This window comes from Vicugna pacos, chromosome 3 (assembly GCF_048564905.1).
Source record: "Vicugna pacos chromosome 3, VicPac4, whole genome shotgun sequence".
NCBI classification, from domain to species: Eukaryota; Metazoa; Chordata; class Mammalia; order Artiodactyla; family Camelidae; genus Vicugna; species Vicugna pacos.
In genome coordinates, this window is record NC_132989.1 from 53,211,078 (window position 1) to 53,283,166 (window position 72,089).

At 36.1% G+C, this 72,089-nt stretch overlaps 1 pseudogene; it reads right to left on the bottom strand.

Annotated features, from left to right (window-relative positions):
* Window positions 1–35,930: 35,930 nt before the first annotated feature.
* Window positions 35,931–36,509, bottom strand: LOC116278195 (large ribosomal subunit protein eL19-like; annotated as a pseudogene).
* Between the last annotated feature and the right edge of the window lie 35,580 nt (window positions 36,510–72,089).

Genomic DNA, 72,089 nt, shown 5'->3' on the forward strand with positions numbered 1-72,089 from the left:
ACAGAATGCAATGAAGGCAGTCATTAATATATGATGTTTAAGATTTTTAATAATATGACAAAAGTTTCTGTAAAGCCAAGAAAGACACTAAATTTAACATAGAAAGACAGAGTCAGTTGTAAAATTACATATAAAAAGGAGACATACATAGTTGAAGTATTAATAGTTATTGCTGTGGGTATTGATTTTTAAGCTTTTTCTTCCCCTTGTTTATATTTCCCCTCATTAAAAAAACTTTCTTCTACAGTGATATATCTTACTTTTATAGTTAGTGATAAATGTGTAGTAATTGTTTCAATGCCTCCAAATTATATTCACTGGGACCAGTTTTAACTGATGCAATGCTACTTCTCAAAAACTTAAATTTATTATAGCTCACTACCTATTTTATCCCAAATCGAGTCAGTTTCTCCCTTCTCTAAGCTTTTGGGCTAAAAATTATAGAAATTACTTCCCAAATCTATTTTGTCCCTTTATTTCCCCAAAGAATCTCTTATTCTCTTCTGGAAATTTCCTCTTCTCCAATTCAACATTTCTAAAACTTAAATCAACATTTTCTAAATCCAATGTCATCATGTGTCTTGATTTCCCTATTAATGTTCATTTTCTTAACATTTTGGGCAAAACCCTTGGGACGACTTTAAAGGAACAACTTTGTTCCTTACATTCTGTCAGTCTCTAATTCTTCTGGAGGCTTTCTTTGATATATTTGTCATACTTATCCTTGCCTTTTCATTCTAAATGGCACCCTCTGTGTCATGTGCCTGCCAAGTTGGCCTGAGGTACACACCAGACACTTTCCAAACACCATTCTCAAAATTATGTGAAAGCACCATCTTCACCATGTCATTCCTGTGTTCTCATGTGGTCAAAGATTCACCAGTGTCTATCAACTGTTTATCCAAGTATTTAAGCCTCACCTCCTGCCCTAGCCTATTCCAAACAACGTTTTGTTTCAAATGCTACTACCTGGTTCCTTCATTCCAGTTTAAATTTGGTTTTCCATTCTCCACATATTTTATATCTCTGTGGTCAGTTAAATTGCATCTGTTCCTTATAGCCTACTTCAGACTTCAGCTTCTTGAAGGCCTCACTAGCATGAAGCCTCCTTAGACACTATAGATAATAATGTTTCTTCCAAAGAAGTCTAAATAACTGAAGAGGGTACTGTTCACAGTATCAAGACTCAGGAAGAGGATTTTGTTATTCCCTTTTAACAGACAGAGAGGCTGAAAACACACTAAATGATTTCAGCAAGCTACATAAAAAGTCAGAGCCTACATCATAATTAAGAAACATATTGCTGGGGGGAAGATACAGCTCAAGCAGCAGAGTGTATGCTTAGCATGCACAAGGTCCTGGGTTCAATCCCCAGTGCTTCTTCTAAAACATAAATAAATAAACAAACAAACAAACCCTAATTACCTCCCCTTATGTAAATAAATAAAAATAAAGAAACATATTGCCAAGTACTAAATTGGTATGAGTGGACTTTTTATAATTGAGAAGTCTAACCCACCCTATGAAATGTTTCATCAAGACATCTATTGCAAATAAATATTTTCTTCTCAGCAAGGAAAGTACTGAAATCCAAATGTTTCATCAAGGATCAATGAAAACAACAGGTATTGTTTCAAGTTCCTTACTCCACCTGTTCAGCTTAAAGAGACCACAAAAGATGACAGATACTCTATTTCAGAAAAACGTTTATCTCTAACAGTTGCTCATTTCAGTCACTGCTTTGATATACACCTCAGCACAAACAATACAACAGAGGTGTAATATCCTGGGGACAAAGAATCCATACGGTGGCTTTATGGAAAAACAGCCAGCTTGTATCAGAGGTAAGGACAGAAAACTAAACACACGAGTCTCTCGCCTCTGCTTTTCTCTGTTGTCATGATCCTAAGAAAGTCAGAGAAGATGAATTTTTATCTTCACTCTTATTAATAAAATAACAAAGCTCCACCTTTATTTTATCTTTCATCATCCATGGGAAAATGCCAAACTCTTCTGTTTGTAGGCAAGTTGTTATTCTTTGCCTCACTGAGTCCAGCAATTAATTTGAATTTAAATAGTTGGTGGGGGTTGGTTAGGGCTCTAGGAAACCTTAATTCGCCAGATACATTTTAGAAAGTAATGAATACTGAATTACTTTGTAACTTGCATTTTTAAAATTTAACACAGTACCTTATTTTCCTGCTCTTTCCCTAATAACTTTCTGTGTTTTGTGGTTCTGTTTTTTATTAGAAAAATGAATGCAGAGAGAGTTAACATGAGTCAAGAATATGAAGCTCATTAAAGAATTATGAAATCTTACTATTAAAATTATATCCTTATTATCTTAGCAAGGTTCCACATTATTTCCAAGGAAATATTTAGTCCTTTTTATAACATACAGTTATTTCAGACTATGAATTTCTGTAAGAATTAAAGAGACGTTCCCTTCCTTTGCCTCAGGTATCAAACCAAATGCATATACTTCCTAACAAAGAAATAATTTCAAAAAAAGATATTTCATCAAAAACATTATACTTATCTTCATATTAAAAATGTTGAAAAATAAAATAGGCATATAAAATCAGATACACATATGTGATAATATAATTTGTACATGTTATTTAACTTCTAATTTTTGAGCAATGATTTAACTGTAAATGAAATATTAAACATGTAAAGTATGCTTTCATATCTCTGAACAGTCTTCAGAAAAATCCTTCAATAAGTTTATTCAATCTTATTTAAAATAATTTTGTTATTTAATTGAATAGTTAGTAATGGTCACATGTTGTAAGTCTGATGAAATAGTATACAACCAGTGTTAAAATCCCTTATTTTCCTGCGCACCACAAATGCACCTGTGAAGAAATTCTAATATCTTGAAGGAACAGAGCAAGGACCATTTAGTGAGCCTGAGTTCTCGTTACCATATTAAATTCTTGGGTTACCCTAGTCAACAGTGTTGGAAGGTCACAGTATAGATGAAGTAGTCGCAGGGAACAGAAGCATCTGGGAGCCAGGAGGGATGCACTGATGGCAAGTGTGCAAGGGGAGGGCTTAGGAAGAGACACCTGCATCCCTGGTGGCCTCACAAAGAGAGCATTTAGGTCATCAGGCACACCTATTTGAGGCCGTGATTATTTGCCCTGGGGTCCTCCTCTTCCTTGTTTTTCTCATTTGCTTCCTTTTCTGTCACTTTTCATGTTGGAATGCTTATAGGTGTCCCTTGTGAAAGGTATTTGAAAAGTATAAGAATTATATGTAGAAGATTTTCAGTTCTTCACAGGGAAAGTGTCACAAAATCTAATACATAAATAATAAATCAATTCAACAGATGTTGGCTTTTTCTTGTCAGACAGTGACTTTCAAATCCTGATTCAGAATCTGTGATAGAATAAATAAACTAAAAGTGAAACTCAATTTGTCTACCTTACCCAAGGACAAAAGATAAAAATGTTAGATTAAACAGAATTATCTATATCTATCTATCAAGTAAGACGGGACAAGAAGCATCAATCATGTATTTAAAGCAGATCTTATGAAAAACAACATGCAGAACAGGAGTTTTTCCAAGCTGAATATTTTGTTTATTAAATGGAAATTAATAAACCCAAACCGTATGTTCTTAACTAGCGCTAAAAATAATTTAACACACTTTAAAGAAGCAAATACTGAATATTAGCCAAGAAATACTAAAATCAAAGGACTGAGATTTCCTCACAACTTCATTTTTTAAAAAAATCACTGTTTTCTGGCATTACAAGCAGAACATTAGTCAAGAAGAAGACAATCTTTGTATCAAGAAATGGAATACAGGCCTCTGGAATTCTAAGTTCTCTATCAACAGTTCTTGGAAATTTATCATCTTTGCCTATATTTCTGCTTTTAGCACTATGGTTCAAATACTTATTTAAATTTATCTATCCCTGAAAATTCCACAACTTAGATTATTATAAATGTTAAGTATCATATGTGGAAAAACTTTGAACCCCTGGTACTTAATGTGATGCACAGACAATCAGCATAGGCATTATGCTGGGAACCTACTGGATACACAGAATTGAGAGTCTCACCCCTAGATCTACTGAATCAAAATCTCAATTTTGACCAAAATTTCCCAAGTGATTTGGATGCACATTACAATTTGAGAAGCACTGATTTGGCCACTGGCACATAATTAGCCTTCTACATCTATTAACATTTTTTGTTGTTGTTGTAAATCAAATCCAACCTCTCAAATATACTCACTTAGAAGAATTACATGATGCCATTGAGTGAATGGAAAGGATTGCTTCTGCAGGTTAAATTTCATAGCAAAAAAATATGTTCATTGAATGGAAAAAAATCTTAGGAAAACTATGAAGCAGACCAGGTTTCTCTTTTGTGATCTAACCCAACCCTCACCAATGACAATTCCCTCACAAATGTCCATTTCCCTTTTAACTACATTTTTGCCCCCCACCCTTTCTTATTCTTCTACACTGTTTTTTCCCTTTTGAAGGGATTACCTTTGTCAAAATTTTGTCAAACCCCTGAGTGGTTTGTTTGTTTTTTTTTTTGCATACACTTAATATTTAAAACAAGGTTTTCTTTCTGTCCTTTTTGGGTTTTGTTATTATTATATATCAAATTTGCACACACACAAAACTCACAACAAATGTGAGGTGCTTAAAAATAACAATAGAAACATAAGCAGAATTGAGGGCCCAGAAATAAATCCATGCATATATTGTCAACTAATATTTAACAAGGGAGCCAATAATCCTCAATGAAGAAAAGACTATCTCTTGAATAAATTGTGCTGGGCAAATTGGATACTCACATGGAAAAGAATAAAACTAGACCCCTATATTACAATACTCACAAAAATTAACTTTAAGTGAATTAAAGACTTAAATGTAAAACTGAAAACCATAGAATTCCTAGAAGAAAACATAGGAAAAAAGATCCTTGACATGGGTCTTAGCAGTAACTTTTTGCATATGACACCAAAAGCACAAGTAAGAAAAGCAAAAATAAGTAAGCTAGACTACATCAAACTAAAAAGCTTTTGCACAACAGAAGAAACAATCAACAAAATGAAAAAAGAACCTATGGAATGGGAAAAATATTTGCAAACCATGTATCTGATTATGGATTAATACCCAAAATATATAAAGAACTCATGTAACTCAATAGCTCCCCTATCCAAAACCCAAAAAATCCAATTAAAGAACAGGAAAAGCACCTAAATAGACATTTTTCCAACGAATATAAATGATTAAGAGGTACAGGAAAAGGTGTTCAACATCACTAACCATTAGGGAAATGCAAATCTAAACTACGAGATATCCCCTTATACCTGTAAGAATGGCTACCACCAAAAAGACAAGAAATACTAAGTTTTATTGAGGATGTGGAGAAATAAGAACCCTTGTAGAATTGTTGGTGGGATTGTAAACTGGTAGAGGCAATATGGAAAACAGTATAAAGTTTCCTCCAAAAACTGCCATATTATTCAGCAATTCCACTTCTGGAAATATATTCAGAGGAAATGAAAACCTTGTTGAAGAGGTATCTGTACCCCCATATTAACAGCAGCATTATCTATTATTACTAAGACAGCTAAGACATTGAGACAACCTAAATTTCCATCGACAAATGAATGGATAAAGAAGCTGTTATCCAACTTCACAATGGAGTATTATTCAGCCATCAAAAAGAAAGAAATCTTGTCATTTCCAATAACATGGATGGACCTTGACAGCATTATGCTAAATGAAATAAATCAGACAGAGAAAGACAAACACTGCATGAACGCACTTATATGTGGAATCTAAAAAACAAACAAAAATAACAAAAAAGCAAACTCATAGAAAAAAGAGATCAGATTTGTGGTTCCAAGAGGTGAGAGGTAGTGGGTAGGAGAACTAGATAAAGGTGATGAAAAGGTACAAACTTCCAGGAGAAAAAGGAACGTAAGTACACATATCACCCATTTTAAAATAAAGAAGTCTGGTTTCCTGGGGAGGAAACCAGACTATTAAAGTTATCATTTTGCTGCTTTTGTCTTTAGTTTTATAAACATAACTATATCACTCAACAATTTATCACTTTGTCTTGCATATGTTATGTAAGTGTAGTTATTATATACTGCGTGAGCTTTTGATTCAACATTATATTTCTGAAAGTCATTGTTTCTACGTAAACTGTAATAGATTGATTTTCATTGCCGTATAATAATCCAGTATTCCTTCAAAGGGCCTTGAGTTACTCCAGCCTTCAGTTAATATTAACAGCACTATCAGAAACATACTTCTATGTGTTGCCTGGTGCACATGCAACACTTCTTCTAGGACACATGCCTAAGAGAAGTGTTGCAGGGTTATGGGGAATTCACTTCTTTACGTTGTTGGATAATTGTTCTCTAAGCCGGTTATTCAAATTTCTCTCTCTTTAAGACCGGTACTGCAGTCATCAGGGTAGAAAAAGCCTCAGGCACTCAGGTAGAGAGGGAAAGGTAGATATACACTAGAAAACATTTAAAAGGCTGGTTGAACGGAGCCCTGATTACATACATTTAAAGAGATCACTCCATTTGCCCAGGAAAATATTTAGTATTCACAAGAGAGGTTACACTGAAGATCTCTAAAGCAGGTTCTGTGTTTGTTCAGAGTAGGAAAACATTAGCAATCTCTTTGTTAAGTTAAATGTTCACCTTTTAGGATGTATGACATGTGGCTTATGGAGTGGCAGCTTTCATCACATATTTATACCTATATACTTACTATGCTACAGACACACCTCCCCAGAGATTGAGAGAGACCCTTGACAGGGAGAGACAGGGAAGAGAGGCCTTCCTGATGAGCACAGGTTAATGATACAGCATTTTTTAGATATACTATAAAGTATATAGTTGAAGTTGTTTAGCACTTCACAAATATGTTAGAAAATGTGTACCTTAAAAGACATGTTCAAATAGCATTTGCTATCCTGAAGGGAAAAATCTCGGGCCATCTAGAAAGTAGGTATCTTCCCATTAATAATATACTGTAGCACTAAATTAATTTAGAAGTCATTTTAGAGGAGGGTGAAAGACCTCGGACTGCTGATGTTGCCCTATGTGGGGTTTGGATCTTTCCTGTGTGACAGGCATCACAGCGGAGAGGGTAAAGCTCAGTGGGAGAGCGCATGCTCAGCAGGCACGAACTCGTGGGTTCAATCCCCAGTACCTCCATTAAAAAAAATAAAACAAAAAAAAAGGATCACAGAGGGCTGCACACAGAATAAAACGGCTGTAGTATGAAATGGAGTATCAACTAAGCATTTTTTAATTTGTTCTGTTATCTCCCTTTTGCCTACCTATGAAACTGGGTGGTTCCTGAATTAGGCCAAAGAAATAGGGCTTAAGAAACACAAGGATCCTTTCCACATGTGGTGTCAGAGTGTAAATACAGTGAGGAAGGAGCTTGTGAATGTTGGCCTTTTGTAGATCAAGCAGTCAGTGGCCAGGGAATGGACCAGAGATGCCAATGTTAGTTGCTAATGGTCTGTGTATGAAATGGTTTTAGCCGGATCACCTCAACTATTGCCTAAGTATTTATATTGCATGATTTAACAAATGCAACCTTCCTGAATACAAAATAATTCTGATAAATCTAATATACTAAGTTAAATACTTTGAATTTAAAGTTTTCTTAGATATTTCAATACTAAGAAAAATGTAGTAAGATTTCATCTCAAAATCAAAGCCTAAATTGATTATTTACATCACTGTTGGGATTTTCAGAACTGTAGCTACAAGACCTTTTGAATGGATGTTTTCTCATTCCTTTATATTCTTAGGACCATGTAACTCTTAAGGATACTTAATATTTTATCAGAGTGAATTTTCTCCGTCTCACTTGTTACCTGCCTCTACATCACATGTGTGTATATGGGGAGGGAGGCTGTGTGTGCACTTTAACTGGTCTTTCCCATGATTCAGAAAATACCACATAACTGAGTTAATAGGTACAGTTTCTATTTTCTTCATTGATGCAATAAAATAGACCAGATGAATAAATGACTGTTCCAGAATGTTATGTGATTCATGGCTTTTTAGATTAAATGTGTTTCAGAGGACCATAGCCATTGTTCTTCTTTTGATGTTCAAATTTTCACAACTTTGGCCCGAGAGCCCCATTTACTTTGACTTCTGTGACCCTTCCACATGATGCCATTAGTACTTAAAAGCATCTCTGCTTTCAAGCACAGTATGGTTTTCCAACCTTGTTTATACCTTCCTGCCCCTAACACCCTTATCTCCAAAGAAGTCTGGTTCATTTGAATGAAAAACTACAGTGACCAGTGAGAATCTGGACACTACGGTGAACCATTTCAGTGAACAAAGACAGAAAAGACATATTCTTCTTATTACAAAGGCAGGCAGGCATCCATATTGGTATTTCCAATTAAGTTCTAATAGTAAATGGTTCCCTTTTAAATTTTCAATCCTATATTGTATTTGTATCTCTTTAACTCTAATTCTGTCAAATTAAATCAATTCATTTAAAAGTCGTTACCATTTGCTTTATCTGAAAATCCAAGAAAACAGATCCAAAATTAGATGACATTATAGCAAACAATACAATACTGAATAAAGTTCAGAAATTTTCTACATAGTTTCTTCTGTTCTTAGAATGTAGCTCACTAATGATACTTGATGAAATTACTTTTTCTGGAGCTGCTTTTAATCTCTCATTCTGTCTGATTATGTAAGTATTATTTGATGGTCACTTTGGTTCTTTTATTTTTTTTTTTTAATTTACTTTCACTTTAAAAGGGTTGGCATTCTTCTAAACCAAAGCCAGACTAAACTACTAGTCTTTTCTTAGCAGGAGAAACATTTCCTTTTCATCTTTGCCGTGATTAAATCTCAGCAACTCAACCTTCAAAATTTTGTTTAATGGTTTCCTTTCATTACCATTACCAGGTCCATCTATGATGATTTCCTAGATAGCTACGTATACAGATAGTTATAGGTACACGATTACTACGTACGGTAAGTACTTGGATAAGCCAGATCTATCCCTTGTTATTTAATTTTTAGTGTCATTAATATCCATGAATGTCCACCTAAGTAACTTTTAACTCTACTAATTGCCATCCTGATCTTAAAGCTTTTTGATTTATTTGGCTTCTTTTTCTAAAGCATAAGTTCTTCTTCATTTTATAATCAGTATTTTCTTACCAATATATCAAGTCAGGGAGTGTTAAATCAAAGTTTACCACATGTAAATCCAAATATTCTTTCAATAATACTAGTGGTCTCTAATAAAAATATACACACAATCCTAGGATCCCATTTGATTGCCAAGAAGTATAGACATTTGATATTTGTATGAAATCTTCTTTTGGCTTATGATCAGAATTCAGACTTTACACTTCATATATAGTTCCAGTGTCTCGTAATTATTAACAAACCTAGAGCAAAACAAACTTCAATTTTTAAGAGGACTTCAGATAAGTACAGACATCCATTAACTTATTATATATGGATTCAAATTCCCAAAATGCCAATTAGGGATGTTAGGAAATACAACAAAACTATATCAAATAAACTATAATTGTAAAAACAGCCATAAAATGTGTCAGAAATTTTATTTTAAATATTATCCAGAAAATTCAGGTGGAAAAACTTTAATAAATTCATGTAACTTCCAGATCATATGAATGAAACCTGCTAGAACTGATATATAAAATATCCCAGGTTTTACAATTATGGACTTCCATTTCTTTAAGAGGAAACAAATTATTTCCTCTATAAAGCATACTGGCCGGAACCTCTAACAGTTCCTCCTATAACAATGAGATCTTCTGGACCCCTGAAACAAACATGTCTTAAAAATAAAAGTCAAAAAAGATGCAAACTTGCAAGTTGAAATAGAGCTGATTATAGCTATGTACATTTAAATATAAGCATTGATTCAATGTCTTCAGATAGACAAAGATTTGTCTATTAAAGAGGCATGGTCTTCACTGAGTATAGGCCATTTTCTAGACTCCAGAACTTGTTCTGGACTTGCATATAGTGCCTGAACATTCTAAACTATTACTTAAAAACTAAGAGACCATAGTGATAATACCTCGAGGATCAACTACTTGTTTAGACATTCTGATAAACATTTGTTGGCATCTTCAGAGAAGAGACATCAGGAAGCTTGTAGGACCTTGGTACAAGAGTCAAACTGCCCACGAACAACAAACAGGGTTTAGATTTTTATTAATTTTTTTAAAGATTACTGTATTTTTAAAAATAGTTTAATTTACTAAGTCAGGCAAGATGCTAGATACCACTGAAATAAAGACTAAGACAAAATCATTGCCCTCAAAGAATTTCAGGCCAAATGAAAGAGAGAGAAAAATGAATAAAGATGTACAAAACTGCATATTACCTTCGATAACCATGGTATAAAAGGGCCTGACATAGAGGGGGGGAGAAAAACAGGGAAAGGTTACACAGAAAAGGTGATGCTTAAGCTAAACCTTCAAGGATGAACAGCAGAGGAAAGAGAGGAGAGATGAAGAAATTTCCAGGCTAATGAGTTTCTTTGGTTCCAAGTAGCTTAGCAAAGGTAGAACACAGTCTAAGTATGAGGCAAGGGCAAAAGGTATGGTTGGCCAGATTATGAAAGGCTTTGAATATCAAGTCAAAGAGGTGTGTAGGAGACAGGGCATCAACTGTGGTATTTAAACAGGCAAGTGATATATTTGGGTTTTTGATAGAGCCCTTTGGTAGCTCTGTGGAAGATGAATTTTAAAGGGACAAGATTGGAGACAGAGACATGAATTATGATTTATTCCAACAGTAGGTGGATCAGTCCGTTAGTGTTTCATCTAAAGAAGACTGCAGGACAAAGAAAATAGGGTAGATCGGAAGAAGCCAGATTAGTCAAATAGACTGAACTTCAAGATTTGAGCCCTCAAGGTAAGACAGGAGAACTTTCTGGCTTATGAGGTTGATTTCCATTTACTGAAGAGTTACGGAGGGAAGACCAAGGTGGAATAGCTCTGCTGTTGTTCTTTCTTTTGTTTGTTATTTTTGTTTGCTCTCAGAGTGCAAGTAGAGGGAAAATGTTAACTTTACTGGTAGCCAGTAGTCGGTCAAAAATGTGTACAATCGGGATGCTTTTCAAAATACTTAACATTCACTTTAGCAGGAGCGTCCACTGAGGCCAGCTGGGGAGGAGGTGCTAGTGCAGAGTCCGAGAGCCACCCTCCTGGGTCAGGTGTCTGGTCTTTAGTTTCTCAGCTGTAGAAGACGTGGGGCAGCACGGTGTGAGGAAGGGGTGTGGTAGCAGGGCTCAGGCAGTGACTATTAACTGACTGGTATAGAAGTATTTCAACATTTTAACAACTAGCATGTCCATAGGATGAACACAACCTAAATATTATCCATGATTAAAGTCAGGAAATAGATGGCAAAATTCAAAAATCTGCAGTTCTTTCCACACTTTAAAATATAGAGGCAGAATATATCTTTGGTGGAGAATGTTCTTTTGAATGGGGGTACTTTAATATTATTTTATTTATGCAAGGTGAATCTCAGGTTCAGGGCCTAGCCTGAAAGGTAGAGATTGAGAAAAAAGAAAAAGAAAATGCTTTCAGTAATAAAGCAAAAGACTTTCTCATGTATTGCATAGAGGACATTTTGCCCAAAACAGGTATTTTGATACCAGGAGATTTTTAGCCTTTTCTAAGAGAGTCAATGAAGCAAGAACTTAAACAGGATGAGAGGGTCCAGGCAGCATGGTGCCTGCTCAGACCTGAGGAGAGAACAGCCAGTAAGGGGCGCCAGTGAACAGCAGGGTGAGTGTCAAGTACGATGGGAAGGGGCCTGGACACAGCTACAAAATACAGAGAAGCAGGAATCCAGCAGCCAAAGTTAACAGAGCACAAGTTGACAACACATAGTGAGTGCCAATTTAAGTTCCTTCTGAGGATATTTAGAATGACTCTGACTCAGGGAGGGATGAGCCTCCTCAAGTCAGACGGGAGGAAGGTGGAGCCTATAGGTAAGTGGGTATGAAACAGGAGGTAGAGAAAAACTGGCAACTTCAGAAAACCTTGGGTAACACACAGATCCAGTATTTAAGAAACTGTGAGATTTATAGGCTTCGGGATTTTTGTCTAAGAGGTACTTCATTATTCTAGATGGTTTGATGATTTAGAGTTCATAGAATTAGGAGGACTGAGGACAAAATTCTATAGGACACTAACATCTACAGAACAGATGGAGGGAGAGGCACTTTTAAGGAAAACTAAGGAGTGGGTCTAAAACGTAGAAGAACTAGAAGAATGAATTTTGAAGAAACTGAGTGAAGAAAGATGTTTAAAGTGTATGTGTTCAGGATAAGTCAATTAAGGTAGAACTGAAAAGAATCAATGCCATTTGGTGATCAGAGAGGAGAGCTATATGGAGTCAATGTGGAAGGATTCTCGGTGCAGTAGTGGTAGCACTGTCTGTCCTTACTAAGTTAAGAAAGGGTGGAAAGGAAAATTCCAGAGCCGAGTTAGACCACACTCTTGCTAAATGAATGTATAAAGAAGGAATGATGGAAGAAAAGAGCTAAAGAAATTACGGGATTAAGGGAGATATTTCTCTTAATGTGAGATCGAACTAAACATGCTTATATGATGGAAGGAGGTATGAAGGAAGAAGAGATAAAGGAAGAGAGACGGGGAGAAAGAGTAATAGAAGGTCTCGGAAGAGATAGGGAGTGACAGCAATCCAAACACAGTTAAGGAGATAGCACAGAGCAGAAAAAAAGTAATCTTCTATTACTGAAATCCTTGTCTCTATCTCCTTTTTCAGAGCTGGAAAATTCAGAGCACTGAAATAAATGAGAGGTGATATGTGACAGACTGCAATAGCATAGCTCTCAATAAGTTGTCGTGTAATAATAACTAAAGTCCTCTTGCACAATTTAAAAAACAGCTCTTGGTATCTAAGGTAATGCTTAGAAGAGTTTGGATAGAAAGAGTTATTCCTTCAGGCTGCTGTGAAGAGAAAACTAAGTGTCTCATAAAGAAAAATAGCTTTAAAAGAAGCTCATTGATCTCTGTAAGGGGGCCCTTATAGCGGGGGGGGGGGGCTGGTTTTTTTTTTTTTTTCAGGAGTTTAGCAGTTACCAAAACAACAAGGCAAATGCCTGAAGTGCATATAAGTCGGTTTATAAATAGCTGAATCATATCATGAACAAGCAGCTTATCAAAGTAGGTAAGACAGCGTATTCTGAAACCAGACTGCCTAGGACTGAATCCCTTTTCTTCAGCAAAATTACTTCATCTAAGTCTCAATGCTTTCCTCTGAAATAAAGGAATAAAAGTTATAACAACAGTATTACTCACTTCATAAAATAGTTCAGAGGTCTCAGTGTGCACATGTGTATGTGTACTTATAAATGCATTTGGAGCGGCTAAAAATGCAACTGGAGTAGCTAAAACATTTATTTCTTCCCGGACCTAGTCAGCTTCCTCACTGGAATATTCAAGAATCAGCTAGAAGACAAAATTACCACTGCTAGAATTCATTAAACCTCTAGGATTTTGAGATTTCTATAATCTACAAGTTAAAGATAGAAAAAAATGCAGCAGTATTTGTTTAACCCAAGACAAGCGGTAAGTAAATAAACCCAAAGCCTCTAGAACACCTACCTGCTTGACCAACATCAGAACAACTTGAAAAATCAACTTAGATTTAGTGTGTGTGTGTAGGTGTGTGTGTACACGTGTTACAGCAAATACCACTTACAGAAATTTGAACAGCAGGTGCCTGTTACTAAAGTCAGTTACTGACAGTTTGTAATGCACCTGGCTGAACTCCTCTGTGGTAAACAGCCACTGGAAATATGGAAATGCAGTTATAAATCTCCATGGAGACCTATGAAGCTCATAGATGGATACAGAGCAGAGATGCATATTCCAAATAGGTGACATTCTGGTAATACATTCTTTTAAAAGTGACATCAAGAAAGGCTGGCTCTGTCTTGGAAGGTCAGTGCAGTGCTTGGGGGTTCACTGAACTCTTTATCCTGTTGAACTTTTAACCTTCATTGATCTAAAATTCTTGTTCTGAAAAAAAAAAAAGTCACCTTTCTCTTATAAATTCCTCAAGGAGAAACAGACATGCAGTCATAAATTATTGATTCTCTGCCTTTTTAAAAACGGAAAAAGTACTTTGTACAATGTCTGCAACCTGATTATTTTTTAATCTTTTCCCCACACAGTATTTCAGAATTATTATACTACAATGAGATTAGGAACTCTTTTCATAAAACTAATGGAGATCCAGGGGTGATGGGGAAGAGCTGACTGATTTGGTAAAGAATTCACTTTTTTAATTCATGTCAAAGCTACAGTCTCATGACAGTTGTCAAATGTCAGTTGACCCAAAAGTTCTCAATTACTTCCAATGAAAATGGCCAACTGAAGTGAAACATGGGTTTGTAGACAAATCCATTGGTTTGAACCAAGAGCCAATGAACCACAATTTTCATCTTATGATGGGGCACTGACACCTAATAAAATGTAAATATACTTTAATATCATGAAAAAAAAAGATGGGACACTTAGTGTATTTTCAAGTTTATGAAACAAATTCCTAACCCCATAGGACACATGAGACCCTGAATAAGAATATGTGGTTGGTCTCTGTCCAATATATGCCTGTATCTGGAAAGAAAGAATAATGTGGTTTTCAACTAAAATTTCTCTAACTCATCCTTAATCTCTGGTCTCACTGAAATGGGTAAAGCATGCCGTCTTTACCCAAAAGCAAATAGGAGAGAAACATTTGCAAATCATTTATCAAATTAAGAGTCCAGTATCTAGAACATATGAAGAACTCTAAAAACTCAAGGAAAAGACAAAAAAAATTAAAAGGCAGAAAAGACTTTAATAGACATTTCTCCAAAGAAAATATAGTAATGGCCAATAAAACAAGATGCTCAACATCATTAATAACCAGGGAAATGAAAATCAAAACCACAGTGAAATACTATTTCACACCCACTAGGATGGATATAACTTAGAAAATGTTGGTTAAGATGTAGAGAAATTTAAACTCTGCTCCACTGCTGTTGGGAACATAAAATGGTTCAGCCACCATGCAAAAAGTTTGGCAGGTCCTTAAAAATCTGAAACATTGAACATGTGGCCCTGCAATTCCACTCCTAGGCATACACCAGAAAGAGCTAAAACAGGTACTCAAACAAACGTATATACATACATCCACAGAAATAATAGTCACAATAGCCGAAAGCTGGAAATCACCCAAATGTCTACCAATGGATGAATGCACAGACAAAAACCAGATACAAAAGGTTGCATATTGTACAGTTTCATAAATGTATTTTATAACATATAGACTATATTTTATACATATATCAACTCTCCAGAATGAGTAAATCCATAGAGTCAGAAAGCAGAATAATGGTTGTTGGGGTCTGGGCAGGGGCAGGAGCTAGGCAATGAGGAGTAACTACATGATATGGACAGGGTTTCCTTTTCAGTAAAGAAAATGTTTTAAAACTAGATAGAGGTGGTAGTTGCACAACAATGTGAAAGTACTGAAGGCCTCTGAAGTGTTGACTATGATTCATTTTATGTTACATGAATTTCACTTCAGTAAATAAAATGTCAGGGAGCACCCCTGTATGTGCTTTGTCTTAATCTCTTTTCCTTTTTCAAGAATTATTTCTTCACTTTCTGTATCTTCAACCTCATTTTCTCATTTTTTAACAGTTGTATTCAGACATAACTTACATAATATAAAATTCACCCATTTGAAGTACACAATACAATGGTTTTTAGCATATTCATACAGTTTTACAACCATCATCACAATCTAATTTTAGAACCTTTTCCCAACTTATTAGCAGTCATCCCTCAACCCTAGATAACTACTAAGGTACTTTCTATGTCTATGAATTTGCCTATTCTGGACAGTTTAAATAAAGAGAATCATACAAGATGTGGCCTTTCGTGCCTGGCTTCTTTCCCTTACAGCATAAAGCTTTCATGATTCATCCACGCTTTGCAGGTATCAATACTTCATTCCCTTTATAGCTAAAGAATTTTGCATGGTATAAATGCCACATTTTGTTTACGCATTCATCAGTTGATGGACATTTGGATTGCTTCCACTTTTTGTCTATTATGAATAATAATACTGCTATGAACATTCATGTGTAAATTTTGGTGTGGACATAAGTTTTTGTTTTTCTTGAGGGTATATCTAGGAGTGAAATTGCTGGATCATAAGGTAATTCAAACATTTTAAGGAACTGCTAAACTCTTCTACCATGGCTACCCCACTTTACATTTCTCAGTTTAATGTAATTTACATTCTTTCTTCGTAATCTAACTTTTGCATTTAAAATCACTGAGTATAAAAAAGAATAGAATAATGTCATTTGCAGCAACATGGATGGACCTAGAGATCATCATTCTAAGTGAACTAAGCAGAAAGAGAAAGAAAAATACTATATATCACTCATACATGAAATCTAAAAAAAAAAAAACAGGACACCATGGAACTCATCTACAAAACAGAAACAGACTTGTAGACTTAGTAAACAATCTTATGGTTACTGGGGAAAGACAGTGCGAAGGGACAAATTTGGGAGTTAGATTTACAAATGTTAGCCACTGTCTATAAAAATAGATTTTTAAAAAAGTTTCTTTTGTATACCACCAGGAACTATGTTCAACATCTTGTAAAAACTTTTAATGGAAAAAAATATGAAAATGAATATATGTATGCACATGCATGACTGGGACATTGTGCTGTACACCAGAGATTGACACATTGTAATTGACCGTACTTCATTTAAAAAAAAAAAAAAGTCAGTGAGTAGATTTTCTCCTACCCTTCCTTCTTAGGGTGGCACCTAGATTCCATGGAATTGGAGGGAAGTAATAGCACGATGCCAACTAAACATGTCACTCGCCACCCAGTTCTAGGAGAGTTATTAGTCACGGCAGGCGCTGACCTTCAGCACACCCTGAAATGACTCTGGGGCAGAATGAAGCGTTTTGTCCTCTGGGGAACTGGCAAAACAGGCCTTCAGATAATTACATATTTTCAGGAGAAAATTTTACATTCCCTAATTCTTGCATCTTCCCATACTTAGAAAAGCACTACATTCATTAACTAAGATGCCTGTTCCTTGTGACTAGCAGCAACCTTCTGAGATGTGTGCTTGATTACATATACTCCCTTCGGCGACATCACATCTATACTGACCTTGCCCTAACCTCTTCAGAACAGCTTCTCAGAGCTATCTGAGACGCTGTCTCCTGCACAGCTTTTATGCTTATGCGTTTTGTTGGTTTTTTTTTTTCAGTTGACAATGGAAAGGCAAATTAGTGATTAAATTAAGGCATAGAAAAATAAAAATAAAGGTACAATACTTGGCTAAATGAATTCATAAACATAGAAATCTGAACCTGATATATACAAATATAATTAGAAGAATGCTTTTTATGGGCACACATGTACCACTGATCTTTTAAAATTTAAATCTTGGAAGTTGTATCTTAGGAAATGACTACTCTACCTTTAATTGGTTGGAGAAAACTTTCTCGAAGCTGAGATATTAGCTGTTTAAATGACAGAAGGCAGGCAGTTTGGCAAGTTTAACAAGCAATGGTCCAGGAGGAAAGCAAGAAATTTGACTGATAATTGAAAGCAAACAACAAAAAGATTGGCAGAACCACAGACTTGGATAAAGAGATTTAAAGTAGAATCTCAGTCCAAATTTGTGGGACATTTGGAAAGTCACTATACAGTGCAAAGGAGGCAGGTGGCAAGGTTAAAGCAAGGGTCAAATTGATTTAAGAGCAGTTTCGAGAAGTTACTGGAGTCAGTCAGGACTGAAGTCTACAAGTGAAAAGATATAAAACCAGTCCAGGTGGAAGATGCTGGCTCTGAGGCTTGGCAGCTGACATGCTTGGTTAGAAGAATGATTAATAAAAGTCTACATGTTGCTAAAATGCTGATTGGAAAAATGTTTACAGTAGAATGAAAAAATAGATACTTGAAGACTGGTCTTTGGTCCTCTTTTGTGTTCATCTTTCATAGAGATTGACGAGAAAAGAAAACAAAGTCAGTTTAGATGAGTAAAGAAACTCCCTCCTTCCAGCCATCCACACAGAGTCTGTTGTTTTCAAACACACTTGGTAATAGGAATTACCTGGCAGCAACAAGAAAAATCTTTCATTAAACAGAAGGTTTTTCAAAGACCATTCAGTCAAGCAAATGGCTACCTCATTAAGCAAACTGGGAAAGATTCCAAATGTTTACAAAATAACTGAATTCAAGACCTACAGGCACATCCCAACCTTTTTTTCATGGGCTCTCTTTTCAATTGCATTAAAGCAGCCCACCATTTTCCTAGGCAGCATTTTAGTGCAATTTTTTATTCCAGACAAAGCATGACTGACAGCGATAAAGAAATTCATGTATTAATTTTTGCTCACCAAAAACAAATACATTTTATAAAAAAGACAAATTCAGATGCTCCATGATTCCATTGAAACTAGGGTATGAATTCCAAGCCATTCATTTAAATCCTTTGTTCAGCTATGTATGAAAGCTAAACCAGTCAGAGTGCAGATGAATAATTACCATGTCTATTCTAATTCTAAAAATCCCTTTAAATCCTTTTTGCAAGAAAAATTATTTCAAAAAGCAACATTCTGTTTTTATTTAGTCTCAGGTCCTCTCACTTTAAAAAATTTATATATATTACCTGAACTTTGATTGAAAAAAAATACAGTGTTTAATATTTTTGCAAGAGTTATGTACACTAAAATAAGACCAGCCTTGAGAAGGTTTCTGCCTGAGATCCCCCTCCTCTCCACTTAAAACCAACTTTCTGTTTTCTGTACACATCCACCCTGAGGTTCTTATTGATCTCCAATTTCCTCTTTGCTTTTGGATGCTAATAATCAGAACCCCTGATCTCATGCTTCAAATGGTTCATATGTACCCTTGGCTTTAATTCTTCAGAACTTCTCTCAAAAGGCACCTTAGTTCTCGGATTGATTTATTTGTTATGATTGGCTGTTTATCTTATCACCCCTCTATGAAAATGTATTTAAATCAGAACAGGGACCTTCTGTTGATAGTATCTTAGTTCAAAGAAATAATTCTGACTGTGGGAATGAACAGCCAAGCACTACAGCGGCCACTCTGCAGATACTCTGAACAAAACACAGGCATCTGCCTTTTTCAGCTTTGCACCAGACTGACTGCCTTGGTCTAGAAAATAAATGTACATGGGTAGCAAATCTTACAAGAGCAAACCGTGAGCGCTAAGTCACAGGAGTCGTTCATCATGGCATTAGGTAATTCTTGAGCCTTAGGATGATTGATGTGTTTAATTTAAACCGGCCTGGGTGCATACAATGTGTCCCTGAAGTGGTAATAGGGTGAGTGGGAGAGATGCAGGAGGAGATTTTAATGGAAAGCAGTTTTCTCTTTCAAACTTTCCCGAATGTCTTTCAACAACAACAATTTTTTAAGTGTTTTAATTACTGCCATATTATATGATTCTACCCTGTTCTCTGGGTTTCTCCTAAGGTATCAGTGAGGTAAAAGCTGTCTTAAGTCCCATTGCACAAGACTTTTTTTTTTTTTTAAATAATAAAGCCTTTCGCAGAAAACTCTTTTCAGTTCATTATGACAATGTAGCCTGGAGTCACAGAGATCAGTTAAAATCACCCTTATGGTGTATTAAAAGATGTTAGTTGAGGTAATGGTGTTCATATTGGTGGGCTGACTTTTAGTCATTCTGTTTAAGAGAAAATACAGAGGAATTACTGAATTGGAGGTACATGTTACAAAAACAAAACCTATTCTATTGTATGACTTTCTGGCCTTCATTGCTAACAAAAAAAAGCTTTTCTCTATTTGTGATGTAGTATTCCCTATACTGGGTAATAGAATATGACTGTTTTAGAGTTGTTAAACCCCAGTTTTAAAATTCGGTGCATGTATGAAATACCTAAGTAGTTCTGGTTAAAGAAGTGCTTTGAAATGGTCTGATTTAACTGATCAGTTCTTCATGTTTTGAACATTTACCCTTCTGTGGGCCAAACTCTAGTTTCTAAGAGTAAGACAGTGAGCTCCTTTGGACTTTACCATTTTGATAAGCAAAAAAAAAAAAAAAAAAAGTTTAATAGCCAAAATTCTCACAAATAAAAATGTAATTATAATGTATATTTAGTGCCATGAAGGAAAACTAGAAGGTGCTTTGAGAGCATGTCACAAGAGATCCTAATGCAGTCCGGAAGATCAGGAAAGACCTTGCTGAGGAAGCATTCTCTGAGCAAGTTCCGAAAGATACTTGGCAGATACATGGTGAGTTAAAAATTAGGAGAGCACTATGGAAAGAGACCCAGATGGGAAGTGTGGCAGGGAAAGAAGATGCCAGGGATGGGAGAGAAGGAGGCTAGATAGAGAATTGTGAAACATGAGGATGAAAATACAGGCAGAAAGCAAATCACAGAGAAACTATCACACCATGCTAGAGAGCTTGTTTTTCATCCTAAAGGCACTGGAAAATGATTAAAATGTTTTAATTGCGACATCACATGAGCACCTATCCTTGTTAACACCATCCTGCCTCTAGAAAGGAGAGTAGACAAAGATTGTGAGCTGCATTTTCTCTTGGGGGATAACCATTTTGAAGTCCAGAGTTCCCAGTCTTAAAAATGGACCAGAGGCTCTCTAACACACTAAACAATAATGTAACCATCATACCATAACTGTTTCTGTAGAAATTACTTTTATCAGAATCCTGGGAAATTTGTCTCTTTCCTAAATCCTATGTTTCCTCATTTTTTTCCAGGTTCACCGAGATATAATTGACATGCAACATTGTATTAGTTTTAGATGTAGAACATAATGATTCAGTAAACACATATATTACAAAATGGTTTTTTTAACAGTAAGTTTAGTTAACATTAGTTAACCCAACACTTTACATAGTTACAATTTTTCCTTGGGGCGAGAACTTCTAGCATCCACTTTCTTAGCAACTTTCAAATAGAGTATTGTTAATTACAGTCACCATGCTATACATTACATCACCCATGCCCAGAACTTATTTATCCTATAACTAAGTTTGTACTTTTTGACCTTTTGCACCTAATTTCTTCATTTACCTTATTGTTTGGGTATAACATTTCATCCAGTATTTTCCTGAAGAAAGAGTATTTGGTAGATATACTTTTTAAATATTATATGTCTGAAAACAGGCTTGTTCTATCCTTATATTTGACTGATAGGCTATCAGAACCACGGAGGCATTGCCTCACTGTCTTTGAATGTCCCATACAGCTGTCAATACATCTCATGCAGTGCTAAGTTTTCTTTCCTATGAGATTTTTTTTTTACCCACATGGAACATCTAAGAATCTTTTTGTCACCACAAGTATTTTGAAATTTCTTATTAATGAATCTCGGTGAAAGTCTTCTTTTGTCCATCCTGCTGGACACTTGGCTTCTGCGATATGGAACACTATGCCCTTAGTTCTGGCTAATATGTCTATACCTTGTTTAACTACCACTCTATTCTCTTTCTTTGACATCTTTATACAGATTGAAATCTTTGAACTAATTGTCTATATATTTTTCTTTCTCTCTTTTTGTTCTATTTTCTTGGAGATTTCTTTAACTTCATATTCCAAACTTTACTTTGATTTTATATGCTTTTTTTTTTTTTTTTTTTTACTTTTCAAGATTGCTATCGGGTGACATTAATTACATGGTTAATTTGTTGCTGTTGTTTTCTTCTGCATTTACACTGTCTGTTCTTCCAGGTTATTTTTGTTTCTCTCTCTCTCTCTGTATCTTTTATTGTTTAAGCTTCTTCTGATTATTGGGTGATCCTTGGCTATGCATTAATGGTTAAGGATGAGTTTGACTGTGAGCTCTCTGTGGCTGACGTACGACTAGAGGAATGGGCTTCAGTGTAGGGTCGTTGGGCAGGGAGTGTCCTGTTCTGTGTACTCTGAAATGTAAACTATCTTCAGCTGTCTTAATTTTGTTAATTTGGTCGCTATTTTTTTAATCTTCTTTCCCATGTCCAAACACTATTGATATTGCTCCTCTAGATTAATCTTCTCTATTGTTTTTTTAAATTAACAGCACTTACTCTGAGCCAGACATTTTTTAAAGTACTTTACATATATTAAATTGTATTGTACTTGAAACAATCCAATGGGACAGGCATCTTATCGATGAAGAAACTGATACCAAGAAAAGGTTAAGTAAATTGCCAAACGTCACAAAGCTAGTAAATGAAAACGTGAGATTAAAATCCAGGTTGGTTGGCTCTGGAATCCAGAGCCAGTTCTAGTCACTGCTCTAACAGACTCTCAGTGTACATGATCTAGCTACTCTCAAATTGCTAATAGGTACCCTTTCCCCACATTTATAAACACCAAAAAAGGGGCAAGCTCCTTCTGTAAGTTACTCTTAACCTTATGAGTTTTTATTCAGTAATCCCTTTATTGTTCCATTTCATCATGTTTCATCAGAAATCTTGATAGTTCTTTAAATGAGAATATTTTAAAGATACGCCATACTCTCATTTAAAAATCTGGTGGTGTTGCATATGGTTATCACTTAACATGTCAGATCACATCCAAAGTAATGAGAAATACTTGACTGCAAACTAATTCATCTGTTTCTGACCCTAAAACTTTCTTTGCTCTCAACCTCAACATGAACCCGAAGTATTAACTGCCTGTTAAATGAGGTAGTGTATTACCATCATGCATACAATAAAAAAAGGGACATAAAAAATGCCAATAAATTCTGTACTGACCAGACACATCTGTTCTTAGCTCTCTATTTACAGGTGCTAAAGTAATCAGGATAGAAAAAAAGATTGAAAACAGGTCAAATTTGAAATTTGGAATGTTCTAGTCTCAAGGGCAAAGCAGTGGTAGTTGAGATGGTAGAGCTGACTGGAGAGAAACCACTAAAGCCCGGAGAAAAGTGAGTGTTGCTGGGCAGCTTCCTCCTTCCCCTATCAATGCTTCGGCCTCTGTCTCCCCACATGGAGGACAGCCAAGTCCCTCTACTCAGAGCCCTCCTGGGGCAGGGACTTGAGGGAGAACACGGCTCCTCCCAGGATTTTCTGAAGGGATCACAGCAGATGTTGTTATTTTCATAACAGATCCAATATTAGTATGAATACCAGACCAGAATGTATTCGAAAAGCACACAAAATGGTTTTGAAGAAAACTTCTTGCCAATAAGTTTAGCATAAATTACATAATCTACTGACTTATTCCACACCCAAATCTAAAGACATTTGTATTGCATCATCACACAAATAGATGCAACTTAAAAATTTCCAAAAGTCATCAAGTGGGATTTTGTCTGAGATTGTGTTAAAGTCATGGGGAGCATGAAAAGATTTACAACCTTGAGACGTCTCATCCAGGAACTTGAGCACTAAAAGATATGAACTGGCATGACATGGTTTCTGTACATCGTCTTTCTGAAAAATTATTTCATCAACTAAAGCCTAATAGAGCACGGCAATGGCTTAGAACAGTCTGGGAGGAAGTGCATTTGGATAGATAGTGAAGGAGTAATAGAAATGGATGTATTAAAGGGAGATGATCCTCTGCCATCTGGCAAATAGAAGAATTAAAATCATATAGATCAGTAAACAGCCATAAATCTCAATTTCTTGAGACTATATTTAGGTTTTGCCTGGAGAAATTGAGTATTATTTTTAAGAAGCAGATTTCAGATATCTTGATATAACTCGAAAGAAACACTGTTAATAAAAATTGGTATTCTTAAAAATGTGGAAGTTTCCTTCATATGCAACTTTTCAATATTTCACATAGCATATATTATTATGAAACTTTTTGAAGTTAATAGGACAAACTTCTGCTACAAAGAAAGTACACAACTTCATAGTATTTTGCAATATTTCCATCAATTTTTTAGAATTATAATGTTGCAGGTAGAAGTGAAGTACATAATATTCCTTAATCCACTTCTCTTTTTCTACCCCTCTCCCTCTCCATCCAAGAATTAACCATTAATATAATTCAGTATTTATTACTCTCATGCATATTTTATAACTACTTTCTGTTGAATGTTTTTATACTTTATAGAAAATATATTCTTCTATATATTTTTTATTCAACAAAGCAAGTATTGTCCAAATTGATTTATTAGTTCTAGTCTAATTATTTCTATCACTGTTCAGTTCTGTTGACTGAATGTAGCAAAATCTATTGATGCTTGGTCAGATTGGTAGATATTTCTATTATTTTAATGTATTCATTACTACAAGCAATACTGTAATGAGCATTCTTACATATGCCTTTTTGTATACATGGATGTAAATTCTCCAGGGCAGGGTTTCTCCACCTTGGCATGGTTGTCATCTTGGGCTGGATAATTCCTTATTGTTGGAGTCAGGAAGGACCAACTATCCTGTGCATTATAGGATACTGAGTAGCATCCCTGGTCTCCACCCACTAGAAGCCAACAGTAGTCTCTATTTTATGATTAACAAAAATGTCTCCAGATATTGCCACATGTCCCCTGGGAGACAGAATCATCCCTGGATAAAAACACTGCTCTAAAGGGTACATATTTAAGTCTAACTGCTTTTTTAGAGGCTACACATAACTTCACCTTACTAAACGTTTTCCAATTGCCCTAAAAAATAATTGTAGCAATTTTATTTGCAGCCAGCAGATGATCCATGTCTAGTTTTTTCTTTATTATGAAGTAATTCTAGCATACAAATACTAGGTAAATGCAGATGTAATATGTCAATAACAATAATCAATTAACACCCTGTGTTCTCAACTTGGTTTAAGAAATAGAACATCATAATATATTAGAAGCCCCATGTCCCTATTCTGAAGCTACTCTTCTTCCTCACTCCTCTTTTCTGCAGAGATAACCACTATCTTGACTTTTTTATGCATTATTCCTTTTCTTTTCATACCACAGATAAGCCCATATCTGCATATGATTTTGTTTTTTATGTTTCATATACTTTTCAGTTTTATGCATATGAAACTGTATTTCTGTAACTTGGTGATTTTGTTTACTCAAACTCATGACTTTTGCTCATCACTTTAATTTTGAATTTTATCAATCCTCATGCAGGTAACTGTGATCTATTCATAGGTAAAATATACAATTACAAGTCTTTTGTATATGGCCTCCAAAATATTAATAAAATCAAAATTCAACCTGTCATATGATATCATGTACATAGAAATCTACAACTGCTAAACCAAGGCTCCAGATAAGAATAAAACAGAACGGACAACAGGACAAAATGGTCTTAAGTGATCCCTTAGTCAAATCCTGACATTTTACAGATTAAGTCATTGAGACCCAAAGCAATTAAATGACCAGATATGTTTATAAACCATATCAATTTAGTTGCATAATTCAAGACTAGAATTTCCCAATTTCCAATCGTGGTTCTTTTCAATAATCAAATTGGCTCTGCTGTAATCACCTCAGGGTAAAAACTGTCTTTTACATCTTCCGTCCCTATCTCATTGACATAGTATACAGGATCATGTTTTATACAGAGTGAAAATCAAATATTTCAATGTATTTGGAGTTATGCCTCATTCAAGTGTGTATGACTAATTTTAGCTGGCAAAACAACTTAATCATAGTTGATTATTCAAAGAAAATTGAAGGGAAATTTCATTTTCATTTTTAGTCAAAAATGCATTTTAACTTATCATCTGTGGGAATGTCTGACCCAAATTTATGCTCCTCCTTGAATGTCACAAGTATATTCTTCAGTTAGCAGCGCCTTTACAGACAGTAGATACAAGGGTGCCAAGAGGCAAATGGCTCTCTCAGGAGACCAATTGTAAAGACAGGCTACCTTTAAAAGACAAGGTGTAAAGGAGGAAAGAAAACCAGTACACTTATTATCTCTCGGAAGTAAAAGAAAATAACTTGGTAATGCTAGTCTAACAAGGTCTTAGCCTGAGCACTTCGCTAGTTGGGTCCCAACCAACTAAGGAACAGATACAAACTGTTAATTACATGCATAACTGATATGAACGCTATAAACCTGGCATTTTAAAAGTGTACTTCCCACTCCTTTGAAAAGCACACGCAAATGAAAAGAGATATGAGACTTCTCGTTGAGCTAAATAAAGTTAGACAAGAGTTAGATGACTCATTTAACGTATTTAGGAAAATGACATGATAGAATGCATTTCTAATCTGTATGACACAAAAGGAAATTGAACTATTTGGGGTCATGTTCGGTGGTTTCCTCATTCATGGCAGAGGAAAACTGTCTCATTAATCTGTAGCCTGCAATTAACTTCTCAATCAAGCTATGACCAGGAACAGACAGCAAGGTATCCCTTCAGTTGTGGTGCACCTGCTACCACTCAAGGGATCTCAAAGGAAAAAGGATGGCCTTGGTTGACAGGATAGCATGCACTTCAAGACTTATGATATGGCAATAAACCGTAACTAAGCACATTGCTGTCTCAACATCTTTGTACAGCTCTACTCGGAGTCAGAGTCTCAGTTTCATGGCTCTTCTCTTCCTTTCTCTTTCTATTGAAAAAATATATAGTTTCTACATCACTCAATGAACTTATTTCCTTCTATGTGTCTGGCACTGTGCTAGACATCACTAGACACCAGGGATAGGTCACAAACAAAGCAGATATACTCCTGACGTTAAACAGACATGAAATGAATACTACACAGCTTTATGTGCCCATGGCGGGGACCAAGCTATATTATCATTGAAAAAAAATAAATTTAGAAAAAGTAAGATGAAACTGAACCGATACATTTGGTATTTTCGTCAGACTATGTCTTATTCACCCATAAGATCAAGAGAAATAAATGAGTTAAATATCAGTCTCCAGAGCACAAAGAAATTTGATTCAATTTGAAGGTAAGAACAGGGATTTTGTTTTGTTTACCATTGTATACCCAATGCACAGCACAGAACTTGGTACACTGTAGATGTTAAAAGAAAAACTATGTTGAAAGGAGCACTTCCAGAATGATGGAGTAAGGACCTCCAAAAATCAGCTCTATAAAAGCAATGAGAAAACTGGCACCCACACACACACACAAAAGAGTCAAAGTTGACTTTTTCAGAACTATGGCAATTAATCAACAATCCCAGGAGTGCTTACTCTAGAAAAATGCCTGAAGCTGCCAGAAAAATGCCAGAATATGTTCTGTAGAGTTGTAAATTGTACTGTTGCCTTCCCTCTTTCCTCAGCTTCACAGATCCTCAAAAAGCAGTAGCGGCCTTGGAATCACAGCAGGTATGAAAAATAGCATTCTAGAAGTGAATGGAGCAGAGAGAGAGAGGGTTGAAGTTTCTTGCCCCCCAAAATCCCATCCACAGATAGTTGTCATTTTTAACCTGGCAGGAAACTTTTTGGAAAAGCTCTATTCACAGAGCTTGTCTTCATTTGACCTGACTCGGGGCTTACTCAGTGAGAAAAGTCCAATCTCAAGACACTTGTAGAAAATAATAGCAATCATTTCATACCACAGCTACTGAGGCAGAAATACCAGTTGGGGCAAACCAGAGCCTGGCAAACAAAACAAAAAAACCAAAACCGTCCCACAACCTAGAATTAATTAGGAAATGAGGTGTCCAAGCTTTGAAAAGTTTTAACATTTCTTTGGGAATATAGAAGGCCACGTGCATGTGCAAGGCAGCATACATGCACAGGAAAGATCTGAAAAGGCTATAATCTCTGATCACTGGCAAACACTGAAAGTCTGTGCAAGCAGAAATTCCAAGCTAAGGCAGAGTTGACCAGCACACAGTTTCCTGATCTTCCACAACTTTGACAGATGGTACTGGCTCAGGCTTCACCTCACAGCTGGTAGAGCAGCTTTGTGTTGACTATGGCAAGAAATGCAAGTTGAAGTTTGCTATCCATCCAGCCACCCCAATTGTCCACAGCAGTTGTAGAACTGTATAACTCCATCTTGGCCAACCACACTGCCCCAGAGCATTTGATTGTGACTTCATGGAAGACAAGGAAGCATCTATGATCTCCACCACTGCAACCTGGACACTGAGCATCCTACCTACTTGAACTTCAACCAGCTCACTGGCCAGATTGTGTCCTGTATCACTGCCTCCCTGCATTTTGATGATGCCCTCAATGTGGACCTCGAGAAGTTCCAGACCAATTTGGTGCCTGGCTCCCATATCCACATTCCCCCAGTGACCTACATATCCATCATCTCAGTTAAGAATGCCAGCCACAAGCAGCTCTCAGTGCCATTAAAACATGTACCAGCACACCCATGAAGCCTCTCAGCGAAGGCTGAGAGACCTACCGGTTCAATCCATTTAAGTAAACCTCTGTCCAATCACAGCGAACACAAAAGTTAACTTAGCAGAGACTGTGGTGTCCACACATGACAAAGGAAACAAACTTTAGGAAATTAGTCCCAGGAATTTATTAAACAAAGTGCAACAATAACAAGCGGCAGCAATGAGAAAATCTTGGAGTTAGGTTATTTTAAATGTTCAGTTTTCAACAACAACAAAATTACAAGATAAGCAAAGAAACAGGAAAATGTAGCTCATACATAGGGAAAACAGCAGTCAATAGAAACTGTCTGAGGAAGCCCAGATGCAGACATGTTAGACAGAAGACTGTAAATCAGCTATAAATATTCAAAATTACATATATTCCAAATACTTTCAAAAACTAATGGGAAAATGTATCAAGAATTAAAGAAAAGCATGAGAACAATATCATAAAATAGTATCAGTTAAGAGGTAGGGAGTATATAAAAACAAAATAGACATTCTGGAGACAAAAAGTACAATTAATATAATAAAAAAATTACTAGAGAAGCTTAAGTTGCAGAAAAAAGAATCAAAGAACTTAAAAATAGGTCAAGTGAGATTATTCAGTCTAAGGAATGAAAAGAAAAAAGAATGAAGAAAAATTATCAAAGCCTGAGACACTAGTGGTAAACCATCCAGCACACTAACGTACGCATGATGGGAATTCCAGACTGAAAGAGGAAGAAGAAAGGAACAAAAAGAATTATTGAAGAAATAGTGGCCCAAATTTCCCAAATACAATTCAAATTAATCTACACATTCAAGATGCTTAATGAACTTCAATTAAGATACCCTCAGAGAGATCCAAACCTAGGTACATGATAAAGCATTAAAAGACAAAGCCAAAAAGGAGACTTTTGGAAGCACCAAGAGAAATGTGATCCACACGTAAAAAGGATCCTCAATAGTAGTAGAACCTGTTTAAAGACACAATATAGCTTGAAAGTAAAAGGATAAAAAAAAAAGATATTCCCTGCAATCAGGAAGCAAAAGAGAGCTGGATATTAATATGGTGCAAAATGGACTTGAACGCAACAACAACAAAAAATTTATAATGATAGAAGTTCCATCAGGAATATAGTTACAAATATTTATTTTTATCTGTTTCTAAAATATAGCATTCTTTGAATAACAGAATCCCAAAATACATGAAGCAAAATCTGACAAATTTGAAGGAAGAAACAGAATAATAGAGGCTTCAAAATCCTACTTACAATAATAAAAAGAACTAGACAGAAGATCAACATGGATATAGAACACTTGAACAACATTAAGAACCAGTCAGGCCTGCTGACAGACACCTAAAGAACATGCCACCTAAAAAAATAAAACAAAACAAAAAACCAACCAGAATACACATTATTCTCCAGTGCGCATGGAATATCTTCTAGAACAAGTCATGAAGCAAACCTTAATTGAAAAGGTTTAAATCATAAACAGTATATTCTCCAAACCACAACATAATTAAAATAAAATCAGTAACAGAAGAAATTTGAGAAATTTCATGAATGTATGGAAATTAAATAATGCATTCTCCAAAAACCCAGTGGGTCAAAGAATATTCACAAAAGAAATTAGAAAATACTTTGAGATTAATTAAAATGAAAATACAATATATAAAAACCTATTGTATGCAGCTAAATCAATGCTTCCATTTATAACTATAAATGCCTATTAAAAAAAAAATCTCAAATCATTGGCCTAAACGTCCATGTTAGAAAACTAAACAATAAAAGGGAAAATCAAGCCCAAAGAAGAAAGGAAATAAATGAGGTTAAAACAGAAATAAATGAAACTAAGAAATAGGAAAGTCAGTGGAGATCATCAATGAAACTGAAAGTTAACCACCCTATCTGACGTCAAAACTTACAGCAAAGCTATAGTAATCAAGACAGTGTAGAACTGACGTATGAATAGATACACAGACCAATGGGATAGAACTGAGAGTCCAGAAGCGTTACATTTATGGTCAACTGATTTTCTTCAAGGCTGCCAAATCAAATAAGTAGAAGAAAGCAGAGTCTTTTTGACAAATGGTGTTGGGACAAAGAAATATTCACATGTGAAAGAAGGAAGGTGCATCCTTACTTCACACCATATACAGACATGAACTAAAAATGGTTCATAGGCCTAAATATAGGAGCTAGAACTATCTAATTCCTAGGGGGAAAAAAAACAAAAAACACAGAAGTAAGTCTTTGTGACTGTGGGTAATCTTCAGAGACACTTATTAAGTCATCCTGTTAAGTTTAGAGTTATTTACCCAAGACATCAAGCTCATTAGTAATATAATTAAAGGCAAAAACTCCAAAGTTAAGTATCTTTCAACTAGACAACATTGCCTTCAAAGAGATTTTAAAAATATATATATATCTACTTTTATTAGAGTGAAGCATGATTAAAATAAAGCATCACTGTTTAAATTCCAATCACTTAATATCATTTCATTTTTTGAGGAAAAATAAATCTTATCATTGTTTTTGGTTACCTTCAACACTTTAATTTGAAAATTGGTGTCTCATCTCTACTATTTCTTTCCTCCACCCACTTCTGTTGCCTAATATGCTGAATTTCTGACCATTGCGTCTTAATGCTAGGCCTAATAAATAGCTTTGCCTGTGTGATGCCCTGTCTAGAATGGCCCTTCTGTTTCCTTCAAATGCATAAGTACTATTTACCCTTCTTGATGTAGTTTGTAGGTTCCGTCTCTGGGAAATACTTTCTCTTTCTTTGTCAGGAGATGGTAGACCCTACTGTCCACATCCACAGCACTTTCTGGATCCTCTGAAGCCCTGAGTTTCCCTTTGCATTAGCATTGCTTATGTATCTCTCTGCTCTACCAAACACTGAGCATGTGGCGAGCACGGCTTGAGCCTTGTGACACATTTTACCTGTCAGTGCCTGATACACAATAGCAATACAATAGCCTTTTGTTGGAAGAAAAAACACTCCCACATTTACTGGACTTAGGAACAAAAATGCAGCATTTAAAAAAAGTATTTCCCAGCGTATGGCTGCCTCAGATTGCAGGCATCAGAGGTGGAAGAGAATACAAGGACAGAGTCTGTTTTGTACACAGGCATATAAATAGAATACTGTTTACTAAATCAAAGGACTACGTCAGTGTTCACCTTAAATTGAGTGATGACCGATGGCATTCAGAGGCCAAGCCTTTACTACTAAAATACATTTAGTTATTTCACATTTCAGTTATTACTGAAATGTCTATGAACATCTAAGTTTTAAAAATCAAAATGTAAAAATATTTTCTCAGCCATACAAAGGTATGACATTTCGATATATGTTATAACATGAATGGGCCTTGAGAACATTATTCTTAGTAAAATCAGCCCAAAACAGAAGGACAAATATTACATGATTCCACTTATATGAAGTACCTAAAACAGGCAAATTCATTAAGATGGAAAACAGAACAGAAAGTGGGAAGGGAGAGTTATTATCTATTAAGTACAGAGTTTTCGTTAAGGATGATGAAAATGCTTTGTATATAAATAGTCATGATGGTTACACAACACTGTGAATGTATTTAATGCCACTCAACTGTACAATTACAAATAGTAAAAATAGTAATCACGTTATACATATTTTACCAAATAAAAGGGTATGACAACATGAAACTACCTTGATGAACAAAAAGTAGTCAAAAAATCAGTTATAATTCCCTCATCTAAAGATAACTAAAGTTACATTTTGACATAAAAATGTCTTCTGCACCTTTACAGGTTTAAGAAAAATGGAAACATACACTTTATATAAATTTTTGTTAACCAATAAGCATATTTCCATGTCACTGAAAAATTAAGACGAAACAATGTAGTCAGGCAAGCTGATGTCAGCAGACGTGCACTACAGGAAATGTTAAAGGAAGTTCTTCAGGTAGAAGGAAAACAACACGTGACAGAAAAGTGAATCCAATGAAAGGAATGAAGAGAGCTGGCAAAGGTAAATATGTGGGTAAACACCAAAGACTTTTCCTCCCTTTTTTTCTCATTAAGTTGAAGAACTCACTGTGAATATGCAAAACCAAAAATATATAAACCTATGATACCCCATTTAAAATATGTATTTGCTATGGATTTTGATATTTAACCTTCTGTCATTATGTGTTAGACACCTATTATGAAAAGCCTATCCCTAAGTTTAAAAGCTCTGTAGAAATGTTTCTCTTTTTGAATCACAATGAATTTTTCAGAAGACATTTTAAAATGCCTCCAATCCATTCAGTTAAAAGCAAAATCCACTGAAACGTTTTGCACATACGTTGTGTGACAATATTATATCGGGACAATCTTAAGACTTGCAAAAAAGAATTTCTATTTCTTAAAAAGGATAAGCCCATGTCTCCTTTACTGACACAGAAAAAGCACATGCGTGCACATACACACTTCCACACACACACGTAACACACATACACATTCACACAGTTTGAATCTTAAGAGATGTGAGATTCAGGGTAAAAAGAAGGGCAAAGAAATTTCAGGTCGTCAGAATCCAGAAAGATCTCTGCCTGACAACAAAGAATGAACCTATTTAAATTGTAGGTAATTTTCTCTTTCCTCCTGGTAGAGACCAGATGGCTATGTGAGGTATAGTGTATTAAACCAACACACATGGGAGAAGTTGCCAAGCACATCCAACTGGAAATAAATGGAATTTTTTTTTGCACAACAGAATTCAACATCCCTCTTCTGTTTCAGCCAAAACATCCCTGTTAATTTACTTCTATAATGGAGACTGGCAATCCGCCCCATCAGTGATTTAGAATGTTACCCATAAATTTCGTTGCTTTCAGTGCTATTTGACAGGTCTGGGACTCTTTATACTTTGATTCCAATGTTGATTCAAGTTATCAATCATACATTATTTAATTGAAAAATAAAGACCTGCCACTTCATTCCTTTGTTTTACTGTGAAGGGGGTGGCAAGGTTTACATAGTCTGTGTTTGGGAAAAAAAAAAATCAACTGCACTGGCTAGTATTCAGCCATGGAGAAAACGTGATTAGCATTACTCAAAGTAAACAAAACCCTTCTGCTCATGCCTCATCATGTCTGAAATGTTTGCAGCCACTGTGCAGTAAGTTTTTCAGAATAAGCCAAGAGATGAATCCCTTAAGCTCCTAATTATTTCTATTATTCTAATATCACCCCCAACTAAGATCTAAAACTCCCACCTAAAATTCCTTGACCCAAGGAACACATTGCTAACTATCTTTCATATCAAACACTGAGACCTGATTAAGACTCTAGAATTCCTTGGCGAGTGACCAGGCAATTAAGGTCTCTGTCCTTTGTCACCTGAATCTAGAAGGAATCATGTATCTGAAAAGGATACCTTTAAAAAAAATTCATCCCATTCTATGAATATTTATTTGAAGGCTGAAGACAGCATGTTGCAGTTTCAACTATTTCACTAAAAATAAGCAAACCATTTGCCTAGGTTTCCATCAGTACCAATTTGATGAATTCCATTTCATTCCAAAGGACATAAGGATTCAATACCTTTCTCTCTTTCAAGATAATCAGGAAACAAAAGTCTGTCCTCAGTAATTTTGAAAAGTTACTTTCCTGATGGAAACAAATAAGACATATTCAAATTGGAAGGGGGGAGTTTTTCTACAAAACATGTAACCTAGGATTAGTTCAATATCCCTATTTGGAAATACCTAGGTCACAGGATCTCAGATTCAGTGATGCAGACAAATGGCTAAAATAACAATCAAAAATAAGCCAGACTCCTAATCATCAGAATGGGGAAAGAGCAGGTAAAAAATAGGACAGAAAGATAAGCAGAGCAGCATGTCTCACACCAGACAGCTAGTCAGTTTCATATCACAGCCACTGACATACAGTAGGATTCTAGCCTCTTTCTATTGTGTGTTTCAAGGATAATGATTCAATACAATGCTTGAATCTATTTGCTTTATCAAGATTATATATCTTGATTTTCTACAAACTCATTTTAAGAAATAAACTCCTGTTTATTTCCCTCCAGTTTTCTTCTTCTATATCCATCATAAAATTGTCACCTATAACATCTCTGTCACTGAAAAAGACTTTTTAATCTTTTTTTATAACACTCATCAAACCTTCTGTACTTTTTAAATTATCTAAGTAACACTATCTAAGATACTAAGATATCCCAAAATTACCTAAGTAATCACTATTAACAGTGACTGTAATTACAGTTATATAATTATTTTTCTCTACATAACTGTTCAGTATAATTGAACAGAGAGGAATGGAAGCCTGAGTCAAAACAAACTTATGGTTACCAGTGGGGGAAAGGGGTGGGAAGGGATAAATTGGGAGTATGAGATTTGCAGATACTAACTAGTATACATAAAATAGATAAACAAGTTTCTTCTGTATAGAACAGGGAACTATATTCAATACCATGTAATAACTTACAGTTAAAAAGCACATGAAAACGAATATATGCATGCTCTGATATGACTGAAGTATTGTGCAGTACACCAGAAATTGACACAACATTGTAAACTGACTATATTTCATAAAAATAGATTTTAACAATTTCCCTGTAAAGATTTGGGGTGTTTTTTTCCCTTTCTACTGGCTAATGACTTTACGAGAACACTAAGATTATGTGTGCTCTTGATCATACTATTTATTATCTAGAAGCTTCTTCCCGAAACGTCCTTCATTAATCCCTCTAAATTTGGGTTCAGACCTGGATCTGACTATTTGAGTCTACTCCCTACCATATTAATATTTTCAATGATATTTAGGAAATAAGGTATTTTCTTATGATACGTATTCCAGGTTCTGAAAGATGCACATTTTCCTCGTGGGGGAGGTAACTTCCAAATCATTTCTTCTTATCCCCGTCACAATTTCTGCCTTTTGCAACAACAATTCTCTTGCTAGCAGACAGCCTTCTTCTGTGAGGCTCAACATGCCTTGGCTTCATCAAGATGGTTCAAAATTGGTTCCCGTTTACCTGCACTCCCCTTGCACAGAAGACTCATGCGTTACTATCTATGCATCTGCATGTGTAAATTAGGACTTGAAATTCTACCTCTGGCAATAGCCCCCCATCAGTTCCTATGCATGAGGGCTGCTGTGTTCCTAAAGAGGCCACATTACATCAGTGTCAACATATTAGAGGTGTGTGGCTTACATAAACATGAAACCTTAGCCAAAAGGGTGTGGATAGCAGAGACAGCATGTGTGCTAATATCTATGAATCTCTGGCCAGGAGCCCTGGACCTTGCTCTTGTGAGAGCTCTCATACTGGATTCCATCCTAGTGATGGCTTTAGCATCTGTCACGGAAAGCATTAGCACCTGTAAGGTGGCTAATGGACCATCACAAACATCCCCTTAAAATTAAGCATTACCACCTTCATTCAGAATTTTCCATTTTTAGGAGGAGAGGGGAAAGGGGCAGGCAGATAAGGGTTCGTTAGCTTCTTTTTTCAGTTGAATGACTCATCTATGCAATTTCTGAGGTCACTCTATACCAACAAGAGAAGGGGAATTTTATTTCTCGGTCTTTTTTGCGTTGAGTAGAGTTTTGATGATTTCCTCCTTCTTGGCCTGGAGCTACTCTTCCCGGCATTTGTGTGCTCCCTTCGTCTGAGACCCGAGCACCTGAGCACTTGAGCTTGCTCAGCCAAGAGCTTCCTGGGCTCCTTTCTTGCCTCCAGCTTCTGGATGTGTTCAAGAGAATCCACTTGTTTTTGAACTCATTTCCCTTCATCTTTAGATAAAGACCATGGTACAGGTGGCAGTCAATCTTCTGAGATTCACGGTATCTTCTGAGCAGCAAAGTTCTCCTCCTCATGCAGGGTAACTACTCAGGCATTCGAGCCTTTCTTTATATACAACCATATGCTTGCTCTCCTGGTGACCAAGGGTTAGGGTTAGCAGATGGAAACTGGGAATGGTCAGTCACGTGCTTGCAGATGATCAATCCACCCTCAATCAGCATCCCAAAGCTGAGGCTGATGGGAGTTGGTGTTGGCAATTTCATTTGGTCTTATTGGGATCCAACCAACTTCTTCTGCTACAGCACAAGACATAGGAGACAAATCTCTTCTGAAGCCTGAGTATACTCATGGCTGCAGCAGCAGCAAAAGGCAAGCTTCTTTCCTATAGTCTAAAGAAATATATTAGGGAGGAGGTTATACCTCAGTGGTAGAGTGCATGCTTTGCATGCACAAGGTCTTGGTTTCAATCCCCAGTGCCTCCATTTTAAAAAATCAATAAACTTAATTATTCTCCCCCCTACAAAAAATTAAAAATAAAATAATAGATCTGCAGACTTGGAGGTTATCCTCAATATCAGTGGGCCTCATCTAATCAGTTGAAGTCCTTACTAAAATGAAGACTGATTTCCCTTTAACAGGAAGGAATTCTTCCAAGCAAGCTGCCTTTGGAGGAATCTCTTTCTCTTGTTAGGTGTGCAGTGTCCAATCCTGCTGCCTTCTTTCTTCCATAGGTTTTATTCCCAAGAACAATCCTTACTAAGTGGACTGCATACTAATCTGCATCTTAGATGCCTCTCCTGACAAAATTCAACCTGTAACAGTCATTCTCCCTGCCCTGATATCACTTTGCATCACCTTCCTCCCAGCTCAGATATGTACACAGTCCATCAGAAGTCTGCTCCATAAATTGATATCCAACCTGGAAACGGGATGCCCAACTCCCCTTCCTGAATGCACTCCTCATTTCTATGGGTGGTATTCCTGAAGATCTCTTTGCTTAGCTTGGCAGGGTGGTGCAAAACCTCCCCCATCTCTTTGCCATCCTGGCAGCTCCCATCACCTCTACATTGGAACTATCATGCTCTCTCATGCCTCCAAAATCACAGGCACACAATTCACATTCTCCAAAGGGAATTCTCACTTTGCTGCACTCCAGGGACAGCACCAAGAGAGTCCTTGGATGTGCAGCTCGGCAATCTAACAGAAAAACAAGATTCTGCTAGGTATCCTGTGCCTCTGAGAAACCCCCCACTTCAGCTGACTTGATGGGATGGGACACCCTCTTCCCTCTCCTCTTTCTCACTAACACTTCTGTCCTTTACAAGGACTCACTGAAAGATTCAGGCATAAAATGATTTGGAGATTATTTGTTAACTTTAGTCATCTTTTGCATTTTTATTTTGTGTTCACAAACACTATTATTTGACTATCATGCATATATGCCTGACAAGTTTTGTGCTTGTATTTATTTCACCTGGCTCAGGATTTACTCAGTGAGGCAAGTCCATTCTCAAGGCATTTGTGGAAAACAAAATGTGGGTGCCCCAAATTTTTGCTCCCCTTTGCATGCAAAATAAATCAACCTATAGTTCTACCACACTTAACAATGCTAATGAGAATGGCTAGCAGGTTCTGCTTTTGGAGTTGTTTTACTCAAAGGCCCAGCTGTAATCATGACCAGACACCAGAAGATGGCTAGCCAAGGTCATGGGGGCATTTCTTTTCCCATGGACCAGGGTTCTCTATTCCAAACTAAATGGGCCCTGACATTATTTAGAACATAGCACAACCATTTAAGCTAACTATCCATCCTATAAAACCTAGATCTTCTCCATCTCATTGAGCCCGAGAAGGAAGTGATCGCATGAATTGTTGCGAGAGGGCTTTTTGTGGATGTAGCTGAAATGAACTGGCTTATAAACTTGTACCACATGTATTTCATGAAATCAAAGCCTTCTTCCCCAGTCACCAGGCAAAAATACATCCATTATCTATAGTATGTAGGCTTTAAGGCTTAAACAAAGATAAAGTAATAGCCTATCTTCTTCTGGCTTCAGACTAAAGATTTTTATCTCTCTCAATAACATGGTCTAATTAAATGAATTTTATCTGTCTCCTTTAAAAGTATCTTTTTGCTTAAATCTTTGATCATGTTTTTTGTGTTCTTCCTTTTTTGAAGTTCATTTCAATGACAATTCTTTAATCTTAAAATCCTTTGCTTAAAAATGCTCCACCTTACTGATCAGAGTCGAAAGTTTCTTTCACATCATCAGTAAAACATGTCCCAGTAGGTAGAGTCAAATAGACAAGATCATTCAAGCATTTCTCAATTAGTTAAGGAACTTCCGAGGCATCTCATTGATCGTTCTAGGTGAACAAAACATCTTAGAAATATTTTTTTCAGGTCAAAGGGCACATTTAGCACTATAGCTAGCCAAATTTTGATATAATTAGATCATATGGGGATTTGGTTCTATTACTTCAGCTGCATTTGATGTGAGTAGTGCTTGCTAAATCATGACCCACTGAGAAGCAAAAATAATTGAGAAAGTGACCTTGGCACATTAGAAAAGTAAGCATGAGGCTTTTGATAGCATAAAATAATGCAATTTTAGTAGGTTAAAGTTCAGGGGAAAGAAGCTATAGCCATGGGGGGTAGGTAGCTGACAGTTGTCTATGTCTTCTTACCATGTTGGGTAAAGACTTGGGGTTCTAGTACGTGGCACATTCGATTTTCAATGATTAATGAAAATAAAAGAATAATTATATGAAATAGTAAACAACTGGTTTGGATTAGATATTTGGAAGCTTTATTTTCCATGATTATCAACAATTAAACTTCTAGAAACCTTATAGAGCCATCAGGTGAACAATCCCAGGCATTTCTGAGATGGAATAAGAAAGAAACATTTCGGAGGGTTAGGTGTAATGTAAGTATCAATTGCATAGTAAATTTAATATACCTATGAATGAGCAGAGTTAGATACATCAAGGTTAAAATTTCTGTTTCTGTTCTATTATTTACTAGCTGGATGATCTTGTCCACAATAGTCACCTCTCTGTGCCAGTTCTCTAATGTACAAAATGGGGGTCAACACTGTTGGGCTTTTATGAAGATTGAATGAGAAAATACATGTAGAACAGTTCCACACCTGGTACATAATGAATATTAATATATTTGAAGATATTTTACCAGTAATTTTTAGAATACAAATGACTAGAATTAAACTGAATTTCTAAGAGTGCCTTGAGTCTAATAACCTTGTAAGATGTCTGCAAGTATACAGGGAAATCTTAGGCAAGAAAGGAGGAGAGATTCTAGTTTTCTCTGCACCTTCCCTCATTTTCCCATTCCCAACTTCTGTAATAGCTTCTGGTGGCTTTTTTGAAAATTCTTCTTTCTGAAGATCTCCAACTTTTTATAATCATCTGTCTGAACAATTTCGCTGTAATTTTCATGAGAATTGCATATAAAATCATGTTAGTATCTCAGAAATCCTTACAAGGTTGGGCAACTCAGTTTTGTTCTAATTACCCGTTTAGCACTTCACTTGTCCCTGCAGACATACACTGTCTAAAAGACGGTACTACAGATGGCTGACACTAATACCTGTCACCAGACCAGCACATGCTCCACATTCAAGCCAGGCACACACAGCAACAGGGACATGAACTAGTCCTGACAGATCACTTCATTTCTAATTAGTAAATGTTTATTCTTTAATACCTTTTGTCTTGTTAGTCCCCCAGAAGAATATGGTCATTTGAAACAAATGCTCTGATTAAAAATGGCATTGAGCAAATTTGATTAAACCGTTAAGACATATCAGATTACAAGAACTTGTTTCCAATTTTTTCATTTTCATTTTTGTAAATCCCACACAGCTCCATAAAGCAAAACATGGTGTTTTTCTGCTGTGTAGGCAGCCACTAAGAAAATTAAGCTTTTTAAATCATTACACAGAAGGAACATCAAATACATGTGATGAAAAATTGGAAAAACTATTCCTACTGTAAGCTAGTATTTACATTTAAGAAGTGTTTTTGAGCAAATGTGAAAAGCCATATAACACACCTACTGGAAAAAAAATACTTCTAAATTACTCAATGACAAAAAAAGTTTTTATATGAACAGACAAAAAGATCAAAATACTATTATTAGTATTACTATGTATTTTAAACTTGGGAACATTTTAACTGTTGAAGCATTGCTTATTCTATATATCATTTTACTAATAAATAACATTTCTGATGGGTTGGAACATGATCTGTTATTATGAAGCCATTACACCCAATAGAATTATTAAACACCAATAAAGCACAGGCAAGAACAGATTCTAAGGTTCCAGTCTGAATCTAAAAGCTCTTATTTTTCAGGAAGTAAGATGGGACTTTGTTTTAAAAACTCACATCATTAATTCCTAGTGACAGCTTTTTGTAGGACAGGTAAGAAATGCAACATGACCTAAAGGACCATTTCTTAACAGAAAAATTAAGTGACTCCAAGATCAAACATACTCAATTTATATCCAAAGTCGATGCTCAGGGGGCAGAGTAAACACACCACAGCGTCCCGGGGTCCTGAGGACTGCAGTCATCTGCAATCCTGCTTGCTGAGGTTAACGGGTTGAACGCTAAGCCTTCTGATTTCTAACATGAAACATCATTTTAGTAAATCCTCTATCTGTACTACACATTGATTTTAGCTGACTAAAATCCATTTGGAATTCTCTCTCCTGAGCAGAGTAGTCTTTGTTTACATGACACTAGAAGAAACGTTCTAAACGAAAGGCATTTGACAACAACAAAATAACTTGCCTTTTCAATGTACTCTAATCGTAAACGTCTACAATTCCCAGAGTCCATTGAACAACACTTTGATTGCATTGTTCCATCTCTGTGGTCACCGCTGGATGTGTCTGGCCTCAACTGAGATTTGAAGAAATGAAATCAAAGCACAGTTTATAGCATAAAAATTATTTTAAAAAAAATCTCTAACTTCTAACATAACCAATGAAGTGAGGGCCCATAACTATTAATAATGCTCTTCTGCTAGGAATCTGTTCTTTTGCTTTGCTGTGGTGTCTACTTCCTCGGCTCACTTTATATTACTGTCCTTTACTTTTACCCTTAGCTTTTTTTTTTTTTCTTTCTTTTTTTTTTCTGGAACCCTTTTAAGTCACTATCACTCTTTCCCTTTGCACTTTATCTAATTTCTACCTTTTTGTTTCTGCACTTAAACTCCTTTCACCCCTTCTCTTTTTTTTTCCCCTTTTGTCTGTGAGCAATATTTTTATACTGATTCCTCAATTCAATTTCAGGCTCCTGCCCATTTCTTTGAGTCTCATTAGCTAATGAGCCCTATTCTTTTCTGTTTCCAACATATCTGAATATGGAGGGAAATGTTAGAGGATTAGAAAACATAAGAGATTTGGTGCACAGTCTACCTACAACTTCACAGATAAAAATGGAGAAGTTACTTAGCCATATCCGAAAACAGATTAACAGCATTTTTCCCTCTTACTGCATTGACACTGATTACCATCTCTAATAGAAAGTCATTTCTACTATTAAGGAAACGCCATTCTGCTAACCACCCTGTTGTAGATTCAAAGTGGATGTGTTGTGTCTCTATGAGTTGTCTGTGTGAGAGAGAACCAACGGGGGCCTGTGGAGAGTCTCACTTTATACAACAGAGAGCTGTGTTTCACATGCAAATACCTCCTTCTCTGTTGTAACTGACAAGCCATCTGTGTACAAAGTAAAAACTGTAATTACTATTATTACTATGAATAATATACTGGATTTGAGACACAAGGATCAAAATTTTGCAGAAGCATTCTCTCTCTTAACCTTGATAACAACACTAGAAAGAGATTATCTTTATTATCCGATTTATATATGATAAAACAGAGGCTAAAGTTATTAATCTAAAGTCACATAGATTTTAGGTGTGAGAAACCACTTCACTCAAAATTTAAAGATATTAACTACTGGGATTTGCTGTCTTTTCAGAAAAGTGCTGCACACACACACACACCACACATTTACATATTGCAAATATAAACAATTTTAAATGAAATTCTCTTCTGCCTCAGCCTGTGCATGGGAAATGAGGTCTCCAGCTAGTTAAGTAAGGTATGTATTCTACATGTTATTTTAAGAAAAAAACAATTTCCTAAGTACATGCAATTGGATATATAAACAGAAGCCTTTTTGATTATATCAACTAGAGAGGTCCATCTGTTTGCAACATGTCTCCTTTTACATTTATTGCTCAAATAACATATAAAATGTGCATTGCAGTGGTAAAATGGCCCAGAGTCTAGCAATTTTAACTCCTCATGGGCCTGCAATTATCTGTTTGACTTTACACTGACAGAATATAAAAACTTTCATTTGAGTAGCATTATAATAGAAGTCCAGTTTGTACTTTTATATACATATTATACCCTCCGAGTAGTTCATCAAAACATTAACTGAACTGAATATTCTAGCCTTTAAAGTGATAAAATTCAGATGCAAAATAATTAAATGACCTTGTTAAACTATTTTAAATGATATTATGATTTGAGAAAGACTACCACAATTAAATGTTACATGCAGAAATTTTTTTTACATTTTTACTTTTGTAATGACAATGTTTTTATAAAAATAAATTATAGTTACAAAATTATTAAAATTTTGGAGTTATTTTCCCAGTTGCAAATTGAACTTCCGGAATATGCATATGATTTGTACTTGCCATTGATCTGGCCTTCATACGAAAGAATCTCTTTGTAGAAAATACTAAAGACAAGCATAGTTACTAACAGTTAACTTTTAGGTAATTGTATTTTAGGTGTCTTTTGTGGCTGTTCTTTACTTTTAGATTTTTTTTTTTTAACTTTAGTCACTTGGCTATTGAAATTGAGATATGTTTCTACTATAAATCCTATCTCTATCAGAGATGATTTCTGCTACTGTTTTATAAGAATTCCAAATACTTTCTTTCCAAGAGTTTTAATCATTCTTATATTTTCTTGAATATCAATAATTCAGAAATTTTATCTCTGACTTAGAAAATGTGAGTGGATTTCAGTGTGAAAAGACACGTTATCAAGTCTCATTTGTCATAAATTTGCCTTAGATAAAACTGATAAACCTGATTTTTGTAAAAGTTCTTTTTTATTTAAAGTTCAGTTTTTTAAATACTTCTACACAGTATAATAAGATATTTTTAAAAGAAATAAAATAACTGCAGAAGGGATGAAATCATCACCATTTTCAGATGAAATGATTTTATATATGGCCAATCTAAAAGAACCATCTGAGAAACTGGAAGAGTTCTATAGAAGGACTAGATACAGAAAGCAGCTGTTAGAAAATAGACACAACAAATGTCAAACACAAAAGCAACATTAAATATCTACCAATAAAATTAAGAATGTATGAAAAACTTAAAATTTTATAAATACTTGAGTAACTGGAAAGTTTTCTTGAGTAGAAAGACTCAGTACTGCATGTCATATTTGAATTTCCCAAAAAATTATATCACAAATTATAAGCTCAGTCAAAACACCATTTTGGTCAAAACATGATGAAGAATTTGATAATCTAAGAGAAATCAGCAAATTTAGTCAACAAAAGCCTAAATACATACAATTTAGGAGGAAACAAGTTTAATTAGCAATAAAATGTATCACTGAATTCAAGTAAGTACAGTAATATGTATGGCATGGCATGGAATTGAGAGATGCATGGACCAAAATAGAAAGCCCAAATAGATTCAAGACTTATAGGAATTGAGTATATGATAAAGATGGAAATTACGACTGGATAAAGAAGATGTGATATATTTATACAATGGAATACTACTCAGCCATCAAAACCAACAACATAACGCCATTTGCAGCAACATGAATGTTCCTGGAGAATGTCATTCTAAGTGAAGTAAGCCAGAAGGAGAAAGAAAAATACCATATGAGATCGCTCATATGTGGAATCTAAAAAACAAAAACAAAAACAAAAACAAACAAAACAAACAAAAAAATGTGTAAATACAGGACAGAAATAGACTCATAGACATAGAATACAGACTTGTGGTTGCCAGAGGGGTGGTGGGTGGGAAGGGATAGACTGGGATTTCAAAATTGTAGAATAGATAAACAAGATTACACTGTATAGCACAGGGAATCACAGAGGAAAAAATGTGATGAGTGTGTATATGTCCATGTATGACTGAAAAATTGTGCTGAACACTAGAATTTGACACATTGTAAAATGATTATAAATCAATAAAAAATGTTTTAAAAAAAGATGGGAATTGAATGAGAAAAAAATGTAAAAATTACTATAGACAACTCACAAGAGAAAGCTGGATTTCTACCTTATTTCTTAATTTTAAAAATTAAAAGATAAAAATTAATTATCATAAAATAATGTGAAAGTACTAAAAGAAAAAATATGTAGTTATAAAAAGTGTTTCTGGAGTCAAGAGTTACCTTCTAAGAAGGCACAAATCTCAGTCATAAGAGAAGGCTCTGATGCATTTTTTTCCCCAATGTTTTATCTTATATGGGGTTTAAGTCCTAGAGAAAGCTCACTTATTTATTCACTGAATAAGTATGTTTGGAACACACAGTGTGTTTCAGGTACATTCTCAACATAAGAGATATAGCAGTGAACGTATCAGACAAAATCTTCTACCTGGTGTAGCTTCTCAATGAGTAGAAATAAACAAACAAATAAGTCGACATATCATGCCAGATGGTAATAAGTGCTATGAGAGAAAGTTAAGCAGGAAAAAAATGGTAATAATAAATATTTGTTGAATAAATGAAGGAGACTAAGAGTATGCAGTATTATCAAGGGTTTGGAGAAAATGTATTTCCATATACTATTGGTGAGAGTATTCATTGGTACCATCTTTAGGATAGGAATTTACCCTTTGACTCAGTAATTCTACTTTGAGATATTTACCCTACTTACCCAACCCTATTTGAGCATAACTCAGATATATGTATACAAGATTATTTTTACAGCATTATTTGTGTAAGAGAAGTGGGGAAGACCTGTAAACAACTTTAATGTTTCTCAGAGGCAATTGGTTAAATAAAATAAGAACATCCTTAAAAAGAGCAACTATATACATCTGTTAAAAATAAAGTAGATTTGTTATGGTAATCTGGAAAACTCTCCTAGATATAAAGCAAATAATAGAACAGTTTGTCCATATTATCCCACTGGTATAAAACAAGATGCATCCATATGTTTGTGTATATGCTTGAAAACATTCTGCAAGGATACAGAAAGTTACTTCTGGGGAGTAGGATGGATGTCTTGAGAATAAGACAGACTCATTTTTCTTTGTACTGCCTAAAAATTTAACTATGTACACTGTTATTTTCATAGAATAAAAAATGTTTAACCACTAAGACAAACATTGTTCATTTTGTGCAAAAAGCTGAAATGCCCTCATGACAATATTGCATTAGTGATCAAAATAAATACTGAATTTGTCCTACAAGGATGGCCAAGACAAATAAATTACGCCAACAAATCCTCTATGGGTTCTAAATTATATTGGCTGGATGACTATAGCAATCACATTAAAAGCCTAATTAGCAAATTGCTATCTCAAACTGTGATTAAAAAAAAAAAGATGATGACAGACTACATTACAAACTGTCTTAGTCCATTTGAGCTGCTATAACAAACTACCATCAACTACATGGCTTATAAACAACGGAAATTTATCTCAGGTCTGAAGGCTGGTAAGTCCAAGATCAAGGTGCCAGGAGATTCAGTGTCTGGTGAGGACTTGCTTCCTTGTTCACAGATGGCGAACTTCTAGCTGTGTCCTCACATGGCATAAGGGGCAAGGGAGGTCTCTGGGGGTTTCTATTGTACTGCACTCTGTTTTCTGGTATCCGTAAGCCCTCCTGAGTGCTGGGATGTCCCTTCCTTTGGACAGGTGGGTTACTGCATCCTGAACTTCTAGTAACAGGCTGGAGACCTGCTATAAAAGTGAAGATTGCTAGAATCTGACTCTCCCTTTTTACATAATTCTGCTCCTTCAGGCAGATTCTGTTCCCACCCACCCTAGCCTTTTACATCCACCTAAATTGTGCTTGAGATCACCACACTCTGGCAAGTTTTCTTGTGAATCTTACATGGGCACTAATGTCATTCATAAGGGCTCCACCCTAATGGCCTAATCATTTCCCAATGACTCCACCTCCAAATACCATGACATTGGGCATTAGGATCTAAAATATGAATCATTTGGGGGAAGGGGCAGGAGCACATAAACTTTCAATCTAAAACAAACAGTATCATCTAACTTATACAACAGTTATATGTTGTATACATTGTATACATGATACATAACATAGTTACATGTCCGGAAAATACATCTTATGTTGTATTTGTTTAGGAATCTATTACATTAGCATACTTTACAACTTGTCATTCATTCATTACTCAACAATTGGGAACTACTATGGATCTCATGTACCCTAAATTTTATAGCTCTGTTTGGTAGATTCTCACCATAAGGCTATATTCACTCAGCTATTATCAATTCTTGCCCCAGTATGCAACTGCTGTGGTAGTGAGAAAGCAATTCCCCTAAAATGACATGGTTCACTATATATTGTGATGTAAATGGACCCACAAAACAAATGCTCTAAAACTGCCTGGACAAAATGGATTTTTCCAAAGCTGTACTACAAGCTGATTAATAATGAGAAATTTCACTGACTTAGCATCAGATAGAGCTGACCCTTTTCTACAGTAATATGGCACAGCAGCAGTTAATTTTACTAGAGGTCGTAATAAAGCCTATATGACAAAAAAAAGCGCTATATGACAAAGCATCAACTATTTTTCACCTAGAGCATAAGTGATTTCTGATAAAGCAAAGTACACCTCACATGTGTTCTCCTTACTCAGGAGAAGCAATTACTTAAATTTTGATGATTGCTCAAGAAAGGTTATCTGATCATTTGAAGATGCCCATCAAGAACCTTAGATTAAAAAAAAGGTAAAGAATACATAAGGGATTTTAGCATCTTATGAATGAACCTCATTTAAAGATAATTTTTTTCAAATGAAATTTTTACAGACCGATCATTTCTACAGAAATTGCTCAACAAGCATATGAAGAATGATCATTGCCATGAACTGAAACATTCCTATTTGATAAAAAAATAGAATAAAACAATGGTATTATGTCAATTCACCATAGAAAATTTTTAATAATTAAAACTCAGAGAGACACAAACAATAGATTTATGTATGTCAGGAAACCTGTCACCCACGGTAAATGATGCCTCATATAAAAACTGATGGATAACTTTCACTTAATTCTTCACACTTGCATATAATATAAAAAATGATTTCTTAATAGGATAGACAAATCCTAGAAGACTTTGTATAGCTTGAAACAGCTGACAATTTTTAGCTGCTACTCTTTGCTCAGAACCAACCCCTTTTCTCAGATTTATAAATATGTTTCTTTTATTTATTTATACATGTATACCTCTGCAGTTTATATATTTAGTATCTCTCAGCAGGACACTTAAAAATTCTTACTTAGAATCATGCACAGACACCACTGTACAATCAAATACACAGTTAGCAGTGCCCACTGTCTTCAGTGTGAGGCTCACTGGGGCCCCAGGATCCTAGGAGAAAACAGCAGCTGGGCCTGGGAAAGGCACTTCCAGAAACGGCTCACAGGGCAGATACCTGGGACATCCCAGGCAGAATGCCAGAGTGTAGCCACCTCAAGCCCAACTGAGGCAGATGGATGTAAGAGGCTGGGGTGGGTGGGAACATCGTCTGCTGGAAGTAGCAGAATTAGGTGAAAAGGGAGAGTCAGATTCTAGCAATCTTCACTTTTATAGCAAGTCTCTAGCCTGTTACCATTAGTTCAGGATGCACTGACCCATCCCTCCAAAGGAAGGGACTTCCCAGCACTCAGGAGGGCTTAAGGATGCCAGAAAAGTAGAGAGCAATACAAAAAAGAATGTCAGTGGTCATCAGAAAGTGAAGTACTTACGCAGATCATTGAAAAGACTTCCATATGAGGTTTAAGGCTTTGTCCCACACCTTGATCTTTTCAGCTTATCAAAACCAATGTGGGGAGATAGGGATTGCTACAACCATGGGGCTACTGGGGCTGGCGGGGCCCCCAAACACACACACCATCTCAAACACCAGATCTGGCTGGCAACACAATATGACTCCCAGTCCCGGCAAACAGTGGTGCAGAGAGTGCACTGGGCAGGATGGAGACTAGATCTGGGTTAGGACCATTCACTGATACTGCCTTGGGAATTACATTTCTTGTCCCCCTTTCAAATGAGAAAGCAGCTGGGAAAGACAAGGGTTCAGGAGCTGAAGAAACTGCAAAGTCTTCACTGCTTAAAGACTCAAGTCCAAGCCTTTTGGTCTAGCATCCAGGGCCTGACCAAATGTGGCTTCCATTCATCTTTTCAAAATTATCTTCTTAAGCCAATCAATTTTTCTCACCTTCCAATCTAACCAGATAAATTTTATGGCATACCTCCTTTGCATCTTAGTATCTTCTGTGATTTTTTTCCTAATATTTTTTCTTGTCTGAAATGTCCTCCTACCCAAGTGTTCAAAACCAATCTGTCTCTGCTCACAATGATCCACTATTCTGACAAGTTGCATTGAGCATCACTTTAGGAAATAAGTTTTTTTTTTTATACACTATGTACCTCACTTTCTATATGGTATAATTTTTTAAAAAAATTTACATTTCTTATCCCCCTTTCAAGTCTGTATCATTTTGAAGAAAGATTTCTTAATTATTATTTATATATGTCTCATAGTGCTTCACATACCACTTCACAAAGATACACCTTTTTAACAAATGGTTATTAAATCAATATTTTTCAACCTTACACTATTAAGAATCTAATCATGTTAAACCGGTCTGAAACAGACAGCACAGGCAATTCACTTCTGACCACCCTAATTATGGAATGCACTATAGTTTCCATATTATATAGCATGAATGTAACAACTCCTTTTTCTTAAAAGACTCAAATTAACCCACTAACATTTTCACTTTCTTTGAGCACTTAACTGGAATATTAACCAAAGTACTAAGTACACAAGATTTTAATTCAACACTGTCTCAGCCCTTTTCTGTTAACATATCATTAATGCTTCCATAAGCAAATGCTAAAACTGACTAGTGGTTAGGTAATTGAGTAATGGGTAACAGGGCAGTTGAGTTTAGAAGTCACATCTGAGCAAATCAATATTCATGAAAAGCACCAGGACAAGTGAATTTACCTGGAGTCATCGTGCAGTAAACATATCTTCCTCGTATTTTGGGAAGTCCACTAAAAACACAGAATAGTCCTTCAAGATGCAGAAGATGTCAATAGTCCTCAGAGATTAGGTGAAGCGACATTGTAAAGGGTGGTAAATTCTAGACTTTCAGAATTTTTTTACATTTGTGTGCCATGTTTTTGTGCATTTTGATATTCCTTCAAGTGTGTATTTCTCCCTGTGGAGAACAGATCCTCCCAAGCCTTTAAAAATGACTTAATCCTTAATACCAAAAGTCCAGCAGTCTTGAGTAGTTCTGCAACACCAACCACGGCATATGGTCAAGATGGAAGGTGCTGCAGTGAGGAATGCTGGAGAGGCTATATTTGGCGTGGAGGGATGCTATCGAGTGAGGATCGTTGTCAATGATGAGTTAGTAACATCTCTTTTCAATTGTCCATTTTGCTCTCAGGTGTTTTTTTTTTTTTCCCTCAAAGTAAGGGATGTCTCCGCAAGTTAAACAGTAACAACTCTGATTTTACAGTGGATCATAGATCAAAACTTAGATTGTTAACATCCAGATTTAGCAGCTACAACAGTAATGGGAATTGCCTTTGTTGCCTTGGAACCCTATTTAAATGACAATTTATAAGGGCATTTGGGGCATATAAATTCTGGGAAGTTATACACACTGACTGAACAGCATCAGTCTGACCCATGAAAAGACTGCTTCAGTCCTGGGAGGACTGAAGCCATCTGATTATCTTTAAAACACAGCAGACCTGTTCCCAGCCTCCAATAACTTCCAGGAAATCCCTGGAAAACACAACACGAACCAGAGCAGGGTGCTGATGCTTTAGGTATGCATTATTCAGCAGCACCATGGACAAGAGGATTTTATTTAAGAGTGATCACATCCATCACGTCAGGGTGGAAAGGAGTCTGACTTTTTCACAACTAATTTTGGCTGGAAATTTTAAGCCTCTTTCAAAAATAAGAGAATGAGGAAACTGTCATTACATCATGGAACACAATTATGGCAATCACCAATGGGCAGGGCTGTTACCCAAAGAATATTCTGTCACTGGTGAACTGAAAATGTCTTAAGAATTTAAAGAACTGCAGTTTAAGAACTGCACTTACTATTCTTCAGAAGCCATACACACTGCAGGAAGATCGCACACCTCTGGTCTCTTGGTTATTTATTTCAAAATTATTTAACCTGCCCATATCCATCTGCTTTCTGCATCCTGTATAAAGAATTGTAACAATAATTTCTGCCATTAAGGATACCACTGAAAAGAAAATTCCTAGTACAATACAATTATCTTAGAAGGTACAGAAAGAGAGGAATTGAGATAAAGAATAGAAACACATTTTTTTTTCCAAGAAAGTTCCCAATAAGTAAACACAGAAATGGGGCAGTGACTATGAAGGGAGGTGAAATCAAGAGTTTTGAAGACTTAAGAGATTATATAATGATATGAATGATCCAACTAAGAAAGAACATTTGATGATGCAGAGAAAAATGGGGAGAATTTTTGGAACAATATTCTTAAGTGTGCAAGACAGCATGGGCTCTGGAGAACAAGTGGGGAAGTTGGCCTTAGGTGTAGAAAGACAACCGACCCACAGTGATAGGAAGTAGGAAGAAAATATTGGCACAACACAAAAGGTAGACAGAAAATGCAGTGGCAACCTACAGAGGTTTTGAAGGTCATCAGGTGAGAGTGAGAATGGATAAAAGGGAGTTCTAGAAAGTTCTCTGGAGGAGAAGAAAGGGTATGGGAGACAGCCTCTAAGGTATCTGTCAAAGATCTCTGCTTCCTGTTATTCACGTGTTTGTGTAATCCCCTTCCCTTCAATGTGAGCTGGTCCTAGTGACTCACTTCTACTGAACGGAACATGGCAGAAGTGAAGGAATTCACTCTGAAATTAGGTTATAAAGACTGATTTTCATCATTCCCACTCAGCTCTTACTCTGCTGGAGAACCAAGCTGCCAAATGACAAGCTGCCCTTGAAATGTTCACATGGAAAGGCACCATTGTCTCTCCCCAGCAGCCAGTGAGGACCTGAATCTGGCTAACAGTAGTGTAAGTGTGCTTAAAAATAGACCCTTCCCAACTGAAGCCTCAGAAGACGGGAGCTCTGACCAACACCTTGCCTGTAGTTTTGTGATCAAGACTTCTAGCCAGAGGCATCCAGCTGAAGGACACCCAGATTTCTGAGCATCAAAACCTATGATATCATCAATTTGTGTTGCTTTGAACAGTTTTACAGTGAGATTACTTAGGGGTTGCATTGATAATGGCAAGGCCTGCATTTGACCACAGAGGTCAGTGGCTGGGACACGGTAAAGGACAGGTGATGAAAAGAGGACAGGGGTAGGGGGTGATGTGCTCTGATGATGTAAGAATACAAACTGCATTTTCCAGGAATCTGGATGATATTCAGTACCCAAAATACCAAGTGAGGAATTTTACTGAATAAATGAACCATTCTTCAAAAACATTATCACTGGGTCATTCGGAACAAAAATATTGAGGAGTTTTCAATCCATCCCATTTCCTCTAGGAAAGCCTCCTTTAAAATGTTCAGATTGGACATAATTACTCTTACTTAGCATGTCGTACTTCCCTGGCCAGAAGACTCACCACGCTGTTAGGTGGCTGTGGTGCTGTCTGAGCCCTCTCAACAGACTCTAAGTATGAATACTGCAAAGGCCATGTGTGTTGCATTCCAGCTGTACTATACCCAGTACTAGCCAGTGCTTGCAAAGCACTCATAGTAGGGGCTTCATAAACATTGTCAAATAAAGAAAAAGAAAGGCGGTTTGGTTTGGTAAACCATTTTAAAGACATTCACCATGAGAGAGACCTAGGTCAGGCACTATTCTAAGACCTCTGAACATAGCAATTCACTTAATTCTCACAAGCCCCCTTTGAAATGAGTATCATTGCTGTTCCCATTATTGTAGATTAAGAAACCGTGAGGTGGAAATGCCCATCCAACATTACATAGTAAGGAACTGGAAGAGTCAGCATTCAAATCTAGGCAGTCGGACTGAATTTATCTTACACAGCCACTTTCTAAGGTAAAAACATGACAGTGAAAAAGACTTCTCGGACCTGGTCCAACACATACCATTTTGAGTCCATTAGAAAACAAAACTGTTATTAAAAGTAAGAAAATGAAAAAGAGATAGTAGAAACATTTCACTGGTTTCAGTGTTTCAACTACCAGTGATAAGGATTTATGTAGTGATGTGTGAAGAGGTCAAAGAGTGAATAAAAATATCAACAATTCTGGCATCATCGATCACTGAAAAATGAGTCAGAAAGCTTGAGGCAATCTCTGCCAATATTTCTAAAGTCGATCATTTAAACTAGATGGGGACCATAAATGAACTGGATACTTGACTACCCTTGAACAGTATTCTGAAGCAGATGAGGCTCAGATGAAATAAAAGCTGGTTCCATTTATCATCAAATAGAAAGATGATCAATCTAAAATATAATTTACATTAGATTATTACAAAAAACTGAATTAAGCTTAATATTTTTAAATGCAACATTTTAATCATCCTTTAAAACTGCCAGAAATGCCTTTAAACAGAGTATCTGCAACTCATCTGAAAGGTATAACATAAATTCAAGTTCTTTTTATGTCCTGTAAATAGCACTTAATTATCTTCTTATCTTATCCTCACATTAGCATCCAAGGTTTCATGGAGACTTGGAATTACTTAATAATGTAAAAATGGAATGGTTTATATTATTCAAATTTCTCTCCTCTTTCTGGGAGTCCAAGAGGAATGTGAGAGACAAGGTTATTAGTGATTGTGTTGTCATTAAGATGTCTGGCCTGCTATTCTACAAGATCTTCATTTAAGAGATTAGAGGGAACTTGTATAAGAGAGTAGTTTGAAAACACTTAACATTGATGGAGACATATGAACACACACACACAAGGGAGAAGGTGAAAAATGTAGATGAGCTTTCAGGATTGGGAGTATTTTGTACAAAAAATATCCGGTTATGCCATTATTAAGCTGCTTTACTACAGCACTAAAATAGTAATTTATGTATTCAAATTTATGGGTAAAGACCTGGGCTACCCGCAGTAAATTATAGAAGTAAAGTAGTAAGCTTCTGGAATATTATTAGAATTCTGAATTCTGGAAAAGCATAATGCTTTACTCAAAGAGCACATCAATAGAAGAGCAAATACTAAAAAGTAGTAATGAAAGAAGAATTTTATAACACATTCCAAAATAATAACTGTATTATTATGCATGGCAGTTGAGAAGTATTTTAATAATGATGTTAAGAAAGATGGAAGATTTCAATTCAAGTACACCTGATTTAAGCCTAGATGTAGATAACATTTTCAGTTTCGAATGTGTGTTGGAAAGGTTTTATTTACCAGTTGGTCCCTTGAATATTTTGGTGTTTTCCTCAGCAGCCTTGGCATAACATACAAGCATTTCCCCTTGTCATTTTTGTCTGAGAGAGCAAAAGATAAATAAAGTGATGGTACGGATGACAGAGCAAGGTTTCTTGTACAAGTGTGTGCGTTTGTATGTATGTGTGTATATATATGGATTATACTCATATTGATATCTATATATATGTATATATACACGTACTTGTTATAAAAGCTCTAATATATGTGTACAACTATAAACAAGTAATTCAATTAGAAGCAGAAACTTTAGGTAAATGGATGAAAAAACTGGAGGATAAATATGTGAAGTAAAAACAGGTTTGAGGGTACGTTACCGGCAGAAAAAGATGATGAGTTACACAACTGTATATGGTCGGGAGACGAGAGCATTAGAGTACCACAGCCATGCTGACATCTTGGAATCATCTTCTTTTGTGGCTCACAGTGGAAAACAAAACAGTGAATTTTTTGTTTTCTATGTTCAACAGCTTGGGCCCTACTCTCAACCTACCAAATCAGGATTCCCAGGGTGGGACTGAGAGCGCTGAGACGTGCAGTTGTGATTTAGGGTCTGATGGAATGCAGCCTCCTGATTTTACACCTTGGAATTGAAATTTACTTTAAGTATTGCCAAAAAAATTTACTCAATAAAAAAAGAAAATTTCAAAAATACTCCAATCATTGCTTAAAAGATATTGTCATTTAAATGTTACTGTCCTATCAGGTCACCATTATGCTGCATGTTAAATATCTTCATATTCAACTGAGAAAACTCAACTCAGAAAATGTCAAGGCGATGTATAATATCTCCATTGTTATCAAAACTCTATTAAAAGGGATACACATGATGGATAGGAAGGGAAGTGTGATGTAATCAGTTTTCTTCCTATGGCAGGATCTGCAAGCAGGCTCTTCTTTGGCTTACTATTTATCATTCTAACTCCAGACTGGATGCTGATCTTATTTCATAACTTTCCCAATTTTCAAAACACTGTGAACCTCTATTTTTCTCCAAAATTAAATTCTGACATCCTTGGCAAGATGACAATTATTTCATTGCCCCTTTTCTTTTTGTTTATTTATGTTACCCCATTACATAATGGTTAAGGCTAATGGCTCTGAGGTCTCACACATCAGCTATCATCTGCCAGGTGTTCATAATTTCATGTGAACGCCTTGCCCTTGGGCTGTGTTCTTCTAGATAGGAAAGTAGCCATGTTCTCACTCCTCATTCCTCCACCAACACTAAACAGACATCCGGGCAAGGACTACAGTTTAATCATAAACCCAAATTTCACTATCTATTTCCAAAATGAATCATCAGCAAGAGACACACTGTGAATGACACCTATTCTATCCTGTATGAGTTTTCAAAGCCACGTAGCCCCATCCTGCACCCAGCACTGCAGACCTTCACACCTGTCCTCTGGCCCACGACCTGACCCCGATCTTTCCTAGAAGGTGAAAGAAAAGACTCACATCTTTTGGGTGAGTCTTTCATCTTTGGGTGAATCCAAATTGGCCTACAAATAGTGTTCACGAGATACATTATTTTTATCACACAATTTTCTCTATTTTATAACAGGGGAGAAATAATGCAAGTTTGTGAGGAAAAAAGCATTCAGACAGTTGGACTACCGAAGCTGTTCATGTGCAATTCTCAGGTTGGTGGGCTAGAAATACATTCCCCAAGATAAGCCATAGCCCTCATGCCTGGTGACTACATTCTATAAAGAAAAGGAGGGAGAATGGTTTGAGAACCAAACTTCTGTAGCATTGCACTTTCCCACTAACTATGCAGTTGTACTCCATCACTGCTCATCCCAATAGTATTTTTTTAAGGTTACTCGGAATTAATTACACTCTTTTTCCTCTAACATGAAAAAAGCACTTAGTAGAGCTACAAGCTCTTATTATTCATGTGCCAAGAACAAAATCACATTTGACATACTACCAATTTTGTACAACTTAAATGTGCAATAACTAACTGGGAGACATGTGACAGTTACATAAATATATGCTCCCTTATTAACCAGAAACTCATTCTGCTTTCTCTCTGAACAAAGTGTCTGTCATTTTATTTATTGGCAGCTGTATTTACAATCTTCTTTACAATAGTATAACTTGTGACTCTGTTTACACAAAGAGTGAAACTTCGAAGAACAGGTTAGGTCTAAAAGAGGAAAACAATATTCTGTACTTGCTCTAGAAGTCAAGTTAATGGGTTTACCAGAAAATTTGCTACACTTTCTATTATGCAGTTTTAATGACTTACAAAGCGGTTTTTTTTTTAATAGTATTTTGTAGTGTTCTCAGGACTTGGAGTAAGTAGACTGAAAGCTAACAAAACCTAATATCCAAAAATGTGTTAACTACTTGATACTTTCCTTTTTGACTTGTGAAAATAACATACCAAAAAATTCCCACTGCATTTGAATCCCCTAACAAAAAGACTTACATCTTTCTGTGCAAAGGACTCTGTTTATTATTTTCACTGTAACTGTTATTCTGAGTCATAGTATTTACAATACTGTTGTCATCAGTTCTTCTGTGATTCAATGATTCCTTCCGAGCAATTTTGACATTTTAGTGCAGTGTCACAGCTATGGTGTTGGTACAATAGTACAACAGAACAATAACACTACAGTAACTGAAACAGTATGGAACTGGCAATAAGTACCGACACATAGAACAGTGGGACAGGACAGAGCGCCCAGAAAACAGCGCATGCACATACTGTGAACTGATCTTTGACAAGGGTGCCAAGAACACGCCATGAGGAAAGGACAGGCTTTTCAACAAGTGCTGGGAAAACTGTATATCCACACTCAGAAGAACGGAAGTGCACTCTTACTTTATACCATACCCAAAATCAACTCAAAATGCATTAAAGATTTATACATATGCTGAAACCACAAAAATCGTAGAAGAAAACCAAGAGGGATAGTTTCATGACAACAAATGTGGCAGCGACTTTTGGATATCCTACCGAAAGCACAGGCACAAAAGCAGAAAATAGACACGTGAGATTTCATCAAACTAAAAAGCTTCTGGCACAACAAAACAACCAGTCAATGGTGTAAAAAGGCAATCCATAGAAAAGGAGAAAATATGTGAAAGCCATACACTTCGTAACAGAGCACTATCCAAAACACATAAGGAACTCTAAATACGCAAGAGAAAACAGTCAAATATCCTCATTTTAAAATGGGCAAAAAACTTGAATAGAAATTTCTCCTAAGAAGACATACAGCTGGCCGACATGTATATGAGAAGATGATCAAGATGACTAATTATCAAGGAAATCAAACCCACAATGAGTTTTTACCTCAAACCTGTCAAGATGACTACCATTTAAAAAAAAAAGCATTGCCAAGGATTTGGAGAAATTAGAATCACTGTGCACTCTTGGTGAGAATATAAACTGGTACAGCCACTAAGCAAAGTACTACAGAGGTCCTCAAAAAATTAAAAATAAAACTACCACATGATCCACTTCTACATATATATATATATATATATATAAAGGAACTGAGATATTCGCACTCCCATGTTCATTGGAGCAATATTCACAGTAGCCAAGATATGGAAACAACCTAAATATCCATCAGTGGATGAATGAACAGCCATGTTCTCACTACTCATTCCTCCACAAACATATTGAACAGACCTCCACTCAGGGATTGCCGTTTAATCATACATTCACATTTAACTATCACTTTCCAAAAAAAATCAGGAAGTCTGAGTTCTGATTTCCTCCAGATAACAATTTCAGTAAAATATATTAAAATGCAAAATTATTTTAAGTCTTTTTCACATTGTTGGTGCTTCTGATTTGCCATTATCCTGTTCTGTTTCGTTTTTTTCTGCTTTATCTGATCAGCTAGCTTTTTAGAAAAGGACTTTGGGCAAAGGTCACGGAAACCTCAGGGTGAATATTCTACAGTTCAGTACTGCTTTTGCATGAAATTAGATGACCCCCGTCTTCAAAAGGCCTTGGGGCTGTGCTTAGGGCCTCGAGGGCTCTGCCCAGCTCTATGTTCCTCAGTGTCATGACCACCTTTCTCATGAGATTCTAAAGGGAAGATACAAATGGCAGATAATAAGAATTTTCTATTTTTTTTCCACAAGACAATTGGTGTATTTTTTCATATATAGTCATTACTTTTTCACTCAGTTTTGGCATTTCAGTAATCAAAAGAAAAGCCCTGGAAACTGGCCTCTGTTTATTACCAGAACGATAAATCTGAATTGTGAATCTTTACTAATGAGTCTTGCAAAACCCAGTAAGTTGTATATCCAAAACTGGATTAGCACTGGGTCCTTCCTAATGCCAATTTGGGATGCTATCCATGAGACCATAATCAAAACACACTTGAAATTCCTCTTTTAATTTTCTAGTGGTTTCACTTATTCCGAAAGTAAACAGTGTTTTGAAATAGCCAAACCATTTGGAAGCAAACTTCAGGACTAAGTATGACATTCATTATCTAGAATAAAAATCTAGGTATGCACACGATGTACTAAGAGTAATTTTCTCATGTGGCACACATTATGGCTCAAAAGACAATTTTTGAGCAGAATTTAATATAGATAGTAATAATGATGAGTAAGAGGAAGGGAGGGAGAGAGCGAGCGAGCGAGCCAGCAAACAAATGGTTTGTCAAAACCACCAACAACACTGAAAAAAGTACACTGCCTCCAAAGGTAAATTATTCTGGCTATGTTCATTCGAGCGTGTTTACTTTTTATAAACTAGCATTACTACTGTATCATCAGACTCTCATTCGTTTTTCAGATTTAAGTGTGCATGAGGTTCCACCAAATTAATGCACATGCAAGGAGGGGGACTCTGGTTCCTTAGTAATTGAATTTTTTTTTATCTCTAAACCCAAATGACTTGACACCCACCTACAAAGATTTGTTTATTTCTAGACTTAAACCATAGACTTAATAATGACTCACAGTTTACTAAGAAATAGCTAATGTCTATTTTCAGGACATTTTTATCAAAATATTATTTCTACTTACAAAACAAAAACAGAAGCACAAAAGAAATGACCAATTGCTGTAGCATTTGTCAAGTGATAGCAGTGCTACTGCTTAGTAGCTTAAGTAATTAAAGTAATAACTGCTACCTGAAGAAGCAGAGGACAGGAGAACTTCACTGTCACCAGTTCCCACGAACCCCTTAAACAACTTACGCAGTTGGGCTGTGTATTCTGTGTCTTAGGGATTTAAAATAATATTAATTGACCAAGAAATGTGTTTAAATGGTAAATTAGCGTGTCTTCAGGCAAAAGGCGCACTGTGTAAGTGCTACAAGTGAAATAAGTAAGTATAAAGTAAAATGTGACAAACTTAGAAACTAGAACACTAAGGGGAAATGAGTTCTAATAACAAGCAATTTATTTTTCAACCCCAAATGACTTCATTTAATGCAGTTTATGGCCTCGAGAGTTCAATCCATATATGGTAAAAATAAAACTCTGTGAGGTTAGGGAGGCGTTTTAAAATAGAGAAGGTTGCAAAGCCAAAGCACAGGTCAGGAAGGATTCACGAAGAGTCCTTGGCTCTGAACACAAGCCTACATAAAAGCAAAGCAAAAACTAAATTCTTGAAATTTATGTGTTTGAATTCTGGTACCTTCTCTTCCCTCAACCCCAATGCAAAGAAAAAAATATATATATTATGGGCAGCATTATTTGAGATGAATCATTCATTACTAAGTTCCATCTTCCCAGACGTCTGCACTGGCAGAGGGCCGCATCACCTTTTCCGAGCACTTCTGAGGGGATGTGTCCTGGAGCCCAATTGGTATTCAGAGCAGAGCAGCCTTTGAAGAACTCGATGTACTCCCCGAAGGCTGTTTCTCATCTGCAATCCAAAGGGCCGCCACTTTCTGACAGACTTTCACTTTTATCTTTCCAGCCTACTGTGGACTGCTGTAATTACCAAAGCACACAGGGCAGGAGAAAAAGTCGTGTTTCGCTGGTTTCCCCTATATTTATTTACTTCCATTTCACCTTTCTGCCTGACTAGGCATTTCTTTTTCATTTGGCTGACTCTCTTTCTCTAAGGTTGTTTTTTCCTCCCTCTTTATCACTCTCTGCTTCAACCTCCCCCACCTCCCCCCATCTTTCTCCCCCCTTGCTGCCAACAGAGTTTTTACACTTTGACTAAGAGCATTCACGTACCTAAAAATCATCTTGCTGACAGCAGAGGGGACAAGGCTACTGCAGAAGTAGAGATGAGTAAGGAGCCTATTTTTTTCTTTTTTTTTTTTCTATTTTTTCTCTCAGTTCAAAGAGCAACAGGAGACCAACTTCCTACCAACCAGCACCACAATTTCTTTACTTAGAGAAGAAATCACATTAAGCATGATTACTGGTTCAGCCTTCAGTGGATATACAGGTACCTCTGAGAGTAGCGAGGTCAAGCACTCATAAGCTCTTATCAGCCACAATATGAAACAATCTTACTGGGAGGTTTTTGTTGTTGTTTCTGTTTTGTTACTCCCAAGCCTGAACCAACATTGCAATTTATTTTGTATATAAAATGACCTTGCTTTTAGACAGTCTTGTTCTACACTAAGGGAGAGAATTAACCTGCCCTGAGAAACGGTGTGCACTGTAGCCACAAGAACAGGGAAGAGGCCAGTAGCTGCCATCACAACTGGAACACTAAGATGAGCCTATTTCCTACAGGAAAGCAGAAGAGTAAGAGACTAGCATGTAAAAAGACTCATTAGGAGGGAGGGTATAGCTCAGTAGTAGAGTACGTGCTTAGCATGCATGAGGTCCTAGGTTCAATCCCCAGTATCTCCGTTAAAAATAAATACACCTAATTACCTTCCCCTTCCAAAAAAAAATAAAGATTTAAAAGCATAAAAGTTTAAGAAAAAAAAGCTAGTTAAAAAATGGCTCATTAGTGACAACACACCTGAAGGTCCCTCAGTAGGACTGCACATGTTCACAATTCAAGTCTCAATAGAGGATTTAATTTCCTTTCTACTTTTGTCACTTATGCAGTCACAGTTTATCTCCCTTAAAGAAGATCCATGTATAACTGAATCATTATAGCAGTACATCAGAAACTAACACAGCATTGTAAATCAACTATACTTCAATTTAAAAAAAGAATACCCAGCATTATCTTTTCCATAATATAACTACAAAAAGAATACGAGGGGTGTGTTCCGTATTGAACAGAAGGGCAAAAGTTGCAAAGGGGAAGGGCCTTACTAACAACAGGCCAGCCGCCCATGGTGGGGTAAGAGCATCCACATTGTATTCTTCATGCAGGTTTGAGAAGAATGAGCCTCTTACAGTCCAGGCAATTCTGAGTTTCTTTCCAAGCCGAGATGGTGACCAGTAGGCCCACCAAGGCAATGGAGAGGCAATTATCTACATTATCTCAGGCACCGATTTACTCAATATGACTGTGTTGATGATGCTGGCTTGACTAAAGTCAGCAAGAGAAACAGGGGGTCAAGTAAACCTCAAACTCTCCAGTGTGCAAGTCCAGGTTCCCACCTTTTATTCAAATTCCTCCCCTTCTGAGGTAGCCTGTTTTCTGTGACACAGAACTTCTCCAATTCCATCTTTGTTTCCCCCTACAGCCTTATAGAGGTAAAATTAATAATCAAATGACTTCAGTAAAATGCTTTTACTACATTTTCCTTCACCTGAAGATGGTTTTATATATTATACCACCGTTACCATAAGGTAGGGTTTCTTTTGACAAGACAGCTACTAAACTATGGTGAGTGAAGCTTTAAGCAAAGACTAATTTTTTCTATTTTTTATTTTATCTTCTGGCTCCCCATTGCCTTTGCTCTTTGCTCAACAGAACGGAAGCCTGGAAATCATATCACCCTTCTTCCTGATTTCTTTTGCCTAGTTCTCTCTCTTCTTACTCTCAATAAGGTCTCACCCTAAGTTCCTCAAGTCCTGGTTCACCTACAAAAATTTTTGACCTGCACAGTCCTTCCTCCACTTAATACTCTAATTTTCTGATGAGTTTTCTTCCCCCCATATAGCAGAGATTCATCTCTCGCCAATATTTTGCAATTAAAGTTTGCCAAAATATTCCACACCCAAAACACTGTAAAATTATAGTATTACTGCTCTGATGAAACAAAAATACACTTAAGAATGGAAAATAAGGATCAACATTGCAAAAGAGGGTGGATTAGGACAGACAGAGATTGAGGAAAAGATTTCTTTATTGAGGCCCTTTCTCCCAGGTCCCTCCAAAATATAACCAATACTCCACTCACCATCCCAGGAGCTAGCTGACAAGTTATTTTGCACTACAAATTGCAGAAACTCCCACCTCTCTACCTATACTGCTCAGCTAAGATTTCTGTCAGAACCTGCAATTCATCTTTAACAGCAAAAATGCTTCATTAACAAAAAAGAGAGAGAGAGAGAGAAAACAGCATTATGCTTATGAGAATAAACAATTGCCTCTTGCAGAAAATTCACTTCTGCATAATAAGTAGAATAATGAGGAGACTGAAAATTATAGTGGTTGAGATCACAGATTTCAGTGTAAGGAGACTCTGGATTCAATTACAGCTCTAATATTTACTCAGCAGAAAACCTTAGACAAAGTACTTAATCTGAGTCTCCGTTTTGTCATCTGTAAAATGAAGATGTTCATCTACCTACTTCAGAGGACTGTTGCATAAGGTAAATAAAACAACAAGTAAAGCAGTGGGAGCACCACCTTATATAATTCATTTAATGCTCAAATAATTTTATTTTTTATAAAACAGATATGTAGAAAACATTTGGAAAAAAATTTACAGAATAATTAGGTGAGGGTTGAAGAAAAATTATCTAATGAACCTGAATTCTTATCAGTCTTTCTTATGCCTGATGTCATGTTAATTGCTACTACTCCAGAAGAAAATTTAAGCTGCTCCTCGACTCTTTAAGGGAACGTGGCCACTGGCACACTGAGGCCCTGAATAGGACACAATAATGAATTAGTACTCTCCAAGGTCAGGAGTAGAGAGGGAAGCCTGTTTCAATTAACTCAACTCTTCTGGAGATTACAAGAAGAGAAAGGACTCTATCTTAATTGGTACACCTGGATCTTTAGAATCATAATACAGCTCATCAAAATAAGGTCACAAGAAACACATTCTTCACTCTGTAATGCAAATACAAGTTGTCTAAATTCATCTTTCTTGGTCTCACCATGTTTTCTCTTTTCTATGTGGTTTGCAACATCTTAACTGCCATTCATAAATCCTGACAATATATATCTAGACAATCAAGTGACCAGCCCCCACCATCATGCTTACACATACCATGCCTAGGCACCACCCTAAATGTGTGATAAGGGCATTAACTCTTCTTAGACTGGGTGTTAATACAAAGCTTTTCATTCATTCATTTACCCAATGTTTATTTTCCCCTCTGTCTTTCTGGAAATAAAACCATGAAAACCTAAAATGTAATCACTCTCTGAATATTCTTAGTTTTCTGAATTTTGTCTTGAATAGAGATTTGCTGTTGATAAAATGACCAATTCTAGACAAATTAAGAGTGTCAACTATAAAATTCAGCCTTCTTTTTTTCTAAATCACCAAAACTATCTTTTACTAACACCCAAAATATATTAAAAATATCCTCCTTCAATAACATATTTATATGAATATTAGTACAGGTCATTGTACCTGATCATTTGAAAATGTTAGGAATCTAATTCCCAAAAGCTGAGGGAAAATATTACTACCAAGAAGATAGACAGGTTCATGGGATTGATACTGAATGCAAAGGTATTAACAGGTATAGTATGATAAGCAAGAAACAAAATTGCAACTGGCTTTCCTATGTGAATGCCAATCAGTTTCCATAGTAACATTATTTTAACTTCTGATTTTGGTCACTTCTTACGTATCTCCAGCTAATTCACTCACTTTCATGGTATGTGAGTACTTCCCAACAAATCTTTTCTTCACATTATATTGTTCATAGTTTGCACCCTATTAATTTTCATATTGACACTAGAGATTGTGTCATAAAATGCCCAGGCTTATCTTGTATATTGAATTAAAATAATATTCTAGACATCTCACAGCTTTTTGTGATTAAAGCAGATTTTATGCTTGAGAAGGGCAGAGTAGATCTAATCCAATGTCTGGAAAATGAAATAGATCTTTAATACTTTGCAGTGTAAAATACTTGTACACATGATACAACAGGTAAACAATGGTTAAGCCAATTATATTAAGAAAATATCAAAGGTATCCACTGACTTTCCCTGATGCACAGGGTTTTTCATTTAATACTTTTCAGATGACATGAGTAATGTTGTGTGCAGAGGTGCTTAATAAATATTTTGATTGAAAATTTTATTGTTAAATGCACTTCAATAATATAACGTAATAAAGGAATAGTAACCTAAATCTTATTTGTCTGCAGCTCACCAAGGTCACTGACTTGCTACCAAATGGAAGACACCAGAGAATAGCAAAACGTTTGTAGAAAGTGATAGGGTAAAACAATGAAGCTTCAAAACTCCCAAGTCCTCCAGTTACCAACATTATGAAAAGCTTGAAAGGAAAAACTTCATTCTTTGTCCTCACCTGTGTCATAAATAAACCAACCAACTGAATCCAATATAATTCTAGTACATTCTTCCCATAAAGAAGCAGCAATCTATTATTAGACTAAATTACCTCACCTTATAGAAACTTTAGTATGTGAGAACATTCTTCTGGCTCAGTTCTGGTACCTTGTGCAAAATTCTTTTGATTCATAACATATTTTGAGTCAACAGAAAGTCACTATCCCAACACTACCTAATAGCCTTGTCAACAGTAGAGCACCCACTTTCAACTGAATCTTGGGAAGTAAAAGCCAGTTAAAGGTACGGACCCCATGCTCTCACACAACAAGATTTGGAAGATAGGACTGCCAATGGTTATTTCATGATATCTACAAGTAAGTCATACGGAAGGGGCAAGTAAGCACAAAGACAGTATCACGACCTTAAATCCATCATTCCAGGATGACGAGGTAATAAGAATGATGACTCCTACTTCTTCAGCTCTCTCCGGATGTGAAGAATGGGGATCTTACAAAATCATCAAGATTAGGTCCCCCACAGTACACATATATCCTGAGGGAGAGCAACACCTGCAGATGAATTTTTCTGAATCAGACTAAGATGAAGATTTAAAGATTGAGTCACTGAGAATATTTAAGCTTTTCCACTTGGTCCCCATACCACTGCTATCCGTCTTTTATTTTTAAATGCCCAGTGTTAGAAAGTGTTAAATTCAGTAGAACCACAGGCTAGGCTAAGAATTAATTAAATAGGTTACAAATACTGAAGATACTGCCCAGAAGCCATACAAGAAAAAAAAAAAAAGATTAAGAAAAAAAAAACAAATTTAAAGAAAATATTGTCACAAGCAAAAAGGATTAATATTTACAAGAAACAAAAACCATATAATTTAGAAAAAATGAAAAGAAAAACAAACTATGGGCAAAAGTATATGCACTAGTAATTTATATAGAAGGAAATACAAATGGGTTAAACCATGAAAATATGGTCAAAAATATATCAATCATTAGACGGGTAAAATTGATAATAACCTATACTGATCAGCATACAGAGAAAAAGGTACTTTCATACAGCTATTTATGGAAGCATAAACTGGTATAATTTTTCTAGGAAAAACATTTGGTGGAATCTAAAAGGAAATACAGTTTGACATTTTTCTAACCAATTACTGTAATTTTCCAAGCAATCACTGAATAATTGTTTATTTTTTCCCTAATGAATTCTTTCACTATTTATTATAAGCCTAAGTTCCATATGTAATGAAGTCTTATCTATACTCTGTCTTTATACATATTAACCCTCAAACTTATTGAATACATCCTATGGCTATGCTTAGAGGAAGATTTCTGGGACAATATTTGTGAAATGATATTGAATCACTGCTATTAAGGAAAAAGCTGGAAACAATATACCAACAACAAACAATGTAAGAAAACTTTAAATTATGCTTTATCTACTACTATCCACCAGTAAAAAGAAAGGTATACATATGTATCTGCTGATATGAAAAGATCTCCAACACATAAAATTAATAAACTCATTTGTAATCTATCTCTAAATTCTATTTATTATCCAAAAACCACATTTTCAGTAGTGATTTGTTTTAATAATTATCCATTGTATAGCCTATGGACACATAATATGAAAGAGTATAAAATCACAGGGAATCAAGAACAAAAAAATACATATAACTAAAAATGTACATGTGCTGCTTACCCTTATTACTTAAAATGCTATTTTCTGGTGAAAACGTTGAGTGTGTAGCCTTGTTATTTAAAACTGCGTCTAAAAAAGAGCTAAGTGTTTTGGATGTGAATATTATGTCAACTAGCACTTACAATTTGCTGAAATGCATGTTATACATATGATTTGACAAGAGCTAGTTTTGAAGAAGTTAAATTAATTAAGAAATATTTCTCCCCTTAAAAACATTGGTTTAATTTATAAACTAAAATAAAAATCACTGAAATTCCTTCTCATTCAGTACCTTTAACAAAATATTAATGACTAATAACAGATCCAGGAAGGAATTTAAAAGGACACCTTGCTCAGGTTCCAGCCTGGAACTCCAAGTGATGACCTGGTCTGATTTGAAAGACTGCCAAAGACAAAGTATTTTTCACCACCTTTCTTAAGTGACTGACAGTTTCAATGTTAATCCACACTTTCTTCATGGAGTTCTTCCTCTGTTTTACCTAATTCTTTTAATTGAGATATAGTTGGTTTAAAATATTTTACTAGTTTAAGGTGTACAATATAGTGATTCAAAATTTTTACAGACTATACTCCATTTATAGTCACTATAAAATATTTGGCTATACTTCCTGTGCTGTCTCCTGAGGTAGGCTTGTATCACTATGAACTTCCCTCTTAGAACTGCTTTTGCTGTTGTTCCCTAGATTTTGGATCACTGTGTTTTCATTTTCCTTTATATGCAGGCATTTCTTCTTTCATTTCCTTAATAATCTATTGGTTGTTTTGTAGCATATTGTTAAGTGTAGTTTGTATGTTTTTTTCTTGTATTTGATTTCTAGTCTAATGGTGCTGTGATTGGTAAAGATAGTTGATACAATTTCAATTTTCTTAAATTTACCAAGGCTTGTTTTGTGACCTGTCATGTAACCCATACTGGATACTGCTCCAGGTACACTTGAAAATAATATATTCTGCTGCTTTTGGATGGAAGTATAAACGTTAACTACCTCCAGGTGAAAAAAAATTTAATGAACACCTTATTAACACTTCACTGGACTGTCCCAATGGCTTAAATTTTAATTGTGCTGAGGTATTTGCCTTTACTGACGAGCTTTTTCCTTTTGTAATTTTCATGTTTCCGGTTGCAGCCTTAGAGAAGTCCCTTTGACATTTCTTGTAAAGCTGGTTTCGTGGTGCTAAACGCATTCAGATTTTGCTTATCTATAAAACTTCTGATCTCCCCTTCAAATCTGACTGAGAGCCTCACCAGGTAGAGTATTCTTGGTTCTAAGTTTTTCCCTTTTATCACTTTAAGTATACATGCCATTCTCTTATGGCATGCAGTGTTTCTGCTGAAAAGTCAGCTGATAGCTTCATGGGAGTTCCTTTGTATGTAATTTGTTTGCTTTTCCCTTGCTGCTTTTAATATTCTATCTTTAAATTTTGCCATTTTAATTACAATGTGTCTTGGTATGGTCTTTGGGTTGATCCTGTTTGGATCTCTCTGTGCTTCCTCGGCTTGGATGTCTGTTTCCTTTCCCAGGATAAGGAAGTTTTTAACTATTGTATCTTCAAATATGGTCTTTGCCCCTCTCTCTCACTTCTCCTTCTGAGACTCCTATAATGTGAATTTTAGTATGCTTGAGGTTGTTCCAGAGATCTCTAACTGTCCTCAGTTGTTTTTCCAACTTGTTGATTCAACTTCTGGATAATTTAGTCTACTGCTGATTCCTTCTAGTGTATTTTTCATTTTAGTTACTGTACTATTCATTTCTGTTTGTTCTTTCTATTTTCTCTTTGTTAAAAACTGCTAACTTCTCACTCTGTTCATCTATTCTTCTCTCAAGTTCTTTGATCATCTTTGCAATCATCACCTTGAACACTTTCTCAGATTGCTTATCTCCACTTCTCTTAGCACTTCTTCTGGGGTTTTATATTGTTCCTTGTTTGGAATATGTTCCTGTCACCTCACTTTTCCTTACTTGCTGTTTTTATTTCTGTTTCTAGTAATTGGTTTTGTTTACTGACCTTGAAAAAGTGGCCTTTCATAGGACATTCTATGCATCCCAGCAGCACAATCACCTCTCATCACCAGAGCTATATGTCCTAAGGGTGTCCCCTATGTGGGTTGTCTGTGCCCTTCTGCTGCAATGAGCTGACTCCTGAGGGTGGTCTATACTGGTGTATGGGGCCACGATTGGGGCCCTCTGGTGGGCAGAGCCCTGTTCAGGGGCAGCTGTGGGATCAGGGGTCTTAAGGCAGCCTGTCTACTGGTAGGTGAGGCTGTTTTCACTGCCTAGTTATATTTGCTTGGCCTGTGACATCCCAGTACTGGTACCTACAGACAGGAGGGTAGGGGCAGGGCTGGGTTCTGAGGCTAACAGGCTACAGAATGGATTCCAAAATGGCACTTGCTAGCACCAGTGTCTATTTGGTAGAATGAGCTCCCCAAAATAGCTACTGCCAATGTCTGCACCGTCAGGATGAGCTCCAGTTGCCCCCTGCCTCTTTGAGAAACCCTTCAAGATCAGTAGGTAGGTCTGACACCGCTGGCTCTGGGGGCCAGGACCCTCGGTCTCTAGGGAGACCAAGGTGGGGTTCAGATCCCTCGATCCCTGGGGAAAACCTCTACAGTTGTAATTATTCTCCCCTGTGTGGGTCACCCACCCAAGGATATGAGTCTTGACCATCCTGCACCTCCATCTCTCCTACCTGTCTCATTGTGATTCCTTCTTTGTATCTTTAGTTGGAGAAGATCTTTCCTGGTAGCTTCCAGTCTTTTTCAGCCATAGTTACTCAATAAAAGTTTTAATAGTTGAGTAAAGGTCCTTTCTACTCCACAATCTTAAGAATCCTTTCTGTCTCATCTAATTCTTCACTTATTGTTGGGGTTTTTTTTTTTCTTTTTAAAAAATTCTCCTCTGTGAGAGCATGGAAATTTAGGGGGAAAAAAAGCACTCTACCTGAATTGATACATAGAAGGAGTTCTTAACTAAATGAACAGAAAAGTCAAAGTAAATCCATTCAAAGCAGAACACAAAATGCTGACTACAGAGTTCAGCAATGTTTCTGGCAGTGTATAAAAATGCTTACCCATTTTTGAGTGTTATACTTTAAAGCACAATATGGTATCCAGCAATAAGGTTCTGAGTGTTGTGAGTTCCTTATCCTCCCTTTCAGACTCATCAACACTCTGCTGCTAATCACATCATGTTTGTTAGTTCTCTCTTATCTCTAAGTCTTAATTCCTTAATTCTGTCCTAAATCTACTGTCATTCCCGTGATTTCCTTAGTTGCTTCCTATTCAATTCTCCTTCTGTGTGTCTTGCTAAGAGACAGTATTCAAAGGTTAGTGTAAGAAATTACTACTAACAACTTTGACGTCGTGACACACCTATAGTTTTGGGGCATATCATCTAGATTTTCTGTGCCTCCCATTTCTCATTTTCTAAAACTCGTCGTAATGACACCAATTCCAGACCTCCCCAACTAGGCCATGAAACTCATTACTGTTCACATGACATGGAAATATTAGTTTGGCTGACAACGTAAATATTTCACATCTACAGCTTTGTGTTCTAGCAGAGAATTTCCTCATGTCCTGAACAGTTTTGCTCTATACTAAGAAATAAAGTTTTTATTCCTTGACATTCTTCAATGTATTATTCCATTTTAGGAAGGAGGTTCCCCCAAAACAAAGAAAATCAGAGACAATCTTATATCCAAGAAGATTAGTGGTCATTATTGTAGAAAACAATTTTGTAAAGCATAGATTTTTAGGTTCAGAATTCAATTAATTCTGTTCTCTATGAGACATATTGTTGAGGGCATGTTGATACCATTGTAATTGGGAGAAAGGGGGTGAGGATTATATTGAATGCTGAATCTGAGAAACCTGAATGAATTATGAGAGGTTTTTTTTTAAACAATACAATGTCAGTTATCTGGGGTTTAAGGTTTGCAACTGGAGGTCTAGCCTTACTGGATTTACAGTATAAAGTGAATTTCTTCCCTAGTGTTCAGGTTGGTAGAGGGCCCTCTCTGCTTTCCCAAGGAGATTTTTCACTGCTGTATTCCCAGCCCCTAGCAAAGTACCTTGGATATAACTGTCGACTGACTTAATGATTCTTGTTCTGTCTAACAACTTGGGAAACACTGTAGCACTAGATGTCCTTCATAAGCTATGTTCAGTTCAGGGGAAGAAAGAAGAGAATGTGGGATATCACATGGTAGCAATGAAAATCCCTTATCTTGCTATCCATCAAAAATTGGAAATTTTCTGAAAACAGTTACTATTCAATAATAAAATTGTGGGATTAGGTATAGCACTGGGATGATTGTATTATTTAAAGGTGACAGGAGCAGTTCCATAATGCATATACTAGAATTCATTTTTTTCCTTCTATCAGATACTTCAGGGTGTTCAATTTCTATTCATGAGAAAATCTCTTACCTAATTTGTCAGGACCCAAACTGAATATCCCAAGGGCAATCAAACTGCATAAGTCAAATTCTATCACAGTAAACATTTTCTTCTTGGGGTATAAATAAACCTATCAATTTAACAACTCTCATCTTGAAGATAGACAAAGATAAAAAAAAAGACTCCTACCAAAATAACTGAAATTAAGCAAAAAACTTTTTGTATACATTGCTATGGCCCCGAGGTAATTAATGCCACGTGAAACAGAAACCTAAGATTAGCTTTAGTTAGAAATGTACTTCTAATAAATATGAAACATGATTAAATTATATAGTTAACATTTTGAATTTAAATATATCTCACGACTCATGTAGAGTACACAAAGTTTCTGGTTTTGTGCCTTAAAATTATTTCTACACTCCTTATGTCATCTATATTTTTCAGAGACTCCTCCATTATTATCAACAACTTACTGCTAAGATTTATTTTAACTGCATTCATGGCCAAGGCAAAATATTTAGCCACAGCATTCTAAGCAAATCTGTTTCATTTTGTTATAGAAAATGCTTCTCAGCTGTGGGTGTTTTCCTTCCAGTTACAGATGTGTAAGCCTGATCAATTGTAAATGTAATCTTCCATTTCAAGATCTAGTAGCAACAGATGAGAAAAGTATTTTTCTAGATAGGATCTTTAGACAATTTAAAGAATAATGGAAATTCTTCCAGCCAGCGAATCATTTTAGGTCCTCAAGCAAACAATTTTAGTAAAATGAGCCATTCAGATCCACATTATTCCAGAATCATTTGATAAAAACACAGCTTCAAGCCACATGTCATGATGAGTTGAGGTGATGTAACCCTAGGTTTGAGGACTTGACTAAATTTCATTGGGGACACAAAATATGTAAGAATTTTGCTAAGGAAAAAGAGCAGAAGAATTAGAAAGAGACCTCCAGATAAACACACAACATACACACATGCTGCCAGAATACATTAAATCACTACAGAAAAGGTTTTAAACCCTTCTTTGAAATCATAGCAATGAGTCTCACTTTTCCTTCAGGCAGATAAACAGCTCTATTGACAATGACAGCCTTTCTCAAGAAGCAGATGAGACACAGCAGTCCTGAAAACCATGTGTCAAAGATGTGGAGCAGGGACATGGACCAGTCTGAATGCCTCAATCATTGCCTTGAATAGAGCCACCCTCCCGTCAAAACATCTCTTTTGTACTTTAACCTCCATGAGAAATAAATGCTCAGATTGGACCATTACCCATTCTGGGGTTTGTTTGCTAGAGCAGTGACTGTGGCCTTCATCCATTCTGCTCAAGAAAAAGCTATCTTCCCCAACTCTTGACATGAAAGAAACATTGATTACTCTAAATTTCAAGTCAGAAACCATTTAAACTTTAATGTGATGGGAAAGGATTGTCAAGCTTTCCATTATTCACAAGTAAGAGTTGCTTTTGATCTAGCCATGTGC